This window comes from Cibotium barometz, chromosome 22 (genome assembly GCF_041138505.1).
Source record: "Cibotium barometz isolate CiBa-2024 chromosome 22, ASM4113850v1, whole genome shotgun sequence".
NCBI classification, from domain to species: domain Eukaryota; kingdom Viridiplantae; phylum Streptophyta; class Polypodiopsida; order Cyatheales; family Cibotiaceae; genus Cibotium; species Cibotium barometz.
Window position 1 is genome coordinate 10,748,349 of NC_141067.1, and position 72,089 is coordinate 10,820,437.

Below are 72,089 nucleotides of genomic sequence, written 5' to 3' on the forward strand. Positions count from 1 at the left end.
AATATGGAATAAGTAATGTAGATTGAGGAGGGATAATGTGGCAAAATGAAAGTTAAAATAGAAATTGTATTGTAAACTGTTTGTAAATGCTGTTTGTAAATGCTGTCTGTAAATGATTGTTTTATGTCAAGAATGCTGGGGGGAGCATTTTGACCGTCTTGTGATTAAGGTCGTGATGAGAAAGTTGCAACTGCTGACGGGGAGTCAATGAAGGACGTCTCGCGTAGCAAGGTCGGCCGAGGTCTTGACCAGCCTCGGTGCGATTAAAATGGTGAGCTTCCGGTACGGTGGATGAGGGGCCAAGGAAGCGGCCTATGCGTGAAGCGCTAGGTTACCTGCGAAGGATCCTAGAGGGTGCTGACCATACGGTGCTCGGGCTCTGGGTTGCCTAGGATACCCACGCGTGCGTCGAGGAAGATATTGGAACAGAGTTGGAGTTGTTTTCTGAAATCGAGCATGGATCTGGTTGATTGACCTTGCTGGTCTTCAATGGATGAGTCCATGGCTCCTTATATGGATCTGTTGGTTGATCTTGCTGATCTTCAACGAGAGTCCATCTTGTTAAGTGATTATATTGCCAAGTATTATGGGCTAGGAACTATCGAAACGGCTCCTGAGCGTTCTAGTTGCCAATGATGCCATAGATACTCTGATGAAGAAATGATGGGAAATTAAGAATCAATTGGATAAATTGGAAGATGGTGATCAATGATACTATGGTTTTATTAAAGGATTGTTTTAAACTGGTTGAATCTGGTTGAAAAAGGGCAATTTCATATTGGGTGTGTGAGTGGTGTGACTAGTTTTATTTTGCATGAACATCCGGCTAGGGGGCCTTGGAACTCTTTTCCTTGGTACCCGGGACAAAACCTAACCAAATTTTTAATTGGATCCCATCACTACAGTGGTTGGGCGGTTGGCTAACCCATGGGATCGGATGGGGTTAGGCTGGACTGATGGATCCGTAAATCGAGACTCAAACTTTTGTTTTTACGATAGAAAAAAAAAAAAACAAATCCCGGACAGTAACTGTTCTATGGATAGGAATCAACGGCTGTGCCTCTTGAATGGGGAAAAAAGCGTTGATCCCAATGATCCAAGTGCAAGTTTCTTCCTTGAACTGACTAAGTATCTTATAGATGTAATTGGATCATCTCGATCAGAAATGATCTTGACTACGTTAGAGTAAAAAGTTATCCTGGTGGAATCGCCCGTGCTTCCGGTTAAGAAAGTTTTTTCGGGTTCGGTTTTGGAACAACCGACGGATTAGTCTCTTATCCGGATATCCGTGGGCGAGGCCCCGAGTGTGGGACCCCTGTCCCGCGCGAGAAGCGCTACTTCCGCTGCCAGTAACCGAATCCGTTGCTCGGTGGGAACAGGGATCTTACAGTTGGTATCAGAGCATTTGGTTAATAAAGATCAACTGAGAAGACAAATATGTCAAAAATTTATCAAGAAGCACAAAAAGGTTATAATTGTGTGATATAACTCATACAATTTGATATTCAAACTGAAATTCATAATTTGGTAATTGGTTCTTCAGATGGAAGTACCGCAATTATATAGAAACCCCGACTTGCTTGAGGCCTAGACATGATAGTATTTACCTTATAATTCCAAGGGCCGTGACTACCCGTATATACCGAGAGTATACTGCAGCTCTTTACTGACAGTATATACGAGTAAATCTAAGACTTGAAATTATAAGCGTTAATGCTATCCAGATGATGATTTTGCATGTGATTGATATGATTTTTAATTCTGTTTGAGAATGGATGAATTGATTTGGATTCTGATTGAAAATGCTGATTGAAAATGCTGATTGAAAAATGTTGATTTTTAAAAAATTAGTTGAAATATAATGAAACCACAATGAGGGGGAATGGGACGAATCCCTGTAATGATATTCATAACTAGAATGATGATAATGAATTCAGCAAATCACTATGAGGTTAATGGGTGTGCTGTTAGATTGCTACTGTTAATATTTGACCGGTAGATCAAGTTAAGGGATGTCAAATTGAGAACTTGCTTGACTGAAATTTCCGTGGAGGAATGTTTCGAAGGAAACTTTTCGGTCTAATGGACCATTATCATGTTAAAGATATGAATGATATGATCTGAATGAATTGTTATTTAATAATGAGTTCTATATAAGGGATATTTATCCCAGTGTTCTGTTGGGTTGACCAGAATATAAGGAACCCCAGAATAAATTGGATCTTAAGAAAAAGAGTTGTCCTCTACTTGGCGAGATGAGGACATCTCGCATTTTTTTAAGTGGGGTAGAATGTAAGATTCCTCCCCAGCCTTCGAGGTATACTGGAGTAAGAATCTTCCTTTCTGATCTTATAATTATTCCCTCTCTAAAATAAAAGAAAATTTCTGTTTAAAAAAGGAAGACCCTTTTCCTAGAATACTTCTCAGGAGTCACGCCTGTTTTAAGGATTTAGAACAATGAGTTTAGAAGTGAGAATCGGTGTTTTGGATACCAAGGTTTTGGTTTTCATTCGAGTACGGCCCAAAAGAAGTTCTTTATCTCTTGGGGAGTATAAGAAGTTATCCCCCAGATATTGTGATCCTTATATCTGAATTCAATGAAAGTAGGTGACTTAGCCTACAAGTTTCTTTTATCTCCTCATCTCAAAATTCTTAATGCTTTCTATAGAAAAATGTGTCAAACCCCAAATCATGGAAAGACGGTAAAACTTCAGTGGCAAGTTACCGTTGGCTTCTAAGTTACGCTAGCTCCTTCCTTTATATAAGTCGTAACTTTTACTTGTCGCTCACAGTAATCTTACTCCCATCAATCTCCTTTATTTCTTAATCTCCTTCATGGCTTGGCAACAGGAATTAGTTTTATCCCTGATGATTTCCCACCTTCAAGACGCAAGAGAGTCTGTGAAGAAAGACTTTATAGAACAGTATGAGCGCTCACTTTTTCCTCACCTAGGAACTTCTGTAGCGCAGACCAAATGGCGGACCTATCAAAACATAACTAGGGTAACACCCTGGGGACAGCAGCACTTTCGTAACAATGTCCGCTTGGCCATGGTTATCGAAGCCTTGGGTTTGGGTCCCCGATACTACTGCGTCATGAGATCAAGGCATCTTGGGTTTTCTGAGCGGGTCTTCTTACTGGCGTGTTTTCTTCCTCATGAGAAGATATGCCTTTACCCCGTTTTTGGCTTGCCTCTCAGAGGTCCTTTTGTTAGATCACCTCATACCACTGAGATAGGTGCGGCAATAACCAGCAGAATCATTCCCATAGATGAGTTACCCTATACTTGTGCAGCTTGTGAGGACTTCTTTTGTGACCATATGATGGACGGGCTTATGGAAGTGTAAAGAGTTCTTCTATCTTCACTATATAAGTCCCGTGAATGAATAAAGTTTAAATCTTGTTCTTATTTTGAATCTTGCTCTCTTTAAGACTTTTCTTGGTGGTTAATCATGATTAAAATTTTTCTCTAAGTCTCATATTCGTGCATCTTGCGAAATTATTCCAAGTTGCGAGATGAGGACATCTCGCGTTTTTTAAGTGGGGTAGAATGTAAGATTCCTCCCCCAACCCCTTTTTGATGTCTAGTATATTCCCCTGTAATCAATTCCTTTTCTGAAATATAAGAGATCTTGTTTGTGACTGTTTTAACCTAGAGAGAGAAAATATTCTAGAGAGAGAATATTCAGATTCTGAATAATTCTGGATAGAAAAATATCTCTTATAATTCAGATGAGCTCCCCTGAAACAGAAATTTAAAAAGAATTTTCCAATGTGCAATTGGAATTAATTGGAAATAGGTATAAAGAACCTTAGCCTAAGAGTCTAGATTTTCATAAATCTTTAGACTATGGTCCAATTAAGGTTCCTATGGGCCAATAGCATCAATCCATGTGTAGGGAGGAGATAAATCCAATTTGTAAAAGAAGATACCCAAAAATTGAGTAAATGCTCACATAAGATGAAGAGTTGAAAATGTACAAGGTTTATTAGTAAATAAACACATATGTAAGGAAGGGGAGTTCTTTAAAGGAGGTGCATATTTCACATAAGATGAAGAGTTGAAAATGTACAAGGTTTATTAGTAAATAAACACATATGTAAGGAAGGGGAGTTCTTTAAAGGAGGTGCATATTTCACATAAGATGAAGAGTTGAAAATGTACAAGGTTTATTAGTAAAAAAACTATGACACATATGTAAGGAAGAGGAGTTCTTTAAAGGAGGTGCACATTTCACATAAGATGAAGAGTTGAAAATGTACAAGGTTTATTAGTAAAAAACTATGAGCAATAAAATTTTGACACATATGTAAGGAAGGGGAATTCTTTAAAGGAGGTGCATATTTCACATGCTTGAATGAGTTTTAAACTCAAAAATAGTGTGATATTTTTATCTCTCATCTCTCTTGAACCAAACCAAATCAAAATGGAACCAAACCGAATCAAAAAGTAACCAAACTAGGTCCAAATCTAGTCCAAATTCAACCAAACTGACTTGGAAAATTCTAGAATCAGTTTGTTTGGTTAGGAGCTCAAATTTTCCTATAAATAGAAGCCTCCCCTTGTTGAAAAAAATATAATGTCTTATGCATTGTTACTCTACTCCACCTAAGCCAAAATATAGTCTCTTATGCTTTGTTACTCTACTCCACCTAAGCCAAAATATAATGTCTTATGCATTGTTACTCTACTCCACCTAAGCCAAAATATAGTCTCTTATGCTTTGTTACTCTACTCCACCTAAGCCAAAATATAGTCTCTTATGCTTTGTTACTCTACTCCACCTAAGCCAAAATATATAGTGTCTTATGCTTTGTTACTCTACTCCACCTAAGCCAAATTAGATAGAGTCTTATGCTTGTTACTCTACTCCACCTAAGCCAAAATAAAGAGTGTCTATGCATTGTTACTCTACTCTACCTAAGCCAAGAGTTGTGAATTCTTTAATAATTCACTAGTTTTTGATACTTCTCTCTTTCTTCAATCCCCATTGGTGGCTCCATCAACATACTAAACCAATTGATTGGTTGGGGGCCTCTACCGTGACTAAAGAATCAAGCAAATTATAAGGTAAGTATATTGAATTTTGATCTTTCTATAATTTCTCAATGATTCTCTCTTCTCAACCCCTCTCAAGCTTGAGAAGTTTAATTGGTATGGTTTTTTTTTTAATGCTATTGAAGTTAATTGGTGAATAGTAGTGAAGAGTTACATAATTTAATAAATGCTATAGAAGTTAATTTCCACTTATATTTAAATTCTAATGGTTTTTATAATTTCTCTCTCTCACTCAAGAAATGGTCATACTCACGACCCATTCTCAATCCAAATGAAGCTTTTCATAAAGCTTTTCCTTAATCCAAGATTAAGCTATGCTTGAGGCCAAATTAATGGCTTTTTGCTATGGTTTTAGTTTATGCACATTGATGATTCAATCCATTATGGATTGATGACCCAATTAAAGACCATTCTAATTGTTTTCTTAATGATCCAATTAGAGACCATTATGGATTGATGATCCAATTAGAGACCATTCTAATTGTTTTCTTAATGATCCAATTAGAGACCATTATGGATTGATGATCCAATTAGAGACCATTCTAATTGTTTTCTTAATGATCCAATTAGAGACCATTGTGGATTGATGATCCAATTAGAGACCATTCTAATTGTTTTCTTAATGATCCAATTAGAGACCATTATGGATTGATGATCCAATTAGGGACCATTCTAATTATTTCTTTAATAATGAGCTTTATCCCTTAGAAAAAAATTGAGATTTATCAGTCATAGTAGCGGAGCTATGGCAAAATTTTTATAGAAATTACGCATAAAATAAATTCATTCAAAGTATAAAAAGAGGAATTCCTACCATATTCTAGGAACTATCATCCTAGATTAATTAAAAGAATTTTATTATGCATGGAGATGTGGATGGATGCATGTAGATGTAGATGTATAGATGTAGATGGGAATGGAGATATGGATGTATGCATGTAGATGTAGTTGTTAATGGAGATGTATATGTATACATGTAGATGTAGATGTATAGATGTAGAGGTGGATGTGGATGTGGATGTATGCATGTAGATGTAGGCGTATAGACGTAGATGTGGATGTAGAGGTGGATGTATGCATGTAGATGTAGGTGTATAGACGTAGATGTGGATGTAGAGGTGGATGTATGCATGTAGATGTAGATGTATAGATGTGGATGTGAATGTGGAGTGGATGTATGCATGTAGATGTAGGTGTATGGAGGTGAATGTGAATGTGGATGTGAATGTATGCATAGGGATGTAGATGTATGCATGTAGATGTGAATGTACGCATATAGTTGTGGATGTATGGATGTGAATATACGATTGTGATGTGAGGGAATCTGAAGTGATGAGATGGAAATGATGTGATGGGATGAGTATACATATAAATGGAATATGGAATAAGTAATGTAGATTGAGGAGGGATAATGTGGCAAAATGAAAGTTAAAATAGAAATTGTATTGTAAACTGTTTGTAAATGCTGTTTGTAAATGCTGTCTGTAAATGATTGTTTTATGTCAAGAATGCTGGGGGGAGCATTTTGACCGTCTTGTGATTAAGGTCGTGATGAGAAAGTTGCAACTGCTGACGGGGAGTCAATGAAGGACGTCTCGCGTAGCAAGGTCGGCCGAGGTCTTGACCAGCCTCGGTGCGATTAAAATGGTGAGCTTCCGGTACGGTGGATGAGGGGCCAAGGAAGCGGCCTATGCGTGAAGCGCTAGGTTACCTGCGAAGGATCCTAGAGGGTGCTGACCATACGGTGCTCGGGCTCTGGGTTGCCTAGGATACCCACGCGTGCGTCGAGGAAGATATTGGAACAGAGTTGGAGTTGTTTTCTGAAATCGAGCATGGATCTGGTTGATTGACCTTGCTGGTCTTCAATGGATGAGTCCATGGCTCCTTATATGGATCTGTTGGTTGATCTTGCTGATCTTCAACGAGAGTCCATCTTGTTAAGTGATTATATTGCCAAGTATTATGGGCTAGGAACTATCGAAACGGCTCCTGAGCGTTCTAGTTGCCAATGATGCCATAGATACTCTGATGAAGAAATGATGGGAAATTAAGAATCAATTGGATAAATTGGAAGATGGTGATCAATGATACTATGGTTTTATTAAAGGATTGTTTTAAACTGGTTGAATCTGGTTGAAAAAGGGCAATTTCATATTGGGTGTGTGAGTGGTGTGACTAGTTTTATTTTGCATGAACATCCGGCTAGGGGGCCTTGGAACTCTTTTCCTTGGTACCCGGGACAAAACCTAACCAAATTTTTAATTGGATCCCATCACTACAGTGGTTGGGCGGTTGGCTAACCCATGGGATCGGATGGGGTTAGGCTGGACTGATGGATCCGTAAATCGAGACTCAAACTTTTGTTTTTACGATAGAAAAAAAAAAAAACAAATCCCGGACAGTAACTGTTCTATGGATAGGAATCAACGGCTGTGCCTCTTGAATGGGGAAAAAAGCGTTGATCCCAATGATCCAAGTGCAAGTTTCTTCCTTGAACTGACTAAGTATCTTATAGATGTAATTGGATCATCTCGATCAGAAATGATCTTGACTACGTTAGAGTAAAAAGTTATCCTGGTGGAATCGCCCGTGCTTCCGGTTAAGAAAGTTTTTTCGGGTTCGGTTTTGGAACAACCGACGGATTAGTCTCTTATCCGGATATCCGTGGGCGAGGCCCCGAGTGTGGGACCCCTGTCCCGCGCGAGAAGCGCTACTTCCGCTGCCAGTAACCGAATCCGTTGCTCGGTGGGAACAGGGATCTTACATACCCACACGTGCATCGTGGAAGATATTGGAACAAGGAGTAAGAGTTGTTTTGTGAAACCGGGCATGGATCTGGTTGATTGACCTTGCTGGTCTTCAATGGATGAGTCCATGGCTCTTTATATGGATCTGTTGGTTGATCTTGCTGATCTTCAACGAGAGTCCATCTTGATTTTTATAAGTGATTATATTGCCAAGTATTATGGGCTAGGAACTATTGAAAAGGCCCCCTGTGTGGACAGGTGGTGAGCGTTCTAGTTGCCAATGATGCCATAGATACTCTGATGAAGGAATGATGGGAAATTATGAATCAACCGGATAAATCGGAAGATTATGATCAGTGGTACTATGGTTTCATTAAAGGATTGTTTTAAAGTTAGTTGATGCTAAGAAAAAGGGAATTTCATATTGGGTGTGTAAGTGGTGTGGCTAGTTCTATGTTTGCATGAACTTCCGGCTAGGGGGCCTTGGAACTCTTTTCCTTGGTACCCGGGACAAAACCTAACCAAATTCCAAAATTGGATCCCATCACTACAGAGGTTGGGCGGTTGGCTAACCCATGGGATCGGATGGGGTTAGGCTGGACTGATGGATCCGTAAATCGAGATTTAATTTCTATTATTACGATAGATGAAGTAAATCCCAGATAGAAATTGTTCTATGGATAGGAATCAACGGCTGTGCCTCTTGATGGGGAAAAAAGCATTGATCCCAATGATCCAAGTGCAAGTTCTTCCTTGATTTGACCAAGTACCGTTAAAGGTGCAGTCAGATCAGTTTGATCAGTAATGATCTTGACTACGTTAGAGTAAAGAGTTATCCTGGTGGAATCGCCCGTGCTTTCTGGGTAAAGGAAGTTTTTCCGGTTTCGGTTTTGGACAAACCGACGGATTAGTCTCTTGTCCGGATATCCGTGGGCGAGGCCCCGAGTGTTGGACCCCTGTCCCGCGCGAGAAGTGCTACTTCCGCTGCTAGTACCCCGAATCCGTTGCTCGGTGGGAATAGGGATCTTACAGTTGGTATCAGAGCGAAATTGAAAGCTAATAAAGATAATTAAATTCTTATCTGAAATTGGTAAAAAGAATTCAGAAATAGCATTTTCATAATGTATTTTCATTCCGTAAGCTTCTTTAATGAAGAAATTTTAATCAAAAAAAAATTTATTTTTATAGATGGAAGTTCTCCATTTATCTGGTATTCCCGACCTCACCCAGTCTCAAGATATGATTGCGTTTGCCTTCGAGCATCTCATCTCTTCCGCTTCAACTCGAATAAGCCGAAGAAGACTTGCACGCCATTTCGAGGATTTATATTTTCCTAACCCAGCGGAGAGAATTCAGCATAAGTGGTTTGCAGGGCAATATGTCCACGCCTCTTGCGACCGCCGTGCAATGCTGTGGGAGAACCTCTCATTGGCTATGATTTTGTTAAAGCTGAAAATCGTACGTGGCGTCATTTTATATCATTCAACGCCTCGAAATTTCAGGCTTGCATGCCAAGTCTACAGACTTCTTAGTTGTTTTATTCCTAAATGGAATATAATAGCTCCCTTGTCAGTAAGTAGACGTTTGTATCAGGGCATGGCTATGGCCCAATACCGTCGTCATATGCGTTTCCCAAGGAGATTTTGAATTCTGGAGCCGAGCTGCTCTATGTACATAATGCAACTTTTATATAAATAAAAAAATGTTTTTCGGAGAAAAAAAAAAATTCTTGTTGTATAAATGATTGTTTACGGCGGACGATCTGTGGATAAAGAAAAATCTATTTATCAGACTTAAGTCATAGATCTCCAATAAGATTAACTGAGGAGCAAATTATGTCAAAAGTTTATCAAGACGCACAAAAAGGTTGTAATTGTTGATATAATTCATACAAATTGTTAATTCAAATTGAAATTCGTAAATTAGTAATTGGGTCTTCAATTGAAGTACCGCAATTGTATGGAACCCTGACTTGCTTGAGACCTAGACATGATGGTATTTACCTTATAGTTTCGAGTATCGTGACTATCCGTATATACCGAGGGTATAACTGCAGCTCTTTACCGACAGTATATACGAGTAAATCTAAGACTTGAAATTATAAGCGTTAATGCTATCCAGATGATGATTTCGAATGTGGTTGATATGATTTTTAATTCTGTTTGAGAATTGATGAATTGAATTGGATTCTGATTGAAAAATGACGATTTCCAAAATTTAGTTGAAATGTAATAAGCTGAGCGAAACCACAATGAGGATGAATGGGACGAGTCCCAGTGATGATATTCATAACTGGAATGATGATAATGATTTCAGCAAATCACTATGAGATTAGTGGATTGTGCTGTCAGATTGCTACTGTTAACACTTGAGACGGTAGATTAAGTTAAGGGATGACAAATTGAGAACTTGCTTAACTAAAATTCCTGTGGAGGAATGTTCAGAAGAAAAATTTTCAGACTAATGGACCATTATCGTGTTAAAGATATGAATGATATGATCTGAATGAATTGTTATTTAATGATGAGTTCTATATAAGGGATAATTATCCCCGTATTCTGTTGGGTTGACCAGAATATAAGGAATCCCAGAATAAATTGGATCTTAAGAAAAAGAGTTGTCCTCTACCTTGCGAGATGAGGACATCTCGCACTTTTCAAGTGGGGTAGAATGTAAGATTCTCCCCCAGCCTTCGAGGTATACAGGAGTAAGAATCTCCTTTTCTGATCTTATAATTATTCTCTCTCTAAAATAAAAGAAAGATTCTGTTTAAAAAAGGAAGAACCTTTTCCCTGAATACTTCTCAAGAGTCCCACCTGTTTTAAGATTCAGAACAATGAGTTCAGAAGTGAGAATCGATGTTTTGGATATCAAGGTTTTGGTCTTCATTCGAGTACGGCCCAAAAGAATTTCTTTATCTCTTGGAAAGTATAAGAAGTTATCTCCCAGATATTGTGGACCAAAGAAAGTAGGTGATTTAGCTTACGAACTTCTTTTATCTCCTCATCTCAAAGTTCTAAATGCCTTCTATAGAAAAATATGCCAAACCCAAATCATGGAAAGACGGTAAAACTTCAGTGGCAAGTTACCGTTGGCTTCTAAGCTACGCTAGCTCCTTCCTTTATATAAGTCGTAACTTTTACTTGTCGTTCACAGTAATCTTACTCCCATCGATCTCCTTTCTTTCTTAATCTCCTTCATGGCTTGGCAACAAGAATTAGTTTTATCCATAATGATTCCTCACCTTTAAGACGCAAGTGAGTCTGTGAAGAAGGATTTTATAGAACAGTATGAGCGCTCACTTTTTCCTCACCTAGGAACTTCTGTAGCGCAGACCAAATGGCGGACCTATCAAGACATAACTAGGGTAACACCCTGGGGTCAGCAGCACTTTCGTAACAATGTCCGCTTGGCCATGGTTATCGAAGCTTTGGGTTTGGGTCCCCGATACTACTGCGTCATGAGATCAAGGCATCCTGGGTTTTCTGAGCGGGTCTTCTTACTGGCGTGTTTTCTTCCTCATGAGAAGATATGCCTTTACCCCGTTTTTGGCTTGCCTCTCAGAGGTCCTTTTATTAGAACACCTCATACCACTGAGATAGGCGCAGCAATAACCCACAGAATCATTCCCATAGATGAGTTACCTTATACTTGTGCAGCTTGTGAGGACTGCTTTTGTGATCATATGATGGACGGACTTATGGAAGTGTAAAGAGTTCTTCTATCTTTACTGTATAAGTTTCGAGAATGAATAAAGTTTAAATCTTGTTCTTATCTTGAATCTTGCTCTCTTGAGACTTTTTTTTTAATTGGTGGTTAATCTTAATTTTAAAAAAAATTTCTCTCAGTCTCATACTTGTGCATCTTGCGAAATTATCCCCAGTTTGCGAGATGAGGGCATCTCGCGTTTTTTTAAGTGGGGTAGAATGTAAGATTCCTCTCCCAACCCCTTTTTGATGTCTAGTATCTTCCCCTGTAATCAACCCCTCTTCAGAAATATAAAGACCTTGTTTCTAACTATTTTAGCCTAGAGAGAGAAAATATTCTAGAGAGAGAATATTTAAATTTTTAATATTTTTGGATAGAAAATTATCTCATCTTATTAAAATAAGTTCCCCTGAAACAGAAATTCAAAAAGAACTTTCCAATGTGCAATTGGAATTAATTGGAAGTGGGTATAAAGGACCTTAGCCTAAGGGTCTAGATTTTCAGAAATTTTTGGATTATGGTCCAATTAAGGTTCCTATGGGCCAATAGCATCAATCCATGTGTAGGGAGGAGATAAATCCAATTTGTAAAAGAAGATACCCAAAAATGAGTAAATGCTCACATAAGATGAAGAGTTGAAAATGTACAAGGTTTATTAGTAAAAAACTATGAGCAATATTAAAAATATGAGATATTTTGGGTATCCAAAAATGAGTAAATGCTCACATAAGATGAAGAGTTGAAAATGTACAAGGTTTATTAGTAAAAAACTATGAGCAATATTAAAATGATTCCATTATGACACATATGTAAGGAAGGGGAGTTCTTTAAAGGAGGTGCATATTTCACATAAGATGAAGAGTTGAAAATGTACAAGGTTTATTAGTAAAAAAACTATGAGCAATATTAAAATGATTCCATTATGACACATATGTAAGGAAGGGGAGTTCTTTAAAGGAGGTGCATATTTCACATAAGATGAAGAGTTAAAAATGTACAAGGTTTATTAGTAAAAAACTATGAGCAATATTAAAATGATTCCATTATGACACATATGTAAGGAAGGGGAGTTCTTTAAAGGAGGTGCATATTTCACATAAGATGAAGAGTTGAAAATGTACAAGGTTTATTAGTAAAAAACTATGAGCAATATTAAAATGATTCCATTATGACACATATGTAAGGAAGGGGAGTTCTTTAAAGGAGGTGCATATTTCACATAAGATGAAGAGTTGAAAATGTACAAGGTTTATTAGTAAAAAAACTATGAGCAATATTAAAATGATTCCATTATGACACATATGTAAGAAAAGGGAGTTCTTTAAAGGAGGTGCATATTTCACATGCTTGAATGAGTTTTAAACTCATAAAAATTGAGATATTTCATCTCTCCTCTCTCCTCATTTAAGTCTAGTTCCAAAAAGTTAGCTTAACTGACCTAAAAATGGTCAAATATTGACCAAATTGATTTAGAAAATTCTAGAATCAGTTTGTTTGGTTAGGAGCTCAAATTTTCCTATAAATAGAAGCCTCCCCCTTGTTGAAAAATATATAGTGTTTATGCATCGTTACTCTACTCCACCTAAGCCAAGAACTGTGAATTCATTTAATAATTCACTAGTTTTTGGAGCTTCCCTCTTTCTTCAATCCCCATTAGTGGCTCCATCAACATACTTAACCAATTGATTGGTTGGGGGCCTCTACCGTGAACAAAGAATCAAGCAAGTTGTAAGGTAATTAGTGAATATTGATCTTTCTATAATTTCTCAATGTTTCTCTCTTCTCAACCCCTCTCAAGCTTGAGAAGTTCAATTGGTATGGTTTTTTTAAATGCTATTGAAGTTTGAATAGTAGTGAAGAGTTACATAATTTAATAAATGCTATTAAAGTTAATTTTTATTTATGTTTAAATTCTAATGATTTTTATGTAAATTCTCTCTCTCACTCAAGAAATGGTCATACTCATGACCCGTTCTCAATCTAAATCAAACTTTTCATAAAGCTTTTCCTTAACCCAAGATTAAGCTATGCTTGAGGCCAAATTAATGGCTTTTTTCTATGCTTTTAGTTTATGTATATTGATGATTCAATCCATTATGGATTAATAATCCAATTAGAGATCATTTTAATTATTTTCTTAATGATAAGCATTATCCCTTAGAAAAATTGAGATTTATCAGTCATAGCAGCGGAGCTATGGCAAAATTTTTATAAAAATTATGCATAAAATAATCTCATTCAAAGCATAAAAAGAGGACTTCCTACCATATTCTAGGAATTATCATCCTAGATTAATTGAAAGAATTTCATTACAATCATGGAGAAATTGAATTTTAATATCATGCATAAAGGATAAGTTTTTATATCAAAAGTGTTATTTTTACCATTTTTATTTCATGCATAGAAGTATGCATAATGGATAAATTTTTATATCAAAAGTGTTATTTTTACCATTTTTATTTCATGCATAGAAGTATGCATAATGGATAAATTTTTATATCAAAAGTGTTATTTTTATCATTTTTAATTTTCATGCATAGAAGTATGCATAAAGAAAAATTTTTATATCAAAAGTGTTACTTTTATCATTTTTAATTTTCATGCATAGAAGTATGCATAAAGGAAAAAATTTTATATCAAAAGTGTTACTTTTATCATTTTTAATTTTCATGCATAGAAGTATGCATAAAAGAAAATTTTTTATATCAAAAGTGTTACTTTTATCATTTTTAATTTTCATGCATAGAAGTATGCATAAAAGAAAATTTTTTATATCAAAAGTGTTACTTTTATCATTTTTAATTTTCATGCATAGAAGTATGCATAAAAGAAAATTTTTTATATCAAAAGTGTTACTTTTATCATTTTTAATTTTCATGCATAGAAGTATGCATAAAGGAAAAATTTTATATCAAAAGTGTTACTTTTATCATTTTTAATTTTCATGCATAGAAGTATGCATAAAAGAAATTTTTTTATATCAAAAGTGTTACTTTTATCATTTTTAATTTTCATGCATAGAAGTATGCATAAAAGAAAAAATTTTATATCAAAAGTGTTACTTTTATCATTTTTAATTTTCATGCATAGAAGTATGCATAAAGAAAAATTTTTTATATCAAAAGTGTTACTTTTATCATTTTTAATTTTCATGCATAGAAGTATGCATAAAAGAAAATTTTTTACATCAAAAGTGTTACTTTTATCATTTTTAATTTTCATGCATAGAAGTATGCATAAAGAAAAATTTTTTATATCAAAAGTGTTACTTTTATCATTTTTAATTTTCATGCATAGAAGTATGCATAAAGGAAAATTTTTTATATCAAAAGTGTTACTTTTATCATATTGGATTTCATGCATAGAGGTATGCATAAAAGTTGATTATTTTATTATAAAAGTGTGACTTTTATCATAATTGAATTTCATGCATAGAGGTATGCATAAAAGTTGATTATTTTATTGTAAGAGTGTTACTTTTATCATATTGGATTTCATGCATATAGGTATGCATAAAAGATATTCTTTTTATACTAAAAGTGTGATTTTCCTCATAAATGGATTTTATGCTTAACTTAGATGCATAAGAGAAATTCTTTTATTCTAAAAGTGTAATTTCCTACCAAATTGAATTTATGCATAAGAAGATGCATAAAAGATTGATTTTAATTTTTTCGAAAGTGTTAGTCTCCTTAAATGGAATTTATGTATAAATAAATGTGTAGAGAAATTTTATAACAAATATAAGAATTCTCTTTTTTTTTTTTTAAAGATATGAAATGTGATAGGATGTGATAAGAGGTGTATGAGATGTGATAAGAATTGATAAGATGCGTATGGAAAGTGATAGGATGTGATAAGAGGTGTATGAGATGTGATAAGAATTGATAAGATGCGTATGGAAAGTGATAGGATGTGATAAGAGGTGTATGAGATGTAAAAAGATGTGATAAGATGTGTATGAGATGTGATAAGATTTGATAAGATGCGTATGGAAAGTGATAGGATGTGATAAGAGGTGTATGAAATGTAAAAAGATGTGATAAGATGTGTATGAGATGTGATAGAATGTGTTAAGATGAGTTAGGATGTGTTAAGATATATATGGGATGTGTTAGGACGAGAATGAATGTAATATAGTTGTATGAATGTGATGTGGATGTATACATGTAGATATATATGTATGAATGTGAATGTTGATGTGGATGTGGATGTATGGATGTAGATACGGATGTGTATGTATGTATGTGGATGTGTATGTATGAATGAGGATGTGAAAATGGACGTATGTATGTTGATGTGGATGTATGGATGTATGTATGTAGATGTGGATGTATGTATGTAGATGTGGATGTATGGATGTGATTGTGAATGAAGAGGTGGATGTGAATGTATGGATGTAGATACGGATGTGGATGTATGTATGTGAATGTGGATGTATGAATGAGGATGTGAAAATGGATGTATGCATGTGAATGTGGATGTATGAATATGATTGTGGATGTGTGGATGTGGAAATGGAGGTATGGATGTATGAATGTAGATGTGGATGTATGCATGTAGATGCGTATGTATGAATGTGAAATTGGATGTATGATGTGGACGTACGAACATGGATATGTATGTAGAATAATGAATATGAAGATGTATGTGAGATAATGTAGTCTATATGAGTGAATGGATGAGAACGAGTACACACTGAATGGAATGTGGAATAAGTAATGTGGTCCGAGAGTGGATAATATGGAAAGACAAGAGTTCGTTATAGAAACTGTATTTGTGACTGTTTGTAAATGACTGTTTTATGTCAAGAATGCTGGAGAAGCATTTTGACCGTCTTGGATTAAGGTCATGAAGACCTAACTGTTAAAGTTGCAACTGCTGACGGAGAGTCAATGGAGGACGTCTCGCGTAGCAAGGTCGACCGAGGTCTTGACCAGCCTCGGTTCGATTTAAATGGTGAGCTTCCGGTGTACGGTGGATGAGGGACCAAGGAAGCGGCCTATGAGTGAAGCGCTAGGTCACCTGCGAAGAATCCTAGAGGGTGCTGACCATACGGTGCTCGGGCTCTGGGTCGCCGAAGATACCCACACGTGCGTCGTGGAAGATATTGGAACAAGGAGTAAGAGTTGTTTTGTGAAACCGGGCATGGATCTGGTTGATTGACCTTGCTGGTCTTCAATGGATGAGTCCATGGCTCTTTATATGGATCTGTTGGTTGATCTTGCTGATCTTCAACGAGAGTCCATCTTGATTTTTATAAGTGATTATATTGCCAAGTATTATGGGCTAGGAACTATTGAAAAGGCCCCCTGTGTGGACAGGTGGTGAGCGTTCTAGTTGCCAATGATGCCATAGATACTCTGATGAAGGAATGATGGGAAATTATGAATCAACCGGATAAATCGGAAGATTATGATCAGTGGTACTATGGTTTCATTAAAGGATTGTTTTAAAGTTAGTTGATGCTAAGAAAAAGGGAATTTCATATTGGGTGTGTAAGTGGTGTGGCTAGTTCTATGTTTGCATGAACTTCCGGCTAGGGGGCCTTGGAACTCTTTTCCTTGGTACCCGGGACAAAACCTAACCAAATTCCAAAATTGGATCCCATCACTACAGAGGTTGGGCGGTTGGCTAACCCATGGGATCGGATGGGGTTAGGCTGGACTGATGGATTCGTAAATCGAGATTTAATTTCTATTATTACGATAGATGAAGTAAATCCCGGATAGAAATTGTTCTATGGATAGGAATCAACGGCTGTGCCTCTTGATGGGAAAAAAAGCGTTGATCCCAATGATCCAAGTGCAAGTTCTTCCTTGATTTGACCAAGTACCGTTAAAGGTGCAGTCAGATCAGTTTGATCAGTAATGATCTTGACTACGTTAGAGTAAAGAGTTATCCTGGTGGAATCGCCCGTGCTTTCTGGGTAAAGGAAGTTTTTCCGGTTTCGGTTTTGGACAAACCGACGGATTAGTCTCTTGTCCGGATATCCGTGGGCGAGGCCCCGAGTGTTGGACCCCTGTCCCGCGCGAGAAGTGCTACTTCCGCTGCTAGTACCCCGAATCCGTTGCTCGGTGGGAATAGGGATCTTACAGTCTAATATAAGAAAAAGCGTGTATAGCCGCGTGTATCAATGCGTCTGTGAAAAGAACGCGGCTACACACCCGTGTATACGCGCGTCTGAGTGGTACTATACACGCGGTTTTACACGCATGTCTCTGGCCGTGATGATACACGCGCTGATACACGGGCCCGCTACTTTTTTTCACAAGTCATTTTTAGCGGCTAAGAGCGCGGGTATGAGCCCGATCCCTTGTAGTGACAATGCAATTTGTGCCTTGAGTAAAAACATCATTACTCTCACAAAAACCCTAGGCAACTACCCGGGCTTCTAACATATGGCTCATCTTTTTCATAATAGCATTGAGTCGATTAATAGATATCTTAAGACTCAATACCTCCAAGCCTAAAGAACGTACTTGGTCTTTTAGAGAATCCACTTGTTCTTTACATTACCCATAATCCATGACATTGTTGATTGAAATAGGTATGTCCAATAATTATCTCAAATACATTAGAAGATCAAATACAATAGATGATCTCCATATAGTAATTATATATATAGGCTTGAATGAGAATATTGATTCTTGTGCATTGTTATACATTTTTTTAGTGTGGCTGTCCTTATGTTTCTTCAGTAAGGTATTCCAAGTACTAATTTTTGTTCATAGATTGGGCCAAACCCAAGGAATGAAATAAAGAATTGAAAAAAAAAGAGATTAAGGAACATGATCAGCACTTGGATGCCACATGGTCATACCACACCAGTAAAGTGCAAGATCATAGTCTAGACATCAAGCATATTTCATCATCAGCCGCCCTACATATCAAAACTCACTAGCATTTTCAATGAAGGGGAATGGATTAATTGACAGTGTAGATTAAGATGGGTATGCAATGACATGGATGAATAGACATTGTTGGTTGAAATAGGTATGCCCAAAAATTCTATCTAAGCCCAAGCAAGATAGAGTGTTGAGGATTAGAGACCTTGATAATTGGAGACTCTCTCTTTTTTAATAACTCGTAATCTATTACAAAGAAGAAAATTGCCAAGGCCAAACACTTCTTTTATAGTATACACTAATCTATTGAAGATTATGATCCTTTTAGTTAACCATTTATCTTCCTCTTTGAAAACTTCCAACCACCTATGCCTCTCTGAAGAAAAGTCCTTGCCTTGTTTATAATAGAAAGATAAGACTTATTCTTGCAAACATCTTTAAGAAAGGTTTATCCAATAATTATCTCTATATTGCCCAAGTACCCTTATTTGTTTATGGATGTATATACACTAACAAGCTCTTAAAAGCCAAAAAAAAAGGGGGGGGGGAGGGGAATCCTAAGAGAGCCTATAATAGACTTGTTAATTACTAAAGATAGTGCTTTAAATTTCTGTTCCATCAAGGAACTATTTCCTATTCGAAAGTTAAGGAACATGATCAAAATGAGAAAGGAAAAGCCAATCTCCATAATCACTAGCATAGATTCTATCCAATGAAGAGAAGGCATGAATTGGCACATTGCCGATTAAAATAGGTATATGTAAAAGGTACACAAGACTTTGTGTAAGTTGTCTTTGTTTTCACAAGACTTTGTGTAAGTTGTCTTTGATTTTCTAGATAACGTTCCATCATAGTAGGCCAGACTTTGTGTGACACACAAATGAGAATTTGTGTGACTTCTTACGTCCATGAGCTTGACTTTGAGGGTGGATCGTTTTCTATAAAGACGAGCTTTCCCAGAGAACCCCAGAAGAGTGAGCAATGGCCGGCGCTGTTGTTGATTGTAGTGAGGAAGAAGCATGGCTGGCTGCCCGATGCATGAGCCGCCTTGTGTGCGTGCCCTTGGCTTTGGGCACAGTCATGGACCTCCAGGTGCTGGACATTCTAGCCAAGGCCAGCGCAGACATGTCCGCCGACGAAATAGTGCAGGAGATGGTGCAGGCCAAGGGGCTGCTGGTGCCCAACCCCAACGCCGCCCACTCTCTTGATCGTCTGCTGCGCGTTCTTGCATGCCACTCCATTCTCACGTCCTCGGCCTGCGCACGGACGGTCGCACCGTCCGAGCCACGCGTGGACACAACTATAAAATACGGCCTCACGCCCATGTGCACCTACCTGCTGACGGATGGCGGAGGCCAGCAGGCCGCCGCCGGCCTCTCTCTCGCCCATTATTTCCACTTGCAGCGAGGGAAGAGTTTCATGGACTGCTGGCCACACCTGGCGGACGCCATCTTGACGGGATCCATACCCTTCGCCAGCGCACATGCCGGCTGCAACCAGTTCGAGAACGCCCGCACGGACAGCGCCTCCAACAGGGACTTCAACCTGGCTATGTCGAGCCACAGCCGGCTCTTCATGGGCCCCTTGCTGGAAGCCTACACCGGCTTCGGTGGTGTGAAGACTGTGGTGGACGTGGGCGGGGGGCTGGGCTCCTGCATCGCCATGATCGTGGACAAGCATCCTCACATACACGGCGTTAATTTCGACTTGCCTCACGTAGTGCGAGCAGCCCCAGCACACCCAGGTGCACAGCTCCTACGTTTGCACAGTTCCTGCATTGCGTTAAGCCGCTCACAATACCTCCATTGCATCATTGCTAACTGATGTGTATATTGCACGCAGGAGTGGAGCACGTTGGAGGAGACATGTTCCAGAGCTTGCCATCCGGCGACGCCCTTTTCATGAAGGTAATCATATTATAGCCAAGCTTAAACCTTTGATATTATCCCAATCTTATGATCAACATTGCATTCTGTGCGCTTGCATGTGGCAGAACATCTTGCATAATTGGGACGACGCGCAGTGCCGCAAGATCCTTGGGAACTGCTGCAGCGCTCTTCCGACGGAGGGGAAGCTGATCGTGGCGGAGATTCTCTACCCGTCGCCAACCTCGCCCGTTGGCAGCGGCTGGTCCGACCGGCTGGCTTACCTTTCGGACCTGTGCATGCTCACCTGCATGCCCAGCGGCAAGGAGAGAACCATCGCCGAGTACGAAAGCCTAGCTCTCGCTACTGGCTTCTCTCGCATTGAAATTGCCTGCTGCGTAAGAGGCTTGCACATTCTAGAGCTCTACAAATAATGAGCAATAAACTCATCACGAGAAATCGATAACTAACTGAGCATAGATAATGCTATCCGGCCGATCCCCAAATGTATTTAATAACATATACTGTTCCATGTAAATACACAACATATAACATAGAACTTCTTTATGCAATTTGAAGTAACTCACTCACCTAAGCCTGAGCAGACCTCAATGCCAATGGGTCAACAAATCACAAGGGCTACAAAGGTTTTCTATCAATAGTGGAAAAAAGTACAAATATTACTATCAATGGTGGAAAAAAGTAAAAATATTACTGTTTCAAGATCCTTCGAGAGTTATCGTTTTTTTCCCACCCGTATAAGGTGCATTTCCCTGCCCTTAGGTCCTCTTTTCCACCCGTAGAGGCGAGGAGCACCTATTGGGGGCTTGAACCCAGGACCTCCCGATCCGAAGACACAAACACTTCACCACTTCAACTACCACATCATTGGCTGTTATTGTTTCTTCTCATAGACCGTAGGTGTACTTTTTAGCACAATGTACTTAATCATACCAATATTCAAAATACGATGAGTGGATATTTTTTAAGATTATTATTCTTGTTTTAATGTCATCTCCATGTCATGACAAAAAAGAATCACAATTAGTGGAAGCCATGAATGTAAATTTAATCTAATAGTAAAAAATAGAGTGTTTCAAAAATTAGATTGGTGTAGAGAAAAATTACACTTCCAAGTGCTTCTTGGTCCGTACATGATGACATCTAGTGTGCGAATGCTCATTTGTTTTCTCACCAAAAATTTTAAAAATTTAGGAATAAGCCCTTTCCTTTTAATATTTGGTCAACGATTTGAAAGTAATGACTTTAAAATATTAGTTTTGAGTTTGCCTTAAACAACTCAATGGGTAAAGTATTCTCTAAAGGCTCACTTTGAAGGCCCACCACCATTCAACATTTAGGCAACTCACATTGTGCCACCACTTAAGCATCTTGTGATTTGTAGCATGAGTATTGAGGCAACCATTGTGTAGGGTTCCTCTTCATAATGATGAGCGTGGAAGCATTCATGTCCACTGTTAAGTACAACTAGTAAGACTTGCATGGGATTTGTATCCATTACTAAGGAGAATTGGGCTCGAGCCAATGAGTGTGTGGCATCGTGCAGTGTGGGTTTGTCACCAAGGAGGGGAGGTCTTGAGTTCAAATCTTCATAGGATGCCCTCCATGATGACATCGAGACCTCTTATGAGCATAATTGTATCACATTCGAGTGGGACACTAAGTCGTCTTCGGTAGGGCACTCAAGTTTCTACTACAAAAGGATCTACAAAAGGACCCTATCCAAAGGAATGTGCAAGCTACTCTCAAAGCTCAAGAGTGGGACACTAAGTCGTCTTCGGTAGGGCACTCAAGTTTCTACTACAAAAGGATCTACAAAAGGACTCTATCCAAAGGAATGTGCAAGCTACTCTCAAAGCTCAAGAGTCTCGAAAGGGACACAAGATTAGCACAAAAGGGTTTTACTTTTCAAGACTATGATGGCAAAAAGGATGCACATGTCATACTCACATGGTTGAGCCAGCTTGATAATTACTTTTCTAGAGAGTTTTTTTCAGAGAAGGATAAGGTTAAATGTGCTACTAGTCATTTGATAGGCAATGCAGCTCTTTGGTGGAATGTTATTAGATAGGGCAAACTCAAACCAAAGTCATGGAAAGAAATTCCAAAAGCTAATCAAGAAGGATTTCTTACCTCCGTCATATAAGAGAAAAGCCAAACAACAATGGGATATTTTTAGACAGCTTTGAAAAGGAGAACATATCTGCATATGTTGATACATTTTGGCAAACTTTATTGCAACTTAAAGCTATAGAGAAAGTGCGTGAAAAAAGAAAAGGAGGAAGTTCATAGCACGTCTGAAGCTAGTTATTAGAGCAGAAGTGAACATGTTTCATCCTCATTCTCTTAGCAATGCCATCGCTCTAGCAACAAATTGCGAAAAGAAAAATGGGTTTCCGAGAAACACCGCAATGATCGATTCTCATATTCCTTAGTCTTCTCAATCTACACATTTTGAGAAGTTTTAGCACAAAGATAAAGCAGAGAAGCACAATGGTCCACAAGTAAATGGAAAGAAAACTGAAGCTACAAAAAAGACCAACAATGGAGATTGAAAGCCTCATGGGATTACGTGCTATAGGTGTGACAAAGAAGGGCATTATGCATATGAGTGTCCAAAGAAGACAAATAATCGAGCCACGACCGCAAATGGTTGAAGACAAAGACAAAGGTGACCAACCCAAACAAGAGGGTACTCCCAATCATGATTTCTACCACTAGATAGGTAAGCCTAAAACTCATACTTATGCATTGTTCAATTTAAAAAAAACTATAGTTAAATTCAAATATATTAGTCAAAATACTTCAATGATTGATATGTACTTTCTACATGCGGAAGAAAATACATATTAGATCATTCACTATCAGGACTTGAGTGAGCTAACAATGATGCACATAAGTTTTTCGATTCATCACACTAAAGAATGTATTAACTTATTGTTATTTCACATTCAACCTTTAAACTTTAACACCTCATTTAAAACACTTTCTTCAAATTATTCTCTTTTCTATTTTCAAATAAGGTTAACCAAGTGTCTTTGAAAGATACTTGTGTTAGTGTCTTTGAAAGATACTTGTGTTAGTGTCTTTGAAAGATACTTGTGTTAGTGTCTATGAGAGATACTTGTATCGGTGTCTGTGAGAGATACTTGTATTGGTGTCTATGAAAGATACTCATGTTAATGTCTGTGAAAGATACTCGTATTGGTGTATGTGAAGGATACTCTTTTGATGTCCGTGAGACGGATAATCTAAGTGATACTTATCTATGACGGATAACTTATCACAATCTAGTGTTGAGAGGGATTCTATCTGTGTGATGGATATTATATTCTGACTCTCTTCACTCAAGCAAGAGGGATGTTACAATAATAAATTTATTATTGGGTGACCTAATAAGTGAAAAGAATATTTTGGGTGATCCAAGTGTGATCCAAGTGTGATTAAAGAATTATTTGGTTGTGAGTGAATCCAACCAACTATGACATATATGACGCTTGTAAGAAATGTGTGAGTTTGATTGACTGAATCCATTCAACTCTTTTGAATTAGTTTTTGATGAGGGTGACCCTAGTTGGTTGTGAGTGAATCCAAATAGCTGTGAGATGTGTGGTATGCTCTGTGAATATGTGTGACACGTATGAAAACAATGTGGGTGAATCCAATGTAGGAGTTTGATTGTGAGTGAATTCGATCAACTCTAAGACACGTTTGATGGATGCAAAGATTATGGAAAATCGATTGTGAGTGAATCCAATCAACTTTAAGACACGTGTGATGTATGTGAGGACATTGGGAGTGAATCCAATGTGGGAACGATTAATGTGTTTGATCACTCGTGTGTGCTTATTTCTCTATAAATTAGCTCTTGGTGAATTATACACCGTCCATTATAGATTGCTTCCTCCCTCAATGGTTTAGCAATTTGAAAGCTAAGCAGGATTGGCTATCAATTTTGAAACCCATCCATAGAGATGGATTAGGAAGAGGATTAGTGAAGAGGAAGGTGGTTTTATGGTTTTGGAAAACCCACTAATGGTTTTCCACCTAGTTTTACCCTTTGGGCAATAGATTGATGGAGATTGATTACCCAATGGTTAAAAACAAGCTTTATTTCATCCATACATAAACAAAAATCCCTAAACGTATTCTTCTTTAATTTAAATTCAAGAAAATTACCAAAACCACCTTTGTTTTTGTCTCTTTTACCTCTTTTGACCGCCTTCAAGAAAATTAAATTACACCAGAGCTCTGATACCACTGTCACGGGACCCTTTAATCTTCTTGAAGAGAATAATCAAAAACTCATAAATTATATCAAATATTAAAACAACTACTTGAATTAAATTAAAAATTAAAGCATATAACAAAACATAAGGGAAGAGAAAGAAAAACATCACCATCAACACATGGCTGGGTGCAATCTTCCCCCCCCCTTGAGCGTGGCCTTCCCCCACACGAGTATTTTTATTATTAGCTTTCCATAAAAAATAAGCCATATTTTCCAAAAATATACAAAGTGTGCTTTTAGAGAGCACGACACTCTTTCACAACAAAAATAGAGTGTCTTAAAAATTGGGGCTAGGGTAAAGCCTTTAGGCTTTAATAAGTTCAACATTATAAATGTATTTTTTTCAATGTATCAAAAATGGAAAAATCAACTACTAAGGTTACAAGCTACGCTTGTAAAAATAAATATGATGCGCATAAGAAACATTCTCCTCGGCATTATTTATCAATCCTCATAATCTTCTTCACCTGAAAATATAAACCTAATTAATAATTAAATTAATCCCATAAATATTAAACAGGCACAAACCATAACCAACTCATGACTACTAGGCATAAGTACTCCAGGAATCACCCTACCAATACAAACCTAACTGAAATAATCATAGACGGCCCCAAGCATACGTCATATACCGCACGTATTAATATTTATAGTGGTGTCACCCACGATATTAACCTAGCCGGCATGACACAAGAGTAACCTAGGCGTCCCCAAATTACTCAAGAGGAAGAAATAATATTCTTAAAGAGGAAAAAATAATATTCTTAAAGAGTAACCTAGGCGTCCCCAAATTACTCAAGAGGAAAAAATAATATTACGTACACTCTATGTTAATGACTTCTGTGAAAATCATTTGATGGTTTCATGGCTAGGGCATACGCTTGATAATGGTATTTGAATCATCTACATGTGACCCTGCTCCAAATAGACCCAGCTCAATAACAATGTAATTCTTAGAGAAGTTTTTAATAAATACGTGAGTATAACATATACAAACCATTTCCTACATAAATAAGTGAGCATACCATATACAATCCATCTCTTACAAAGATAAAGGGTAATAACATATACAATCACAGAAATAGATAGATAGTGAGAGAGAGAGAGAGAGAAGCAGAGAGAGGAAATAGAAGTTGAGACATAATAAAAAAGTGTGAGAGAACAAAATAAAAGAGAGAAGTATTGAATTTGAGAAAATGGAAAATTCATACATATAGCCAAAAGGGAGAGCAAATTCTGAAAGTTACACACTACAAGACAATGCTGCCATACACGCGTTTCATACACGCGATAAATTACGAACGCGTGTATGGTCGCACTTGTATTTGAATAGAATCGGGCGCATGTATTTTAGCATTTAAGTTCGCGTGTATATTTTCATTTATCAACGCGTGTATAAACGCGTTTATATACACGCAGTAATACACGCATCTATACACGATAATATTCACGGGGTAATACTCGCTATTATACACGGATAAATACACGCTGCTATACACGGATTAATACACGCATGGCAGAGAAAAACTGAAGAAAAACTCAATTCCTTTACAAAATTAAAAACTATTTTCCTTAAACCATCTCATAGTACATTACAGTATACATCATTACACAATCCCACTACATGCATTTACAACAATGAAATATATTCAAAAATAAATCATGCATATGAGATGATAGAAATGTCATCAATTTAGAACATACAGTGACGGATTAGTTAGGGTTCGATCTCATCTTCAATAAGATCCATCCTTGCCAAACGATCAACATCAATATCCATTTGATCAATTGGTAAGGCTACGATTAAATTTATTCCACTATCGATATTCTGTACTCCATTGATAATGGTATCGATGTCCTGATCATCCTCATCAACATCACCATCATCCTCAATGGTAGGGTCATTCTCATGATCATGAGAAATGGCATGCTCATCCTCATTATCATGATCATCTCTTATTTCTTGATCATCGATCACAACATCTTCAATGGCATGTTCAACTCTTCATATCTGTTTTGTACCTTGCTTCACCACAAGTGGGACAATGTAGAGCCTCCTTATGCGTCCCACGAAAGAGAATGCAATCATTGACGCATGCATGTATTTTATCATAATCCAGTCCTCCAAGAGATGTCACATAGCGCCTCGCTATGTCTCTTGAGGTGGGTAGTCTATTTTCCTTTGGAAGCATGTTTGATAATAGCCTGCATCCAATATCATCAATTATAATTAGTCTTAAATCCTAAACCTTAAACCACTAATTCAAATTTGTAAGTTAGAATGCTTACTTCAACAATGCGTCAAGACTTGCATTGCTCCATCCATAAACTGTTTGTATATTAAGTAGTTCAAGTGAAGCACGTAAAACTGAGAATGTGCACCCTTCAAACACCGGTGTCGATGAAGCCTTATAAAGATGCTCTTGTTCCATATCATCGTCGTCCATACCTTTGGGATCATCCTTAAAAAGATTCCGCACCATATCATCAAGCACCTCCTCTTCCACAACTTCGTGGGGTGCAGGGCTATTGTCGTCCCTTTCCCACTCATCTCTGACAATAGATCCCGAAGCTCCAGCATCATCTCGTCGACGCTTTACGTACTCTCGTCGCGCGTAGGGTACCATGTTAGGGTGTGGTACTGCATCCTGCTTCAATTTATCAAATTATGTGTTACAACTCTATTAATTTAATTTGGATACCATGAGTCATTTGAATACCATCAATTTACATCTACTCACCTCTAAACCTGTTTGATTCCATTCTCCATACATGGAGATGTGATTCAAGGTAATTCGACGTGCTCGTACAATGCATCCTTGACATCGATTACACATACATTTGATCCGTTGTCCCAACCACACATCGCGTTTACGATGACGCATTCTCTCATCTTTCCCAGAACTGCTTGAAGAGGTTGATGACATCCTGTGTACAAATCAGAAAACACAAAATCATTATATGTTTTTAATGAAAGCACAAAAATCGCGTGTATTAACGCGGCTATTTCCTAAAAATTGCGTGTATTAACGCGGCTACTTCCTAAAAATCGCGTGTATTCACGCGGCTAATTTCTGCAAAACGCGTGTATAAACGCAGCTAAAATAACATACACGCGAAAATACACTCATTTATATACGCGAATATAAACGCGGTGGTATGTTTAAACTAAAAATAGCCCGCCTTCCCCAAATATAGATTTTGAACTAAGAAATCGACTATACATGCGTTTTCGCCTGTTTTCGCCTCTTCCAACAGCAAGGAGGGAGCAGAGAAAGGAGCACACACACGGGAGAAGGAGGGAGCAGAGAAGACTCACTTTTTCAGAGGTGAGTCACTTTGTCCTGTGCCTTGTCTCTTTTGTCAGATTTGTTTACTTTGCTCTTTGCTCTTTGGGTTTGTCCTTTTGCACACGATTGGGTTACTGCATCCTGACAGGGGCGACAATGGCTGGTCCTTTTATAAGGACATTCTGTCTTTGTCGGGGGGTCGGTCTTTTCGAGAAAATTTTTCCGCAGGTCGCGTGTACGAACGCGTGTAGAAGCGCGTGTAACCTGTCTGCAGAGTATGTTCACGCGGATATACACGCGTTTCTGGACGGGTGTATACACGCGTTTTCTGATGGGTGTATACACAAGTTTTTGCAGACAGAAAACTGCGGCGTTTCAGATTTCATGATTTGCAGGCAACTGACTTGAATGATGATATTTGTGTGAGTCAAGAGACAGCCCATGATGTACATGAAGATGTTTGTTGCAGGTTCTTTATGGATATTCCAGGTTCTTTATCCGATCCATTTGCGTACAGCAATTGGCTGATGGAGATGCTGAATCACTTTGGGCGCCATCCTGGTCCGGTTGAGCTTACAGAGTATATGTATGCCCATCCCCCTCCTTCCCTGCCTGGTGTCTATACCCCTACCGCGAGTATCCAGGGCACTCTAGTGCCGTCTATTCCTCCGAGTCCGACGAGACGGCATGCAGCTTCTCCTCTTCCACGTCCACCGAGGAGACATACCTCGTCCCAGACACACTCACGTACACCCTCACAGCCACCATCACGTGCTCCCTCAGAGCCACCGTCACGTCAGGGCTCACAGCCACCGTCACGTAGACAATCCCCCAGTCGTGACTCCACCCGCAGCAGTAGGAAGAGTGGGAGTGGAGGATGCGGCGGGTGCTTTGGTGGGGGAGGTGGGGGAGGTGGGGGAGGTAGTACGGCACACGGTGAGAGAGGAGATAGAGAGAGAAGAGTTAGAGGAGACAGTTCGGAAGAGGAGGAGATGAGAGAGATAGAGAGAGTAGTCTGCTATGATGTGACGGATAGGGGCGGGATAGTGATGGATGCGAGGGGGAGGGAGGTAATGGAGTACATGCGTGGGGTAGTATCAAACTCATTTAGAAATTGTTTTATTAAATTTAAAGATCAAAATAGCCGATTAGTTGGGGAGGTGATAGAGGCTGTACATAGTCGGTACCCCAATCCCCCACATGCTACATTCTCGGATGTATGGGGAAGGACGCGAATAAGGGAGATCTTAAGTAATAAAAGATCTCACCTTAAAAAACTCGCATACGATGACCGGCTAAATGTAGCTGCGGGTGGCTATCTTGCCGAGAAACCTGCCACTGCGCACAAACGCGAGTGGAAGGAGGCAAAGAAACGAGCAGAGGGTGGCGTGAAGAGCAGGCAGCATGTGGAGGCACGACGGATCCAGATGGAGACCATTGGATCTTCGCATTTCGGATCTGGCGGCGTCGAGTCATGGGAGGCAGACAGGGATTTCATTAACGTCTTCACAATTTCGTGATCACGTTAACAAAACCTATTGTTAACATATTAAAACTTGTGATCACATTGTATATTCACATGACCTGAGAAATGACCTGCCGGAACCCACTATTCCAGTAACACCTCCGGGCTTTTATCATTCCCGGCGAGCCCGCCGGGATACATAGTTTTCCCGGCGGGCCCGCCGGGAAAGACAGAAGCCCGGCGGGCCCGTCGGGAAAAACAAAAAACACCGGCGGGGTATTATTCTGTATATAAACACTGCCCGACACCCATCGTACAACTTTTGGGAAGATAGTCCTTGTTTTGGGGGCGTGATATCTCTCCTCAAAGTACTTGTAGAGCTCTCGAGTTGCTAGAAGTGTCCTCTTGGGAAGAACGTTCTTATTTTAGGGACTGTCGTCTTTCCTTGTAGGCACTCCTAAGGCTATTGGGCCACTCGTCCTTAGTTCTTTGAACTGGGGGCAGGGTGTGGTTCGTAGCTAATACTTGCGGAGATTTAGGGACAAATTTGGAGTCATTCAGCTTTGCATTTGAGCCACGTACGTAATCTACCTCATTCTGCTTTATGAATGGTTTGATGGAGCCAAGAGTCCTGCTTAGGGGCTTGTATTGGTTCTTGATACTTGATATAGTTTAGAGTAGACAAGGGTCTATTGTCCTATACTAGAGTATTGGGCAAGCATAGATCTTTGATTTTTTTTGTGAATGTTAGAGAAGGTCTATTGTCCTATACTAGAGTATTGGGCAAGCATAGATCTTTGATTGTGTAAAGTATCCTTAATTGGGTACAAAAGGCATCCTTCATTGGGGGTGCAATGTGCATGATAGTTTCGAAGTAGTTTTGTAGTAAGACCTTGCAAGATAGTTTGAAATAGTTTTGTGTTATGTGATGATCTTTTGTATTTATCAAGATAGTTTCGAAGTACTTTGTCTGCAGATGTATGTTTTGTTATACGTGAGTGATTTGTTGTTTTTTCATTTGTGTATTCATTGTTATATGCTTGGTTGAATAGGTTATTTGTTGAGATGGAGGAAAATGTTGGATCCAGTGATACCTCCAATAGAGTCCAAATTTCAAATAGCAGGAAAAAAAAGGCACCTGGGATAGAGTGGCAATATGCAATTAACGTTGGTGATCGATTCATAGATTGGGAGTGTAAGCTATGCCATGCAGTAAAATCAGGTGGGGCGCCTCGACTAAGAGAACACTTTTTAGGCGGACCGAAGAAAAAGTCATGTACCCACCCCTCTACACCTATAGTGGCCAAACGCATAAGAGAAGAAATTCAAAAGAAAGATTCAAGAAAACATGACACTCCTACCATTAATGTATCAAGGCAGCAAGAACACTGTTGTTCTAATCATCAAACTCCCGCTACATCGCCTACTTGTACCCCGAACGGCAATATGCAGCCAGAAAGTAATCTACCCAGTGCATCTTCTTGCAAGCAAAACTTTGACGTAGGAAATATACCCATGCGTCAAACTTCATTGCAAGAAAGCCTACGTCAAGGTCGACTCGATGATGCACAACTCGTCCTTGCTGAAGCGATTTACTTTTCTGGGAGTGCTATGATGATGGTGGACAGTGAGCATTGGAAGAGAGCATGGAAGAAAATTGGTGAGTTTGGACCAGGGTTTTCACCGCCTACGTACCATGCTATGCGAAATGATCTATTAGAGAAATGTTATGCGCAGGTAAAAGAACGTGTACAAAGAATAATTCTTAGCAATATAGAGCTTTCTGGATGTAGTATAGTAAGTGATGGATGGTCTAATGTGCAAAGAAAACCATTAATTAATGTAATGGTTATTTCACCTAGAGGTGAGACTTTCATCCGTGCCGTGGATTCAGCTGGTTCAATCAAAACTGGGGCTTACATTGCTCAAGTCATTAGCTCTGTGATCGAGGAAGTGGGTGCCAAAAATGTAGTCCAAGTCATCATGGACAATGCAAAAAATTGTAAAAATGCATCCAGAATCCTACAGCGACAATATCCACATATTTTTCCGGTAGGCTGTAATACTCATAGTTTGAATCTTGTATTAAAAGATTGGTATAAATCTGATGATACCAAATGGTTTGCCTCAATCGTCGACACTGCTCGCCAGCTTGTGAAATTCATGCTCAAGAGACAGAGAGTTTTGGATATGTTTCGACCTCGCATGTCAGTTATGTTAAAGCTTCCAGCGGAGACTAGGTTTTGCACTCACTTTTACACTTTTGAGTCTCTTCTTAGAAATAAAGATGCAGTTTGTGAAACATTTACATGCATGGCATTTCATGACTGGGAGAACACTCAACTTGAAAAAGTGAAAGAGAAAATCAAAGTCTTGAAGGGAGCGCTTACGAGAAGAAGTTGGTGGAACAGTGTGATGGATGCATACCATGTAATGATGCCTGTTATGTATGCTGTACAAAGCCTTGATCAAAGAGCGCCTAATCTCGGAAAAGCATGGATGCAATGGTGGACTGTCCAGCGGAGTTTGGAGTGTCCTGAGAAATTAGAGCATTCAGTGGTGGAAAAGCAATGGCGTGTACCATTCTCCAGTAGACAAAGAAAAGTTCTGTTGAAGTACTTTCATGCTAGATGGATTGGAGCGCATTCACCACTGCACAGTGCTGCTTACATGTTAGATCCTGAATATTGGAATATGGATTTGATGTCCAACGTTGAGGTGGTGCAAGATTTTTATAAAGTGGTAAACACTTTCTATAATAATGATGATGATCGTGCACAGTGCATAAAGGAGATGACCTCATTTCGGTTGAAAGAGGGTTTATTTTCCAACTCCCTTGTTCAACAAATGGCTAAAGAGCAACCTTCATGGAAGTGGTGGATGATGAATGGTGGTGAGCATTATGCTTTATTGCGCAACCTTGCGATGAAGGTTCTAAGTCAGTGCTCTTCAAACTCAGGCTCAGAAAGAAACTGGAGCATGTATAAATATATTCATAGTACTATTCGCAATCGACTTCTTGCAGATCGAGCAGATAAACTTGTTTACATGTACTGCAATGAAAAGATCTTGCGAGACATCGAAAGCGAAGAGTATGAAGAAGATATGCCCAGATTGATGTACAACTGTGAAGATGTAGTAGACGAGAACTTTGATGTTGGACGTACGTTGGCGTTAATTTCGACTTGCCTCACGTAGTGCGAGCAGCCCCAGCACACCCAGGTGCACAGCTCCTGCGTTTGCACAGTTCCTGCATTGCGTTAAGCCGCTCACAATACCTCCATTGCATCATTGCTAACTGATGTGTATATTGCACGCAGGAGTGGAGCACGTTGGAGGAGACATGTTCCAGAGCTTGCCATCCGGCGACGCCCTTTTCATGAAGGTAATCATATTATAGCCAAGCTTAAACCTTTGATATTATCCCAATCTTATGATCAACATTGCATTCTGTGCGCTTGCATGTGGCAGAACATCTTGCATAATTGGGACGACGCGCAGTGCCGCAAGATCCTTGGGAACTGCTGCAGCGCTCTTCCGGCGGAGGGGAAGCTGATCGTGGCGGAGATTCTCTACCCGTCGCCAACCTCGCCCGTTGGCAGCGGCTGGTCCGACCGGCTGGCTTACCTTTCGGACCTGTGCATGCTCACCTGCATGCCCAGCGGCAAGGAGAGAACCATCGCCGAGTACGAAAGCCTAGCTCTCGCTACTGGCTTCTCTCGCATTGAAATTGCCTGCTGCGTAAGAGGCTTGCACATTCTAGAGCTCTACAAATAATGAGCAATAAACTCATCACGAGAAATCGATAACTAACTGAGCATAGATAATGCTATCCGGCCGATCCCCAAATGTATTTAATAACATATACTGTTCCATGTAAATACACAACATATAACATAGGACTTCTTTATGCAATTTGAAGTAACTCACTCACCTAAGCCTGAGCAGACCTCAATGCCAATGGGTCAACAAATCACAAGGGCTACAAAGGTTTTCTATCAATAGTGGAAAAAAGTACAAATATTACTATCAATGGTGGAAAAAAGTAAAAATATTACTGTTTCAAGATCCTTCGAGAGTTATCGTTTTTTTCCCACCCGTATAAGGTGCATTTCCCTGCCCTTAGGTCCTCTTTTCCACCCGTAGAGGCGAGGAGCACCTATTGGGGGCTTGAACCCAGGACCTCCCGATCCGAAGACACAAACACTTCACCACTTCAACTACCACATCATTGGCTGTTATTGTTTCTTCTCATAGACCGTAGGTGTACTTTTTAGCACAATGTACTTAATCATACCAATATTCAAAATACGATGAGTGGATATTTTTTAAGATTATTATTCTTGTTTTAATGTCATCTCCATGTCATGACAAAAAAGAATCACAATTAGTGGAAGCCATGAATGTAAATTTAATCTAATAGTAAAAAATAGAGTGTTTCAAAAATTAGATTGGTGTAGAGAAAAATTACACTTCCAAGTGCTTCTTGGTCCGTACATGATGACATCTAGTGTGCGAATGCTCATTTGTTTTCTCACCAAAAATTTTAAAAATTTAGGAATAAGCCCTTTCCTTTTAATATTTGGTCAACGATTTGAAAGTAATGACTTTAAAATATTAGTTTTGAGTTTGCCTTAAACAACTCAATGGGTAAAGTATTCTCTAAAGGCTCACTTTGAAGGCCCACCACCATTCAACATTTAGGCAACTCACATTGTGCCACCACTTAAGCATCTTGTGATTTGTAGCATGAGTATTGAGGCAACCATTGTGTAGGGTTCCTCTTCATAATGATGAGCGTGGAAGCATTCATGTCCACTGTTAAGTACAGCTAGTAAGACTTGCATGGGATTTGTATCCATTACTAAGGAGAATTGGGCTCGAGCCAATGAGTGTGTGGCATCGTGCAGTGTGGGTTTGCCACCAAGGAGGGGAGGTCTTGAGTTCAAATCTTCATAGGATGCCCTCCATGATGACATTGAGACCTCTTATGAGCATAATTGTATCACATTCGAGTGGGACACTAAGTCGTCTTCGGTAGGGCACTCAAGTTTCTACAAAAGGATCTACAAAAGGACCCTATCCAAAGGAATGTGCAAGCTACTCTCAAAGCTCAAGAGTGGGACACTAAGTCGTCTTCGGTAGGGCACTCAAGTTTCTACTACAAAAGGATCTACAAAAGGACTCTATCCAAAGGAATGTGCAAGCTACTCTCAAAGCTCAAGAGTCTCGAAAGGGACACAAGATTAGCACAAAAGGGTTTTACTTTTCAAGACTATGATGGCAAAAAGGATGCACATGTCATACTCACATGGTTGAGCCAGCTTGATAATTACTTTTCTAGAGAGTTTTTTTCAGAGAAGGATAAGGTTAAATGTGCTACTAGTCATTTGATAGGCAATGCAGCTCTTTGGTGGAATGTTATTAGATAGGGCAAACTCAAACCAAAGTCATGGAAAGAAATTCCAAAAGCTAATCAAGAAGGATTTCTTACCTCCGTCATATAAGAGAAAAGCCAAACAACAATGGGATATTTTTAGACAGCTTTGAAAAGGAGAACATATCTGCATATGTTGATACATTTTGGCAAACTTTATTGCAACTTAAAGCTATAGAGAAAGTGCGTGAAAAAAGAAAAGGAGGAAGTTCATAGCAGGTCTGAAGCTAGTTATTAGAGCAGAAGTGAACATGTTTCATCCTCATTCTCTTAGCAATGCCATCGCTCTAGCAACAAATTGCGAAAAGAAAAATGGGTTTCCGAGAAACACCGCAATGATCGATTCTCATATTCCTTAGTCTTCTCAATCTACACATTTTGAGAAGTTTTAGCACAAAGATAAAGCAGAGAAGCACAATGGTCCACAAGTAAATGGAAAGAAAACTGAAGCTACAAAAAAGACCAACAATGGAGATTGAAAGCCTCATGGGATTACGTGCTATAGGTGTGACAAAGAAGGGCATTATGCATATGAGTGTCCAAAGAAGACAAATAATCGAGCCACGACCGCAAATGGTTGAAGACAAAGACAAAGGTGACCAACCCAAACAAGAGGGTACTCCCAATCATGATTTCTACCACTAGATAGGTAAGCCTAAAACTCATACTTATGCATTGTTCAATTTAAAAAAAACTATAGTTAAATTCAAATATATTAGTCAAAATACTTCAATGATTGATATGTACTTTCTACATGCGGAAGAAAATACATATTAGATCATTCACTATCAGGACTTGAGTGAGCTAACAATGATGCACATAAGTTTTTCGATTCATCACACTAAAGAATGTATGAACTTATTGTTATTTCACATTCAACCTTTAAACTTTAACACCTCATTTAAAACACTTTCTTCAAATTATTCTCTTTTCTATTTTCAAATAAGGTTAACCAAGTGTCTTTGAAAGATACTTGTGTTAGTGTCTTTGAAAGATACTTGTGTTAGTGTCTATGAGAGATACTTGTATCGGTGTCTGTGAGAGATACTTGTATTGGTGTCTATGAAAGATACTCATGTTAATGCCTTGAAAGATACTCGTATTGGTGTATGTGAAGGATACTCTTTTGATGTCCGTGAGACGGATAATCTAAGTGATACTTATCTATGACGGATAACTTATCACAATCTAGTGTTGAGAGGGATTCTATCTGTGTGATGGATATTATATTCTGACTCTCTTCACTCAAGCAAGAGGGATGTTACAATAATAAATTTATTATTGGGTGACCTAATAAGTGAAAAGAATATTTTGGGTGATCCAAGTGTGATCCAAGTGTGATTAAAGAATTATTTGGTTGTGAGTGAATCCAACCAACTATGACATATATGACGCTTGTAAGAAATGTGTGAGTTTGATTGACTGAATCCATTCAACTCTTTTGAATTAGTTTTTGATGAGGGTGACCCTAGTTGGTTGTGAGTGAATCCAAATAGCTGTGAGATGTGTGGTATGCTCTGTGAATATGTGTGACACGTATGAAAACAATGTGGGTGAATCCAATGTAGGAGTTTGATTGTGAGTGAATTCGATCAACTCTAAGACACGTTTGATGGATGCAAAGATTATGGGAAATCGATTGTGAGTGAATCCAATCAACTTTAAGACACGTGTGATGTATGTGAGGACATTGGGAGTGAATCCAATGTGGGAACGATTAATGTGTTTGATCACTCGTGTGTGCTTATTTCTCTATAAATTAGCTCTTGGTGAATTATACACCGTCCATTATAGATTGCTTCCTCCCTCAATGGTTTAGCAATTTGAAAGCTAAGCAGGATTGGCTATCAATTTTGAAACCCATCCATACAGATGGATTAGGAAGAGGATTAGTGAAGAGGAAGGTGGTTTTATGGTTTTGGAAAACCCACTAATGGTTTTCCACCTAGTTTTACCCTTTGGGCAATAGATTGATGGAGATTGATTACCCAATGGTTAAAAACAAGCTTTATTTCATCCATACATAAACAAAAATCCCTAAACGTATTCTTCTTTAATTTAAATTCAAGAAAATTACCAAAACCACCTTTGTTTTTGTCTCTTTCACCTCTTTTGACCGCCTTCAAGAAAATTAAATTACACCAGAGCTCTGATACCACTGTCACGGGACCCTTTAATCTTCTTGAAGAGAATAATCAAAAACTCATAAATTATATCAAATATTAAAACAACTACTTGAATTAAATTAAAAATTAAAGCATATAACAAAACATAAGGGAAGAGAAAGAAAAACATCACCATCAACACATGGCTGGGTGCAATCTTCCCCCCCCCCTTGAGCGTGGCCTTCCCCCACACGAGTATTTTTATTATTAGCTTTCCATAAAAAATAAGCCATAGTTTCCAAAAATATACAAAGTGTGCTTTTAGAGAGCACGACACTCTTTCACAACAAAAATAGAGTGTCTTAAAAATTGGGGCTAGGGTAAAGCCTTTAGGCTTTAATAAGTTCAACATTATAAATGTATTTTTTTCAATGTATCAAAAATGAAAAAATCAACTACTAAGGTTACAAGCTACGCTTGTAAAAATAAATATGATGCGCATAAGAAACATTCTCCTCGGCATTATTTATCAATCCTCATAATCTTCTTCACCTGAAAATATAAACCCAATTAATAATTAAATTAATCCCATAAATATTAAACAGGCACAAACCATAACCAACTCATGACTACTAGGCGTAAGTACTCCAGGAATCACCCTGCCAATACAAACCTAACTGAAATAATCATAGACGGCCCCAAGCATACATCATATACCGCACGTATTAATATTTATAGTGGTGTCACCCACGATATTAACCTAGCCGGCATGACACAAGAGTAACCTAGGCGTCCCCAAATTACTCAAGAGGAAAAAATAATATTCTTAAAGAGGACTTAAAATATATTCTCATAACAAGTTCATTAACCTCATCAACCTCTAGATTTCATGCTGCAAGTATAGCACGGTCTTTAAAAGAAGAATTATATTCTTCCACCCTTTGAAGATCTTTGTATACCCATTCTACTAAACTCAAAATGGAGTTCCCCCATGGATCAACATTCGTGGAGGTATTACCACTCTGCCTTCATTTTTTGGATGGCCTATAGAGCCGTCTCCAATTTGTAATGTCCATTTGACAAATTCATGTTCTGTACAATCATAAGCACTCTGTCTAACCCGTATATTTTGGGTGAGGTTTAGAACATTCACATATCTCCAAATATGTGACCGGCATAACGTTGCATCAATAATGTCCTCATGCGATCCCTTTGGCATAATTGGTAAGATTTTCTTGAAGTCACCAAAGAGAATAACTTTCCCACCAAACATTGTATCACTCTACATAATGTCTTTCAATTTCATGTCCAGTGCTTCATATGCATACCGATGCATCATTGGAGCCTCATCCCAAATAATTGACCTTGTAAGCTTCAACACCTTTGCTAATGGGCTGTTAGATTTGATTCCACAAGTTCTAGAAGCATTGAGCACCAATGGAATTTTAAAACGTGAGTGCATTGTACGACCATTTGAAAGTAACAATGCAACTATTCTAGACAATGCACATGCCAATGCAACTCGATTCTCTCCACGTAATCATGATAGCAAGGCATTATAAAGATAGGTTTTTTCTAATCCACCTGATCCACTAAGGGAAAAAATACACACCCTGGTTCAAAGAAAGGGTCTCAAGGATGTGTCAAATGCTCTTGATTGACAACTATTTAGACCCCTTTCCATGGAAATGAACAAATCAGCCTACTGAACAGAATCAAACATCATCTCTTCCATCAGCAAAAACCATTATTGACACTGGTAACACTTGATCTATTAGGAATAGGCAACCCTTCAAAATCATGCAACTGCTTTCCATACTGTTGTAAGAGGTCTTGCATTTGTAACAGAGCTTGATTCTTTGCTATAGAATGAAAAAAACCAACATCTTCACACTCTCTCTGCTGTAAGGAGGAATGGAAACAATAATCTAAAAGCTTAGTGGAGAATTTATTCCAAAGGTGTCCAGGGGATATAGGCTCACAAAAAACCATTATAATGACAAACAATTGACGCAGCTGGAATCTTGTTTTCTGAAATGCAGCTTCTTGGAGACACATATACCACTCCTCATCGGCGATCGCTCTCTAGCATTCCTCTGGCTTCACATGTAGCCTTAAAACAGGGATACAAATGTCCTTTCACCGTTCATAAATCCTCAAAATATTTACAACCTTTGCACATAGTAAGTAACATGCATAGGTAATATTGCTCACCTGCACTACTCAGACTAACATTATACATATGTCCAATCACATTTTCCCTTTTCCTTTTAGTCCATGAGTGCAAAGCTGAATTCCACACCTACTTACAAGGGAAATCAACATATAGCAGGCTACTTGCATCTGTATGCAGCTTTGAACCATTCAATCAAAGATGCTCTTTGGTTTTTGTCACAACTAATCACATCATGCAAATCATCCTGATCATTGAATATGACATTGTTGTGCATTGGGGAGATGGACATGAAACCTTTGTATATCAGGCTTTTCATCATGCAAATCATATTGGTATATGCACCAAACACAAACACATACCGTGCATCCAAATATTGACTAACCTCATCAATAACCCCGTGTGAATCTTGCAACTCTATAGTAGCTCTATCATGTCCTTTGTATACATACTTATACAAATACTTTACGACTGTAATGGTAGAGCATACTTCGATGTTAATATGGGATTTGTACCTAATAGACAGAAAAGGGTTATATGGAACAACCCATCGACTATCCACTCTATGATACTTTACGAGAATGAAACTACCATCGTCTCTCTGCATGAAAGCTGGATATCCATTTTCATCAATGTTAGAAGTCTCAAAAAAATTTCAAGGGTACCGATGTTTGCACCTCCCGTTAACCATGCAAGGAGAGCGCATATTTCCCCACATGGTCCATGGATATTACAATGACTAATTATGGTGTGCAACTTAGGAAACATCACCTTATCAGGAAGTTTAGCACATACCAACATATCATAGTGTGCAATCTCAACCGGTTTACTTCCACTCTCTAATATTAATAATATATGTACATGTGGTAAGCCTCTTTTTTCAAATTCAATAACATAAAAAAATCCCAACAACTTTCTAAATATTTTCTTTTTTAACAATAAGTGCATCATGTCATCCTTATGTTTCTCGTAAAAGACCCGAGCTGTCAACCATCCTCTCCTCGAGGAAATAGAAGAACATATAGTAGAGGCATATACGAACAATGCAAGTTAGATATTTTTTTAATAGTATCTATGTACAACACTATTTGAATATCTCTATGCCCCACATGTAAATCATTCCCTTGGGTGACCCGGCATGATAGGTGCTACCTCGCTTCTTGTAGGAACCAAGTATTGCCTTGAAGTTGATCGCGCTTCAGTGAGATGACCATTCTCAAATCTACATGTGGACTTGACTGCAACATTTCTCTTTTTATACGAAGTGCACAGGCATATGGACTATATCCATACATCATTGTTTGCAACCTTTTAAGTACATTATGATTTAAAGAAGGCATTGCATGAATTCTATTATCTAATTCATGCTCTGTATCATACACATATAGTTGGGCAAGTCAAGGAGCCGCATCTCATGTTCCATGAGGTATTACAGAACCAACATAATGATAGGTAGTACCATGGATTCGAAAATTAAATACTCCTCCCCCCTAGTGAACTGATTATCCAAGTGAGCACCTAGTGAAACAAATTCCAAGGCATTATTGTAAGAGCAGATATTCTTTATATATTCCTTACTTGCATTATCATTACCAAGCAGCAACTCAGCCAATGTAGGAGGTGGATTTTCCAAAGGTAGCAAAAAGAGACATTTCCATTTCCACAGTAGTGTACGCCTACATATTGTCTTAGATTTCTTGATGTCTCACATTTCCAAATTAGTGCATTCCAAAAATGGCACTTATAAGTAAGGGATCCTAATGAGTGAAAAGTGCAATCTCTAGAATACACCACCATATTTGCTGGGTGCTTAACATTCCAAGGAAATGAAAATGCACACCTTATAGAGTGACATTTGGATTTAATATCTTTCACATCACCAACGACACAACAAATAGAATGGAAATTATCATTTATAGGCGGCTCATTTAAATCAAAATGAAAAGGAGCCTCGTTCAATATCTCTCTGTGGTTGTGCATTTCGATGTTCATTTGATAGGTTCTTGAAGTACCATAGAATTGGTAATTGCTCTATTTCTTGTGAGAGTAAGTGGATTCCACTCTGGATTCCTCTATGTTCCTCTTCATTTTCAACCCTTCCAAATGTTCCAACTTAATTTTCATTAACTTAATCCATTAAATTAGTAACATTTTATTTTCGAATGCAAGCCCTTTCCTTGACGGTTACGATGAGACACACGTGTTGCATCCAAAACTCGAAGTCGACGAACTTGGTTCAAAGTCAAGTACATACAGATCCTAACCATCTTCAAATCTCCTTCAAAGCATAAAATAGCGAAAACTAACTTCCTTTTTTAACATTCTTAACTTCAAACACCAACATAATATTGTACTTCAACAACCATTAAATCACACATGTGACCCTGCTCCAAATAGACCCAGCTCAATAACAATGTAATTCTTAGAGAAGTTTTTGATAGATACGTTAGTATAGCATATACAAACCATTTTCTACATAAATAAGTGAGCATACCATATACAATCCATCTCTTACAAAGATAAAGGGTAATAACATATACAATCACAAAAATAGATAGATAGTGAGAGAGAGAGAGAGAGAGAAGCAGAGAGAGGAAATAGAAGTTGAGACATAATAAAAAAGTGCGAGAGAACAAAATAAAAGAGAGAAGTATTGAATTTGAGAAAATGGAAAATTCATACATATAGCCAAAAGGGAGAGCAAATTCTGAAAGCTACAATACAATTTGTGCCTTGAGTAAAAACATCATTACTCTCACAAAAACCCTAGGCAACTACCCGGGCTTCTGACATATGGCTCATCTTTTTCATAATAGCATTGAGTCGATTAATAGATATCTTAAGACTCAATACCTCCAAGCCTAAAGAACGTACTTGGTCTTTTAGAGAATCCACTTGTTTTTTACATTACCCATTATCCATGACATTGTTGATTGAAATAGGTATGTCCAAAAATTCTATCTAAGGCCAAGAAAGATACAATGTTGAGGATTAGAGACCTTGATAATTGGATACCTCTCTTTTTTAATAACTCATAATCTATGACAAAGAAGAAAGTTGCTGAGGCCAACAACTTCTTTTATACTCTAAGTTGATCATCTTGAAGATCATGCTTCTTTTAGCTTTCTTCCTCTTTGAAAACTTCCAACCACCTATGCCTCTCTTAAGAAAAGTCCTTGCCTTGTTTATAATAGAAAGGTAAGACTTATTTTGCAAACATCTTTAAGAAAGGTTTATCCAATAATTATCTCTATATTGCCCAAGCACCCTTACTTGTTTATGGAAGTATATATATGTATGTATGTATGTACATACAAACATACATAAATACATACACATATATATGTATGTGTGTATGTATGTACATACATACATATACATATGTACATGCATGTATGTATATACAAACATATATACCTTCTAGGTATATATGTATATATATATATATACATATATATACCTTCTAGGTATATATATATATACCTTCTAGGTATATATATATAAATACATACATACATATATATACCTTCTAGGTCATACATACCTTTCAAGGCCATCTATCTCATCCCTCTTTTTCTAGAAAAAAGAAGGTCTTAAGGTTGGAAATTGAAGTATGCATGGTGTTGACATTCAGGGGGGAGGCTATATTGTATATACATATATACCTTCTAGGTTATACCTACCTTTCAAGGCCATCTATCTCATACCTCTTTTTCTAGGAAAAAGAAGGTGTCAAGTTTGGAAATCGTCGTAGTATGCATGGTGTTGACATTTAGGGGGGAGGCTATGGATCCCTTGTCAGTCACTCGGTGACATACACATGTATGTATGTATGTATGCATGCATGCATGCATGCATACATACATACATACATATGTATGTATGCATGCATGCATGCATGCATGCATACATACATACATACATATGTATGTATGCATGTAGGTATGTATGTATGTATGTATGTACGTACGTACTTTACGTACACACACACACACACACACACGTGCGCATGCACACACACACACACACATGTATGCTAACAAGAAGTAAGCTCATTTCTTATGTGTTATGTAATGAAAATTTTATAATTTGAATTAAAATAGTATTTACTGTAAAATTCAAAACAAGGAGATATTTGGACTCACAAAATATCATTACATAAATATGCAAAGGCGTGGTAAGTTTTAAATTAGTACATATGGTTTTGATTACATTTATTGATTCCTTTAGAGCTTCAAATATTAAAACACAATATTGGTAGAAGTTTAATGTTGATTTTATCAGTTCTACATCAAGCTATTGCATTTTAGGTTTTAATAGCAATTTCAAATGGTTTTAATAGCTATTGCATTTTAGGTTTTAATAGCAATTCCATTTGGTTTTAAAATAAATTTCGTATGGTTTTGAATACATTTATTGATTCCATATGGTTTTAAAGGAAATTCCATATGGTTTTGAATACATTTATGACTCCTTTTAGAGCTCCATGTATTAAAACACAATAATGGTAGAGGTTTAATGTTTATTTGATCAGTTCAATTTCATCTACTCTTTTTTAGTATCACATATCATATATCCTTTAAAATGTTATATATCATCTATTCTTTTTAGGTCAATAACTAGCATACTTGCTACAGACAATGTTGTTTGTATTTGGGTAGAAAGCACTTAAAATATTTGACTACATGCCATTTAGGATGTTCTTTTTTCTATTTTTTTATCATTTGAACTTCTACTTTAATGGAAACATAACCTTTAAGATATGGTACATTCTTGAAATTTGAATGTGAGTATTGTTCTCTGAAATGTTTTCTTATATATTTTACCATTTTTCCTTAAAATACTTTCAACGTTTGGACCCTATATCTTATTTCTTGAACTCTATCACAAAATATACTATGGTAAGATCATGAGATACTTAATTCACATTAGAGTTCAAACTTTCTATTCACATTGGAGTGAAAAACTATGATCATGACATACTCCATTCACATTGTTGACTTTAGGAACCTATTTCTTATGTCTTGAACTCAATCACAAAAGTATACTATGTTAAGATTTGTTCTATAGTGAGAGAATTATGCAAAACTCTACAAAGTAATAAAAACAAGGCTTGAAAGAGGGTTAGAGAAAATAGAGGTACATATGTCATAATTTTTCTAGATCACTTCAATCAAAATAAAATATTGATTACCCTAAAATGTGGATGATTTGGTGTTGTGATGAGTTTAAAACTTTCTCTTGTGCGCTTGATGTTGATGACATAAAAATGACCTCCATTCCAAAGATTTTTGCTTTCTAACAACACCCTCGATATAAGTTCTATTTGCATTAAAGGATTCATATCTTCATGCTAAACAGAATAGTAGTTTTTTTACATCCTTAACAGAGTAAAATATGGAGTTTCTAGTAGAAATTTCAAGATATACCTAGATGGAATAAGCACATGGAATCTCATGGGATGTACCTACGTGGAATATTTTGTGAACATCCTTAACATAGTAAAATATGGAGTTTCTAGTTGCAATTTTAGGATATATCTAGGTGGAATAGGCACATGGAATCTCATGGCAAGTAGTATGCTGTAAAGATACAATACGAGACTGATATATTTACACCTAGTATAGTTCTTGGTTCAATTTTAGGGTGATGAAAAGTTGTGCCAGCATTATTGGATAAACTTCTAGTATCTTTGGCTTACTACATATGGTGACATAGATGCATTGATTAATTTCCGATAAGACTTAAATGATTTTTAGTACCTTTAGGTCCACTAAAAATTGTGTTTACTATGATAGTGCTGACTTGAAAATTTTTATTAGTGTAGCACATAGATTTTATATGGGCACTAGATGTTAGGTTTTTTTAAAGAAAATACATGTGGGAAAGGTGGTATAGTAACATTTCATATGTTTGTGTGTGTGTGTCTGTGTTGTAACTAACACACACACACACACACACTATAAATGCACAAATTAATATCATAAATTTTATTTAGACCTTATTTTAAATAACCCTAGCAGATTGGATATCAATGTTTTGGGCCTTGAAACCATGTAGGCCTAGCATGATTACTATTTTTTCTAATTTTGGCATAAATAGTATTGCTCGACACACGACCAAGAGTTATTGCATGGCATGCTTGGGCTTGTGTATACATATACTTAATTCTCTTGCATGGCTGGCATTTTGAGGGCATTATCGCCTAATTTGGTGGTATATGAGTATGGGGAAATTGGCTGTTTGGCAAAATGTGGTATGGTGCTCTGCAGATTATAATTTGACAGATTTGCATTGACACCCCAAGGTGGTGTTAGCTCGTTGCTTCGGCACTTGACAAATATAAAACAACTTGGATACCTATGAGTTAGTTCACTTAGGTTGTGTATGCTCTACATGGTTCGTCTGCCATGTCACTTCTTTTGGATTCGATGGGAAGTGCACCTTCTTCTCAGGTATTTATAGCAAGAGTTTGTGGATACTTCCCCTAATGTCATGGATTTATTACGTACACTCTATGTTAATGACTTCTGTGAAAATCATTTGATGGTTTCATGGCTAGGGCATACGCTTGATAATGGTATTTGAATCATCTACATGTGACCCTGCTCCAAATAGACCCAGCTCAATAACAATGTAATTCTTAGAGAAGTTTTTAATAAATACGTGAGTATAACATATACAAACCATTTCCTACATAAATAAGTGAGCATACCACATACAATCCATCTCTTACAAAGATAAAGGGTAATAACATATACAATCACAGAAATAGATAGATAGTGAGAGAGAGAGAGAGAGAAGCAGAGAGAGGAAATAGAAGTTGAGACATAATAAAAAAGTGCGAGAGAACAAAATAAAAGAGAGAAGTATTGAATTTGAGAAAATGGAAAATTCATACATATAGCCAAAAGGGAGAGCAAATTCTGAAAGTTACAATACAATTTGTGCCTTGAGTAAAAACATCATTACTCTCACAAAAACCCTAGGCAACTACCCGGGCTTCTAACATATGGCTCATCTTTTTCATAATAGCATTGAGTCGATTAATAGATATCTTAAGACTCAATACCTCCAAGCCTAAAGAACGTACTTGGTCTTTTAGAGAATCCACTTGTTCTTTACATTACCCATAATCCATGACATTGTTGATTGAAATAGGTATGTCCAATAATTATCTCAAATACATTAGAAGATCAAATACAATAGATGATCTCCATATAGTAATTATATATATAGGCTTGAATGAGAATATTGATTCTTGTGCATTGTTATACATTTTTTTAGCGTGGCTGTCCTTATGTTTCTTAAGTAAGGTATTCCAAGTACTAATTTTTGTTCATAGATTGGCCAAACCCAAGGAATGAAATAAAGAATTGAAAAAAAAAGGAGATTAAGGAACATGATCAGCACTTGGATGCCACATGGTCATACCACACCAGTAAAGTGCAAGATCATAGTCTAGACATCAAGCATATTTCATCGTCAGCCGCCCTACATATCAAAACTCACTAGCATTTTCAATGAAGGGGAATGGATTAATTGACAGTGTAGATTAAGATGGGTATGCAATGACATGGATGAATAGACATTGTTGGTTGAAATAGGTATGCCCAAAAATTCTATCTAAGCCCAAGCAAGATAGAGTGTTGAGGATCAGAGACCTTGATAATTGGAGACTCTCTCTTTTTTAATAACTCGTAATCTATTACAAAGAAGAAAATTGCCAAGGCCAAACACTTCTTTTATAGTATACACTAATCTATTGAAGATTATGATCCTTTTAGTTAACCATTTATCTTCCTCTTTGAAAACTTCCAACCACCTATGCCTCTCTGAAGAAAAGTCCTTGCCTTGTTTATAATAGAAAGATAAGACTTATTCTTGCAAACATCTTTAAGAAAGGTTTATCCAATAATTATCTCTATATTGCCCAAGTACCCTTATTTGTTTATGGATGTATATACACTAACAAGCTCTTAAAAGCAAAAAAAAAAGGGGGGGGGGAGGGGAATCCTAAGAGAGCCTATAATAGACTTGTTAATTACTAAAGATAGTGCTTTAAAATTCTGTTCCATCAAGGAACTATTTCCTATTCGAAAATTAAGGAACATGATCAAAATGAGAAAGGAAAAGCCAATCTCCATAATCACTAGCATAGATTCTATCCAATGAAGAGAAGGCATGAATTGGCACATTGCCGATTAAAATAGGTATATGTAAAAGGTACACAAGACTTTGTGTAAGTTGTCTTTGTTTTCACAAGACTTTGTGTAAGTTGTCTTTGATTTTCTAGATAACGTTCCATCATAGTAGGCCAGACTTTGTGTGACACACAAATGAGAATTTGTGTGACTTCTTACGTCCATGAGCTTGACTTTGAGGGTGGATCGTTTTCTATAAAGACGAGCTTTCCCAGAGAACCCCAGAAGAGTGAGCAATGGCCGGCGCTATTGTTGATTGTAGTGAGGAAGAAGCGTGGCTGGCTGCCCGATGCATGAGCCGCCTTGTGTGCGTGCCCTTGGCTTTGGGCACAGTCATGGACCTCCAGGTGCTGGACATTCTAGCCAAGGCCAGCGCAGACATGTCCGCCGACGAAATAGTGCAGGAGATGGTGCAGGCCAAGGGGCTGCTGGTGCCCAACCCCAACGCCGCCCACTCTCTTGATCGTCTGCTGCGCGTTCTTGCATGCCACTCCATTCTCACGTCCTCGGCCTGCGCACGGACGGTCGCACCGTCCGAGCCACGCGTGGACACAACTATAAAATACGGCCTCACGCCCATGTGCACCTACCTGCTGACGGATGGCGGAGGCCAGCAGGCCGCCGCCGGCCTCTCTCTCGCCCATTATTTCCACTTGCAGCGAGGGAAGAGTTTCATGGACTGCTGGCCACACCTGGCGGACGCCATCTTGACGGGATCCATACCCTTCGCCAGCGCACATGCCGGCTGCAACCAGTTCAAGAACGCCCGCACGGACAGCGCCTCCAACAGGGACTTCAACCTGGCTATGTCGAGCCACAGCCGGCTCTTCATGGGCCCCTTGCTGGAAGCCTACACCGGCTTCGGTGGTTTGAAGACTGTGGTGGACGTGGGCGGGGGGCTGGGCTCCTGCATCGCCATGATCGTGGACAAGCATCCTCACATACACGGCGTTAATTTCGACTTGCCTCACGTAGTGCGAGCAGCCCCAGCACACCCAGGTGCACAGCTCCTGCGTTTGCACAGTTCCTGCATTGCGTTAAGCCGCTCACAATACCTCCATTGCATCATTGCTAACTGATGTGTATATTGCACGCAGGAGTGGAGCACGTTGGAGGAGACATGTTCCAGAGCTTGCCATCCGGCGACGCCCTTTTCATGAAGGTAATCATATTATAGCCAAGCTTAAACCTTTGATATTATCCCAATCTTATGATCAACATTGCATTCTGTGCGCTTGCATGTGGCAGAACATCTTGCATAATTGGGACGACGCGCAGTGCCGCAAGATCCTTGGGAACTGCTGCAGCGCTCTTCCGGCGGAGGGGAAGCTGATCGTGGCGGAGATTCTCTACCCGTCGCCAACCTCGCCCGTTGGCAGCGGCTGGTCCGACCGGCTGGCTTACCTTTCGGACCTGTGCATGCTCACCTGCATGCCCAGCGGCAAGGAGAGAACCATCGCCGAGTACGAAAGCCTAGCTCTCGCTACTGGCTTCTCTCGCATTGAAATTGCCTGCTGCGTAAGAGGCTTGCACATTCTAGAGCTCTACAAATAATGAGGAATAAACTCATCACGAGAAATCGATAACTAACTGAGCATAGATAATGCTATCCGGCCGATCCCCAAATGTATTTAATAACATATACTGTTCCATGTAAATACACAACATATAACATAGAACTTCTTTATGCAATTTGAAGTAACTCACACACCTAAGCCTGAGCAGACCTCAATGCCAATGGGTCAACAAATCACAAGGGCTACAAAGGTTTTCTATCAATAGTGGAAAAAAGTACAAATATTACTATCAATGGTGGAAAAAAGTAAAAATATTACTGTTTCAAGATCCTTCCAGAGTTATCGTTTTTTTCCCACCCGTATAAGGTGCATTTCCCTGCCCTTAGGTGCTCTTTTCCACCCGTAGAGGTGAGGAGCACCTATTGGGGGCTTGATCCCAGGACCTCCCGATCCAAAGACACAAACACCTCACCACTTCAACTACCACATCATTGGCTGTTATTGTTTCTTCTCATAGACCGTAGGTGTACTTTTTAGCACAATGTACTTAATCATACCAATATTCAAAATACGACGAGTGGATATTTTTTAGGATTATTATTCTTGTTTTAATGTCATCTCCATGTCATGACAAAAAAGAATCACAATTAGTGGAAGCCATGAATGTAAATTGAATCTAATAGTAAAAAATAGAGTGTTTCAAAAATTAGATTGGTGTAGAGAAAAATTACACTTCCAAGTGCTTCTTGGTCCGTACATGATGACATCTAGTGTGCGAATGCTCGTTTGTTTTCTCACCAAAAATTTTAAAAATTTAGGAATAAGCCCTTTCCTTTTAATATTTGGTCAACGATTTGAAAGTAATGACTTTAAAATATTAGTTTTGAGTGTGCCTTAAACAACTAAATGGGTAAAGTATTCTCTAAAGGCTCACTTTGAAGGCCCACCACCATTCAACATTTAGGCAACTCACATTGTGCCACCACTTAAGCATCTTGTGATTTGTAGCATGAGTATTGAGGCAACCATTGTGTAGGGTTCTTGTAGGGTTCCTCTTCATAATGATGAGCGTGGAAGCATTCATGCCCACTGTTAAGTACAACTAGTAAGACTTGCATGGGATTTGTATCCATTACTAAAAGGAGAATTGGGCTCTAGCCAATGAGTGTGTGGCATCGTGCAGTGTGGGTTTGTCACCAAGGAGGGGAGGTCTTGAGTTCAAATCTTCATAGGATGCCCTCCATGATGACATCGAGACCTCTTATGAGCATAATTGTATCACATTCGAGTGGGACACTAAGTCGTCTTCGGTAGGGCACTCAAGTTTCTACTACAAAAGGATCTACAAAAGGACCCTATCCAAAGGAATGTGCAAGCTACTCTCAAAGCTCAAGAGTGGGACACTAAGTCGTCTTCGATAGGGCACTCAAGTTTCTACTACAAAAGGATCTACAAAAGGACCCTATCCAAAGGAATGTGCAAGCTACTCTCAAAGCTCAAGAGTCTCGAAAGGGACACAAGATTAGCACAAAAGGGTTTTACTTTTCAAGACTATGATGGCAAAAAGGATGCACATGTCATACTCACATGGTTGAGCCAGCTTGATAATTACTTTTCTAGAGAGTTTTTTTCAGAGAAGGATAAGGTTAAATGTGCTACTAATCATTTGATAGGCAATGCAGCTCTTTGGTGGAATGTTATTAGATAGGGCAAACTCAAACCAAAGTCATGGAAAGAAATTCCAAAAGCTAATCAAGAAGGATTTCTTGCCTCCGTCATATAAGAGAAAAGCCAGACAACACTGGGATATTTTTAGACAGCTTTGAAAAGGAGAACATATCTGCGTATGTTGATACATTTTGGCAAACTTTATTGCAACTTAAAGCTATAGAGAAAGTGCGTGAAAAAAGAAAAGGAGGAAGTTCATAGCAAGTCTGAAGCTAGTTATTAGAGCAGAAGTGAACATGTTTCATCCTCAGTCTCTTAGCAATGCCATCTCTCTAGCAACAAATTGCGAAAAGAAAAATGGGTTTCCGAGAAACACCGCAATGATAGATTCTCATATTCCTTAGTCTTCTCAATCTACACATTTTGAGAAGTTTTAGCACAAAGATAAAGCAGAGAAGCACAATGGTCCACAAGTAAATGGAAAGAAAACTGAAGCTACGAAAAAGACCAACAATGGAGATCGAAAGCCTCATGTGATTACATGCTATAGGTGTGACAAAGAAGGGCATTATGTATATGAGTGTCCAAAGAACACAAATAATCGAGCCACGATCGCGAATATGGTTGAAGACAAAGACAAAGGTGACCAACCCAAACAAGAGGGTACTCCCAATCATGATTTCTACCACTAGATAGGTAAGCCTAAAACTCATATTTATGCATTGTTCAATTTAAAAAAAAACTATAGTTAAGTTCAAATATGTTAGTCAAAATACTTCAATGATTGATATGTACTTTCTACATGCGGAATAAAATATATATTAGACCATTCACTATCACGACTTGAGTGAGCTAACAATGATGCACATAAGTTTTTTGATTCATCACACTAAAGAATGTATGAACTTATTGTTATTTCACATTGAACCTTTAAACTTTAACACCTCATTTAAAACACTTTCTTCAAATTATTCTCTTTTCTATTTTCAAATAAGGTTAACCAAGTGTCTTTGAAAGATACTTGTGTTAGTGTCTATGAGAGATACTTGTATCGGTGTCTGTGAGAGATACTTGTATTGGTGTCTATGAAAGATACTCATGTTAATGTCTGTGAAAGATACTCGTATTGGTGTATGTGAAGGATACTCTTTTGATGTCCGTGAGACGGATAATCTAAGTGATACTTATCTATGACGGATAACTTATCACAATCTAGTGTTGAGAGGGATTCTATCTGTGTGATGGATATTATATTCTGACTCTCTTCACTCAAGCAAGAGGGATGTTACAATAATAAATTTATTATTTGGTGACCTAATAAGTGAAAAGAATATTTTGGGTGATCCAAGTGTGATCCAAGTGTGATCCAAGTGTGATTAAAGAATTATTTGGTTGTGAGTGAATCCAACCAACTATGACATATATGACGCTTGTAAGAAATGTGTGAGTTTGATTGACTGAATCCATTCAACTCTTTTGAATTAGTTTTTGATGAGGGTGACCCTAGTTGGTTGTGAGTGAATCCAACCAACTGTGAGACGTGTGGTATGCTCTGTGAATACGTGTGACACGTATGAAAACAATGTAGGTGAATCCAATGTAGGAGTTTGATTGTGAGTGAATTCGATCAACTCTAAGACACGTTTGATGGATGCAAAGATTATGGGAAATTGATTGTAAGTGAATCCAATCAACTTTAAGACACGTGTGATGTGTGTGAGGACATTGGGAGTGAATCCAATGTGGGAATAATTAATGTGTTTGATCACTCGTGTGTGCTCATAGTTACAACCGAGAACAGTTGTCTTCTTAAACGGGAGGACTATCATGGGAGTGAGATTTTTCAGAATATTTTATCATGGGAGTGAATTCAATTAATTATGTGTGATGCATGGTATTAAATGTTTTCCATTTGTTAGAATTATTTTTGTGAGTAATTTCAGAGTAATTGTGATTTAACATTGTGGACTATGTTGAGTATAGATCATGAGTTTGGAATAACCAAGGTGGACATTGGATGAGATCAACTAGCTGAGCACAGGTGTGGTAAATATTTGATTTTGTATGGTTTGGCCCATTGTACATACTAGTGGCTTTGCCCGTCCCTGACAGGCAAGAGTATTCTTGCATTCATATTTGTCGATCACAAATCAGTGCAATAGAGAGAGGTGTTGCTCTAGAGTCCCAAGGTCATGGGTTTGAACCCTCATTGTGAAAGCCATGGCTTGCACGGATGTGTGTGTTTTTTGACTCTCTAATTCTTGCCAATTGCAAAAAAAAAAAGAAATGCTCATCCTCGAAGGGTAAGTAGGGATAAGCCTTATGAAGCCCATGATGGATCCCATGGTCCCTAACTTGCCAACCTATGTATAAACACACCATGCTTTCCATATATCTCCATATAAAAGCTCCTAAATCACTTAAGTTCATTGAATAAAGCACCAAACTTGACGTAAATAAATAGCTAGCATTTCAACCCAATATAATGTTGACAATCTCAACACACCCGAACAAAGATTTAAAACAATATTTGGACAACTGGATTATCTCTCCTTGGAAACCTATACTCCTGGCCTCAATCTAGTAAAAAATATTTAAGAAAAACACATTAGTTAATGCAAGATCAACTTTTCGTGGAAAAAAAGAAGGAAAATAGCAAAACCTTACAGAAGTTATTTGTTGGCTCAATATTTGAGGCAAATGGGGTTTGAACATGCTTGTAGACAATAAACTAAAAATTGTGTATTGTCCAGTGCCTATGACTCGAAAATCTAACCTATCAGGCTTTTCATAGTCCACAAACATTACATACACATGAAGTTGATCCGTGATCTTTTGTAATCTCATATTGTAAATTCCAAGGAGCCCAAAGCTCTAATTCTAAGGGTCTTGACCATACAAACCCAGTAATAATCTGGGTTCCTAAAAATAAAGATATTCCCCGTTGTTGCAAAAAGAATGTATAAAAAAACGCAAAAGCTACATAAAAACAGGTTTCTATATATACCGTAAAACATCAATGCTCTCTAACAGTTCAATAATTAGCCAATGTAGGAGGTGGATTTTCCAAAGGTAGCAAAAAGAGACATTCCCACTTCCACAGCAGTGTATGCCTACATATTGTCTTAGATTTCTTGATGTCTCACATTTCCAAATTAGTGCATTACAAAAATGGCACTTATAAGTAAGGGATCCTAATGAGTGAAAAGTGCAGTCTCTGGAATACACCACCATATTTGCTGGGTGCTTAACATTCCAAGGAAATGAAAATACATGCCTTATAGAGTGACATTTGGATTTAATATCTTTCACATCACCAACGACACAACAAATAGAATGGAAATTATCATTTATAGGCGGCTGATTTAAATCAAAATGAGAAAGAGCCTCGTTCAATATCTCTCCGTGGTTGTGCATTTCGATGTTCATTGATAGGTTCTTGAAGTACCATAGAATTGGTAATTGCTCTATTTCTTGTGAGTAAGTGGATTCCACCATGGATTCCTCTATGTTCCTCTTCATTTTCAACCCTTCCAAATGTTCCAACTTCATTTTCATTAACTTAATCCATTAAATTAGCAACATTTTATTTTCGAATGCAAGCCCTTGCCCTTGAACAGTTACGACGAGACACACGTGTTGCATCCAAAACTCGAAGCCGACGAACTTGGTTCAAACTCAAGTATATACAGATCCTAACCATCTTCAAATCTCCTTCAAAACATAAAATAGCGAAAACTAACTTCCTTTTTTAACATTCTTAACTTCAAACACCAACATAATATTGTACTTCAACAGCCATTATCACACATGTGACCCTGCTCCAAATAGACCCAGCTCAAAAACAATGTAATTCTTAGAGAAGTTTTTAATAAATACGTGAGTATAACATATACAAACCATTTCCTACATAAATAAGTGAGCATACCATATACAATCCATCTCTTACAAAGATAAAGGGTAATAACATATACAATCATAGAAATAGATAGATAGTGAGAGAGAGAAAGAAAAGCAGAGAGAGGAAATAGAAGTTGAGACATAATAAGGGAGAGCCAATTCTGAAAGTTACAATACAATTTGTGCCTTGAGTAAAAACATCATTACTCTCACAAAAACCCTAGGCAACTACCCGGGCTTCTGACATATGGCTCATCTTTTTCATAATAGCATTGAGTCGATTAATAGATATCTTAAGACTCAATACCTCCAAGCCTAAAGAACGTACTTGGTCTTTTAGAGAATCCACTTGTTCTTTACATTACCCATTATCCATGACATTGTTGATTGAAATAGGTATGTCCAAAAATTATATCTAAGGCCAAGAAAGATACAATGTTGAGGATTAGAGACCTTGATAATTGGATACCTCTCTTTTTTAATAACTCATAATCTATCACAAAGAAGAAAGTTGCTAAGGCCAACAACTTCTTAAATACTCTAAGTTGATCATCTTGAAGATTATGCTTCTTTTAGCTTTCTTCCTCTTTGAAAACTTCCAACCACCTATGCCTCTCTTAAGAAAAGTCCTTGCCTTGTTTATAATAGAAAGGTAAGACTTATTTTGCAAACATCTTTAAGAAAGGCTTATCCAATAATTATCTCTATATTGCCCAAGCACCCTTATTTGTTTATGGAAGTATATATATGTATGTATGTATGTACATACAAACATACATAAATACATACACATATATATGTATGTGTGTATGTATGTACATACATACATACATACACACATACATATACATACATACATATATATACATACATGCATGTATGTATATACATACATATATACCTTCTAGGTATATGTTATATATTTCAAACACACACACACACAAAAACACTGTGTGTGTGTGTGCGTGTGTGTGCGTGTGTGCATATATGTATATATACATACATATGTATATTTATCCCATATATATCTATATATACATGTACATATCTATACATATATATATATAGAGAGAGAGATACATATGTATATATATATAAACATATTTATAGATATGTATATATAGATATGTATATGTATATGTATGTATGTATGTATATATACATATGTGTGTGTGTGTGTGTGTGTATATATATATATAAATATATGTATGTATGTATGTATGTATATATATGTATATGTATATGTACATGTATGTATGTATGTATGTATATGTATATATATGTATGTATGTATATGTATATGTATATGTATATGTACATATACATATACATATACATATACATATACATACATACATACATATATATATATATATCATACATACATACATACATACATACACATGTACGTATGTATGTATGTATGTACGTACTTTACGTACTCACACACACACACACACGTGCGCACACACACACACACACATGTGCGCATGCATGGATGCGCGCACACACACACACACACATGCATACATACATATATAATGATTCAAATTTGGAAGGTGAATTTCACATAACTCTTATTTTAGATATACATGCGCGCACACACACACATGCATACGTAGATATATAACGGTCCAAATTCGGAAGGTGAATTTCATATAACTCACTTTTATCGCAAATACATTAGAAGATCAAACACAATAGATGATCTCCATATAGAAATTATATATAGGCTTGAATGAGAATATTGATTCTTGTGCATTGTTATATGTTTTTTTAGTGCCTCCCACATGTTTCTTAAATAAGGTCTTCCAAGTGCTAATTTTCATGCATAGATTGGGCTAAATCCAAGGAATGAAATAAAGAATTTAAAAAAGAGAGATTAAGGAACATGATCAACACTTGGATGCCACATGGTCATACTACACTAGTAAAGTGCGAGGTCATAGTCTCTACATCAAGAATATTTATAAGCCCTTATGTCATACTTCATTAGTATAGATTCTTTTCAATGAAGGAAAATGGATTAATTGATAGTGTAGATTAAGATAGGTATGTAATGACATGGATAAATTGACATTATTGATTGAAATAAGTGTGTCCAAAAATTCTATCTAAGGCCAGGCAAGATATAATGTTGAGGATTAGAGACCTTGATAATTGGATACCTCTCTTTTTTAATAACTCGTAATCTATCACAAAGAAGAAAGTTGCTAAGGCCAACAACTTCTTTTAAACTATAAGTTAATCATCTTGAAGATTATGATTCTTTTAGCTTTCTTCCTCTTTGAAAACTTCCAATCCCCTATGCCTCTCTTAAGAAAAGTCCTTGCCTTGTTTATAATAGAAAGGTAAGACTTATTTTTGCAAACATTTTTAAGAAAGGTTTATCCAATAATTATCTCTATATTGTCCAAGCACCCTTATTTGTTTATGGAAGTATATATATGTATGTATGTACATACATACATATATACATACCTTCTAGGTATGTATGTATGTATATACATACATATATGTTGAAATACACAAGTGAATAGGGTGTGTGCGGGAACAAGCCCTTGGTTAGAGGTTGTAAAAGAGAATGTGTAAATGTGAAAGAACCTATGAAAAGATGAGAAGAATCTACTGGGAGAGAATAACGGGTAGCATGAGAAGATTTAGGAAGTGTGGAGATGTTCTGGGAAAAGTGAAGAGGTGGAGAGAATCAACCAAAAGAGAGGTGGAGTGAATCAAGGAGAAATTAGTGGGATTTGATGCTTGGTTGGATGTAAACTCTATAAATTGAGGCATTGGCCTAATGAGAATTTGCTGGTTTTTTATTATCCATGCTTACATTAAGCTATTTGCTAATTACTCACACTAATTATATCTTAATTATTTGCTAATTACTCACACTAATTACGTCTTAATTATTTGCTAATCACTTTGTTAATGATGTTGATTCTAGTATTTGATCCACCATAGCTCATCACATTGCTCTAATTTCAACATGGTATCAGAGCCATGCCTAGAATCCATCATTTTGTGAGCCCATTATCTTGCTAATCATTTTGCTAATTAGGATTAGTAGCTAATTATAATTTTTCCTCTTTTTTCAACTCACCTCTGTATCCCCAGCAGCTGGTGGAGGAGTTCTAGCTCTTTGCACACTCAACCATTGCCCAAATCCTTCTAGCCCAAGATAGCCAACCCATAGGAGCTCCAGCCAAGCCAATCACAAGCGCAAACCGCCAGCGCATGAGGAAGAAATCGTGATTTTCTGCAACGCAGGTTTTTATGATGAATTTGCAGATCTTGTCCACTTCAAATCAAATTGAATAAAAATTTCTCTTAACCCCAGGGGTTTTCAAGCATGCTCTACAAGCTGGTGAAGACAGAATTCAATTTCATCAAGTCTACAGTGAGATCCAAGCTCTTCATCAAATCTGTAGGGGACTTTGGTAAAACAGAGATTAAGCTTTCAATATTTGGTCAAATCTTATGTTTCTTGCCTTAATCCTCTAGCACACTCATTGCTATTGATGGCTTTGAAAAAATCTGAGCTCATTTGAAGTCTAAGGCACCAGATCTGGACTCCTCGCATACTCTAATTTCTTGTCAGGACTATGGTCCTACGGAAGTCGAGCCCTAGCGTAAGTTAATAGCTTTCGGAGTCTCGAGAGTATTATTAATGCTAGCGGGGTTCAGGGGTTAATGGGCGTTAGGGTTTGGCCGATGTGTGTACACATCGAAGTTAGCACGGCTCTTACGTAAGATGGGCGGCCAGGCTAGGAGGTGTGGACACAGGCCAGGGTTTTGGTATAAAACCCAACGAGAAACCCTAACTCGTCATTATATGGGTGGAAGTCATTACTTAAGAGTCGTGCTAACTTCGATGTGTACACACATCGACCAAACCCTAACGCCCATTAACCCCTGAATCCCGCTAGCATTAATAATACTCTCGAGACTCCGAAAGCTATTAACTTATGCTAGGGCTCGACTTACGTAGGACCATAGTCCTGACATTACTCCCCCTTCGAAAAGAGTTTTCGTCCTTGAAAACAAAAGTGGGAAAATGTTTCCCCATCACACTAATGTTTTCCCAAGTGGAGCCTTCCTCTGGACGCGGTCCTTCCACTTGATAAGAGCTTGTTTCCGAACTTGGTGGTGGTGTACGTAACATGTGGTAATCCAATACTCTTTCTGGTTCATGAGGCAGTATTGGGGGTTCCACATATTCTACCAAGAAAGAATCATCCACCGGCCTTTCATGACCCATAAGGCGTTTCCTTAAACGGCTTACGTGAAAGATGGGATGAACCTTGGAATGTGCTGGTAACTCAAGTTTATAGGCTACTGGGCCCACCTTCTTGAGTATCTTAAACGGTCCACAAAATCAGGGTGACAATTTTGGTACAGGACCCGTTTTTAAACTGGTGGAGTTTTCTGGTACCTTCAGAAACACCCAATCACCTTCTTGAAAGTGAAGTGGCCTATGTTTTTGGTCCACCAATAGAAATGCTTTCTTACAAGAGCATACGTTTTGCGAATGCCCGCATGACCTGCACTTGGACTATCATGACACTCAAAAAGAATTTGGCGCGCCGTGTCTTAGTCCAAAGGAACACAAACTCTCCCCTTATGGAGTAAGTATCCATCATCGATGGAAAAGTTTTTCCATCGTTGTAGTTCATCTTGTGATAAAGAAGAACCATGTGTGGAAGAACTGGGAACTACCGTTTGAGTGAGAGGGACCCCTCATTTGAACATGATTCCACACCTTTGAGTATGTTGAATCCTGCTTGCATTTGCCTCGTAAAGATTCTAACAATTCGCTTTTCAACTCTGTGAATAACAGCGAATTAATCTCTGGCATACGACTCAAAGCATCAGCTACAATATTGTAAGGTCCTTTGCGATAGCGTAGCTTACAATCATACTCCTGAAGGATCTCAGTCCATCTGGCCTTTCGACCCTGCAAATCTGTTTGGTTCATAAACCACTTTATGCTTTCGTGATCAAAAACAATCTCGAATTGTGCACCATATAAGTAATGTCGCCATTTTCGTAAGGCATATATGATGGCAAAGAGCTCACGCTCATAAGCTGAGTAGTTTTGTTGAGCACGATTGAGCTTCTTGCTCTCATAGTCCACCCTCTCTTCTTCTCCACACCCAGGCTATGGCGGCTTGAGGAAGACGCAGTCGTATAGCGGAGGCATTACACTGGTATCAGAGCCAGTGAGCGTGACCTGCATGGGAAACAGCTCGATGCTGCAGGAAAAGAAGCGAGGGCAGCCGCCTACCCGCACGACCGCCTGTATGAACAGCCCATAGCGAGCGCCGCCGCCTACTCGCCGCCGCGCACACGACCGCCTCCGTGAACAATCCATAGCCGCCTACCCGCACGACCACCACAGCGGACGCCTAAAGCGGCGACCAAGGCAATCCGGCAGTCCTAGAAGGCGATCGGTGAGCGATCGTTGGTGCGCCGTTGGCGAGCGTGCGAGAATTCTCCCTTACTTGAGTGGCACAAGGGGGAGGCTTCACCGTCCAAGGAGTGAAGGGTTTTGAACCCACCACCTCAAGCTCCAAGGCAAGTGTGCTAGCCACTTCACCTTTTCACTTGTGTTGTTCTTCTCTTCAAAAGAACTCTACTTATTCTTTCAAGGGAGGACACAAACTACAAGGAAAGTGACCTTTTCACCTTCAACTTTCCTTCTTTCAATTTGTGAGAGGAGTTTTCTATGCTCCAAGTTTGGAAGTTTTTGGTGGATGGATCTTCAATGACATGCTACATGCAACACACTTTTTTGCATGCATGTGTTGATTGACGACTCGAGTGGTGATTTCTTCTCGATTTCTGTGCATACAAGAGGAATCTTCTACGATGCTTCAATTGGCGTTCGCTTTTTAAGGTAATCCGTTCTCTGTTTGTAAGTACGTGCATACCATGGCCTCAGCGGAACCATCTCATGTTCACTTCGATTTTGAGAATGATATGCCTGATGTTAGTGAGGCACACCCTTTGGGTGGTGGTGTGGGTGATTCGCGAGACAGGCCGTTGTTAAAAATATGGCAAACACCTTCACTAAAATGATGTGTAGGGCACATACCTTGTAACTAGCACTATGCACTAAAGTCATAGATTATGGGCAAATGGATACAAAGGTTATTATGCAACCTTACCATGATGTAAAAGAGTCATTTAGGAGCTCAACATCAGCCAAAGGGGTCGTGATCTCTTGATTAGGTAGCATTGGTGTGATTAGCAAGATTCTAGGGTTGGTGGTCACTTTTAGGTGCTTGAATCTAGGAGGGAAGGTGGAGATGATTTAGATGATGATTAACACCTAATCTTGAGCTTAATCCTCATGTACTTCAGCCTATATAAAGAGGCTCTCATCTATTGAAATCAACACATATTTTCCCCTCACTTATGTTGTCATTATGCTCATCATTATGCTAATTACTTCTTGATTAGTAGCTTAACTTCATCTTCTTCATTTCTATTCAACTATGCAATGGAGCTAGTGTTTGATCCTCCTTAGGATGGTTTTTTAACATGCTATCAGAGCTAGTACTAGCCCATTCATCTAGAATCAAGCCCCATCTTATTTGCTTAGCAAGAGATTAGTGAGAATTAGGGTTTCATTAGCTTTTATGGGTTTCCTAGAAAATAGGATCTAGAATAGCAGCTGAGTGGAGGCCTTGGTGCTCACAAACCACGTAACCATTGCCAAAATCCTTCTGTGGGCACTTTACCAGCAATATTGCTAAGGGGCATGGCACCTCAATTGCACCATTCATAGCTCCACGTCGCCGGCAACTTTGTTTTCCCCAAAACAGGCACGTTTTTGATAGGCGACCACCAAAAGTATTGCTGCAGCTCACACACATCAAATTGGTCTAATTCCTCTGAGGTGTGGCTTCATTGGAACCTAAAATTACTCCTCCTAAGAGGGTTTTGCAAATGATTGAGTGTGCTTCACACACCAAGCAAAAAACCAGGGTGCTGTCCAGAACTGCCATAGCCAGAAAAGGTACTTTGGTAAATTTGAGATTACTCATTGATTAAGTTGCTTAAGCAAGTGTTTGTGGGCTCTAAAATCATCTAGACATACTGCTATTCAATGCCCTTGAAGATTTTTAGCTCATTCTTTGTGCAACTCCTTCAAATATTGACTCCAAGTGAGCTCATTTCTCTGCATAGTGAGCAGAATATTCAACTCCACTAATCAATGATTAATCTATCCTAATCCTTATCATTTGGTGCAATAAGTGGTTCATACATGTCATTAGGGACTTGCTACATCCCCTTATTACTTCACACTTAATTTGCCCCTTGATTAGGTGTCTCCCTTGCTTCCCACAAATCAATATATTTTTTGGTTTTATCTTTTGGAAAGCATATGCTAAATAACTTGATTTAGCACTATTCCTTGGTCTTAATCTCTCTTGTAAAAGGGTAGACACTGCCTCAATCATCAGAGGTAAGACCCCCTTCATTCCATATCATAATGGCTACCAAGGATTCTCCATCAATGCGCTTTAAAGGTCATGGTTTTCATACATGGCAAACCCGCATCAAGTTAATGCTCATGAAGAAGGGGCTCTTCAACATAGTAAATGGGAATGAGAAGAAGCCAAGGACTCTTGCTGATGTTCCTTGTTGGGAAGTAAGAGATGACAAAGCTCGTGCCATCATCACATTGGAGCTTGGTGACACTTACATTCATCATGTGGATGGATGCAAAACTTCCAAGGAAGTTTGGGACCAACTCACAACTCTATTTGGGGCTCGATCTAAAAGTTCAAAGTTTGGTTTGCTCATTGAATTTTTTAAGCTAGAAATGAAGTCTGGCACATCCCTAGCCTCACATTTGAACTACATGAAAGGCCTATTAACACAACTTGCAGGAATAGGTCTTAAGATGGATGAAGATGTCTCCATTGGTGTATTACTTAAATCTTTACCTGAAGAATATGACCATGTGGTCACAACCTTGACCAATATGCCAATATCAAAGCTTGTGGACATTGAAGCATCTCTTCTTGAGGAGGAGAGAAAACTAAAGACCAAGCAAATGGAGTCTCCATCGTCATCAACCTTGTCTACTGAAAATGCTTATTATGCAGGATCTAGTAGGTATGGCAAGAACAAAGGCAACTACAACAAGGGCTACAACAAAGGCAACTACAACAAGGGCTACAACAACAACAATCTCATTTGTGACTTTTGTCACAAACCTGGTCATGTAGAGAAGAATTGTTTTGCCAAGAAGAAGATGCAACGAGTCTACATCATGGAAGAAGTGCAGCAGGAAGAAGACCAAGAAGAAGAAAAACATGAAGACAAGGGCCACCATCATGAGGCCCTATCTATGATTAGATCAAATCATTTATTCTAAAGTGCTAAAAGCAAGGGCATGCCCTATACACATGGGTGTCCTCTTCACTCATACATGTAGCCACGTCTTGTCACACTCTTCTAAAGTCGTCCCATACCTCTTTTGTACGCATGACTAAAGCCTCTGAGTTCACATTGGCATAACCTATGTATGGCATTGCTAGTCAGACCACGCTCATGCATGCTATCACTGAGCATTGGGTGGTTAATTAGACTCATGAGAGTCAGCATGACCAACTGCATCATTGAGTGGATTCAGTGTTTGAGGAGGGGTGTTAAAAATATGGCAAACACCTTCACTAAAATGATGTGTAGGGCACATACCTTGTAACTAGCACTATGCACTAAAGTCATAGATTATGGGCAAATGGATACAAAGGTTATTATGCAACCTTACCATGATGTAAAAGAGTCATTTAGGAGCTCAACATCAGCCAAAGGGGTCGTGATCTCTTGATTAGGTAGCATTGGTGTGATTAGCAAGATTCTAGGGTTGGTGGTCACTTTTAGGTGCTTGAATCTAGGAGGGAAGGTGGAGATGATTTAGATGATGATTAACACCTAATCTTGAGCTTAATCCTCATGTACTTCAGCCTATATAAAGAGGCTCTCATCTATTGAAATCAACACATATTTTCCCCTCACTTATGTTGTCATTATGCTCATCATTATGCTAATTACTTCTTGATTAGTAGCTTAACTTCATCTTCTTCATTTCTATTCAACTATGCAATGGAGCTAGTGTTTGATCCTCCTTAGGATGGTTTTTTAACAGCCGTTGCGCCTGATCGGGGTGCCAACATGATCGATGCCGAAGGGGGTGCGAGTCCACTAGATGATTATGGTTTGGTAGACACGTTAGAGTTTGGGCGTCTCACTTCAAGGGTAGTTGCACTTGAGCGCACTATAACAAATGTCAATACCAATCTCACAAACATGAGTACGCTTTTTACTGAATTTATGGCACGTTTTGCAAGTGGATCAGCGGCAAGTGGAGGGCCTATTCCGATAGTTATGCCTCCTCTTGTTCCAAATCCTACAGTAGAATCTATTGCACCCTCTGCAACGCAGGAAGGGGCTATGTTGAAAAACGTGAAGCCGCCTGTGTTTAAGGGAGAGGAGCGCGATCGTAACAAGGATGCAGTCCATACATTTTTACACAAGTGGATGGACTTGCATCACTTACGCTGCACTCCCGCTGCTAGAGACGAGTCTCACACTTGAAGGTAAAGCCTACAAGTGGTTGATGAGTCTACCTATTGAAACTCGCCCTAAGACTTGGGAGGAGTTTGAGGCAGCTTTTAAAAAGGAGTTCTTATCGCAAAACGAGAAAGATCGGTGTTGGACAGCCTGGGACAAGTGCAAGATGGAAGGTCTTACACTTAATCAGTATGTCCAAATACCGTGAAGTCATTCTCAAGCTAGACGGTTTGGATGACTTTCAAAAGGTTCGTGGGTTTGTTAGAGGCCTTGATAAAGAATATCAAGCAAAGGTTAAAACCCAGTATCCTAAAACTTTGGAAGCAGCTATCCAAAGTTCCCTTATCTTTGATGACACCATGGATAAGAAGGGCATGGATAGACCGGCCAAATTCAATGGCTCACAATTTAATGCTAATAAGCGTAAACTTGCCAGCAATTCTACCAAAAACACAAAGAAGTCTAAAGGGTCAAGTGGTTCGTTGTCTCCACAAGACTATGAACGGGCCAAGAAGGAGAAACTATGATATCATTGCTTAGGTAGTGATCATGAGAAGAAAAATTGTCCACAGTTGCCTCGCAAGAATAAGGATAAGGTCAAGGAGAAGGCTGTACACATGGTGCAAACGCTTCCCTTGGGATGCTGATCCTAAGTATTCTGCGGTAGAGGTTTCGCACACTGCCGAGATGCATGAGTGTAATCTCACTGCATCTATGTGGCAAGAGACAGTTGGACCACATGATTTGGTCCGTATGCATGGCTCCATTTATGGTCATCGAGTACGTATTCTTATTGACGATGGTGCCACGCACAATTTCTTGAACTATGCATTAGTTAAGAAATTAAAGTTGCCGGAGACAAAGAGTTCTCATCGGTATGTGGTGTCCACCATTCAGGGGGATGATCACGATGTGTGGGATACTCTAGTACGGCAAGTGCCTGTGTTTGTGCAAGAACACACTATGGTTCTTGACTTCCAAGTGATGAATATGTCTCGTGCGGATGTCATCTTAGGACGGGAGTGGTTGTATGGGTTAGGGTCATCACTCAAAAGGAGTTATGAACATAATACGTTTACGTTTGAGGCCAATGGTAAGCATGTTTTACTTATTGGGGAACGTGATGTACCCCCAACACCACTCATATATGTAATGCCGAACTCTCTTTTTTGGAGCATAGTAATCAAATAGAAGAAGTCTATTTTTGTTATTGTGTGTCACAAACTAGTGGGTTTGATGTGCATGATGTTTCTTCTTCAAATGAATCTTCCTCAGCGATGCCTTCTTTCTCTTTAACTTCTTCTAAAATCTCTTTAAATAATCTTAAGCAACCAGTTAATGCTTTGTCTTTGCAACAACTGTTACAAGAATTTAAAGATATTTTTCTTAATGATTTACCAGAGGGTTTGCCACCCGAACGAGCTTTGCCTCATCGCATTGATCATGTCATTCTGGGCACTAAACCAATTAGTAAGCCGTCGTACAAGCTTAGTGCGACTGAAGCAGCTGAGGTGGAACGTCAGCTTGCTGACTACCTTAGTAAGGGCTTCATTCGCCATAGTGCTTCACCATGGGCATCGCCCATTCTTTTGGTGAAGAAAAAGGATGGATCCATGCGCATGTGTGTGGATTATCGCTCCTTGAATGCGGTAACCATTAAGAACAAATACCCGCTACCTAAGATAGATGAGTTGTTTGATCAACTCAAAGGTGCGAAGTATTTTTCTAAAATTGATTTACGTTTAGGATATCATCAAGTGCGTATTAACGTTGATGATATAACCAAGACTGCGTTCGAGTTTTTGGTTATGCCGTTTGGGCTTACTAATGCCCCGGCAACGTTTATGACACTTATGGATAGCATACTAAGGCCGTACTTAGGCAAATTTGTCATTGTCTTTCTTGATGACATTTTGGTCTATAGTTCGACTTTAGAAGAGCATTTGGAACACTTACGAAAAGTTTTTTAGTTAATATGCGAGAATGCACTTTACGCGAAAGAAAGTAAGTGCGAATTTCTCAAGGATAACATACAATACCTAGGTCATGTAATTTCTGTAGACGGAATTGCTATGGATGCTAGTAAGGTTGATGCTATTATGCAATGGCCAACACCTCGAAGTATGGAAGAACTTCAAATCTTCTTGGGAATGGCACGATTTTATCGCAAATATGTGAACGGTTATGCAAAGATTGCCACTCCCATGACTGATCAATTGAAAGGTGCGGCAATTACCTTTCAATGGCGTGAGGAGCAACAACGTAGCTTTGATAAGCTTAAAGTTGCTTTGGCTATGGCTTCCATCTTGGCAATCGTGGATCCTCAAAAACCATTTGTGATTGAAACGGATGCCAGTGCTAAGGCAGTGGGTGCGGTTCTCATTCAAGATGGTCATCTTGTTGCCTATGAGAGCAAGAAGCTCAATCATGCTCAACAAAACTACTCAGCTTACGAGTGTGAGCTCTTTGCCATCATATATGCCTTACGAGAATGGCGACATTACTTATATGGTGCGCAATTCGAGATTGTTTTTGATCACAAAAGCATAAAGTGGTTTATGAACCAAACAGATTTGCAGGGTCGAAAGGCCAGATGGGCTGAGATCCTTCAGGAGTATGATTGCAAGCTACGCTATCGCAAAGGACGTTACAATATTGTAGCTGATGCTTTGAGTCGTATGCCAGAGATTAATTCGTTGTTATTCACAGAGTTGAAAAGCGAATTGTTAGAATCTTTACGAGGCAAATGCAAGCAGGATTCAACATACTCAAAGGTGTGGAATCATGTTCAAATGAGGGGTCCCTCTCACTCAAACGGTAGTGTTCCCAGTTCTTCCACACATGGTTCTTCTTCATCACAAGATGAACTACAGCGATGGAAAAACTTTTCCATCGATGATGGATACTTACTCCACAAGGGGAGAGTTTGTGTTCCTTTGGACTTAGACACTAGGCGCCAAATTCTTTTTGAGTGTCATGATAGTCTAAGTGCAGGTCATGCGGGCATTCGCAAAACGTATGCTCTCGTAAGAAAGCATTTCTATTGGCCTGGACTTCACAAGGATGTTACTGACTATGTTCTGCAATGTCAAAAGTGTCAAGTGAACAAAGCAGAACGCCATAAAGCTGGCGGGTTACTGCATCTATTAGAGATTCCCGACGGAAAGTGGGAAAGTATCTCTATGGATTTTATAACGGGCTTGCCCACAACGAATCGTGGACATGATGCCATTTGGGTAATCGTGGATCGATTAACCAAGCTTTGTAGGTTTGTGCCTACTAAGAAAACAGTTACAACTCCAGAATTGGGACGCATTTTCGTGGAGAATGTTTATTGACTTTATGGCTTACCGTCCAATATTGTCAGTGATCGCGATGGCAAGTTTAACAGCCATTTTTGGCGAGCAGTATTCAGTAAGCTGGATACTATGTTGAACCTTAGTACAGCTGATCATTCGCAGATAGATGGTCAGACTGAACGGGTTAATCAAGTGCTGGAAGATATGCTTAGGGCATATGTCAGCAAAAAATAATCTAATTGGGAGTCTTATTTGCCTATTCTTGAGTTTGCTTACAATAGTGCAAAGCATGTCTCGACAGGGCTTTAGCCCTTTCATGTTGATGTATGGATTTCAGCCACGTTCACCACTGTCAGTGGGACTGGCGAATGAGAAAATCAGTCAGGTTAAGGATTTTATCCAAGACCATATGGATATGTTGCGCCTTGCACGATTAAATGTTTGTCAAGCGTAAGATCGTTACAAGAAGTTTGCGGACCAGAAACGTAGGCCACTTCACTTTCAAGAAGGTGATTGGGTATTTCTGAAGGTACCAAAAAACTCCAGCAGTTTAAAAATGGGTCATGTACCAAAATTGTCGCCCCGATTTTGTGGACCGTTTAAGATACTCAAGAAGGTGGGCCCAGTAGCCTATAAACTTGAGTTACCAACACATTCCAAGGTTCATCCCATCTTTCACGTAAGCCGTTTGAGGAAACGCCTTATGGGTCATGAAAGGCCTGTGGATGATTCTTTCTTGGTAGAATATGTGGAACCCCCAATATTGCCTCATGAACCAGAAAGAGTATTGGATTACCACATGTTACGTACTCGCCCCAAGTTTGGAAACAAGCTCTTATCAACAAGTGGAAGGACAGAGGAAGGCTCCACTTGGGAAAACATTAGTGTGATGAGGAAACGTTTCCCTACTTTTGTTTTCGAGGATGAAAACTCTTTTCAAAGGGGGAGTAATGTCAAGACTATGGTCCTACGGAAGTCGAGCCCTAGCATAAGTTAATAGCTTTCGGAGTCTCGAGAGTATTATTAATGCTAGTGGGGTTCAAGGGTTAATGGGCGTTAGGGTTTGGTCGATGTGTGTACACATCGAAATTAGCATAGCTCTTAAGTAAGATGGGCAGCCGGGCTAAGAGGTGTGGACACAGGCCAGGGTTTTGGTATAAAACCCAACGAGAAACCCTAGCTCGTCATCATTATATTTTTGCACACAAAAGAGTGGATTAATTTGCTAATCAATGATTAATCAATACTAATCACTATATTTTGGTACAATTAAAGGTTCAAATTAACCCTTAGGTATCTAATACAGATCCCTATAACTTCAGATTGCAATTCGGAGTTGGTTTGATACTCCAACCATTCCATACAAATTGATTACCCTTGATTTAATGTAATTTCTGGTGATTTTATGCTGATAAATTTTTTGTAATCATCTCTTAAACACCAGATTGAGTTGTAAAAGGGTGGACACTGCCTTTGAATCCTTAAATCAGATCAAGAGGTAAGACCCCCTTCACATCATGAGTACAGAGCACAGGAAATAGCCAAATTTAATGGGGAGCGATTTTACACATCGCAAACTAAAACCATGTATTTGCTCATGAGGAAAAATCTGTGGGGGCTAGTTGAGGGAAGAGATGAATGTCCAGAGAGAGGTGAAAATGAGTAGAAGAGTAGGAATGAAAAAGCATTGGGACTTATTGCACTCAGTTTAAATGATGAAATCATTCATCACATCACAGGGATACAATGGGCAAAAGATGCATGGGATGAACTCAATAAATTATTTGGCACACAAGCAAAAAATTCAAAGATAAATTTGTTAATGTAATTCTACAAATTGGACATGAAGGAAAGTGAACCTTTAATCACACACTTGAACAGATATAAAAGCATTAAGCAACAACTGGCAGCTATTAGCAAAAAGGTAGAAGATGATGAGGCACTAGCAGTGCTTCTGAAGAGTGTGGACAAAGGTGAATATGAAAATATTGTAGTAACATTAAAGAATGTACCTGAATTGAAGCTACACGAGATAGAAGCAGCTCTACTAGAGCAAGAGAGCAGAGGCAAAGAGAAGAAATGGCTCGACTCAATAGCAGAAGAAGAAGAAGCATTCTTCACCCAAGGAGGATTCTCTCGAGGGACGAGGACGAGGAAGAGGCAGAGTAGGAGGAAGGACCTTCACTTGCCACAACTTTGGAAAGCCAGGACACATGGAAATAGACTGCTACAGCAAACCCAGTGGTGGAGAAGGAACGACATCAGCAAACTTCATGGAGGCTCCAAAGGAAGTGGAGTCAGATAGATGTATGTGTGAGCACTTTAGTCAAGGTCGCGGGCACTTGTAGTAGCCTTGAACACATAGAGAGAGAGAGTGTCGAGGACTATGAGTTTAGGGACTTGAGGCACTGGTCGCAGGCTATCAAGTAAGAGATAAACTTGGTATAGGGTCCAGGTGTGCTAGAGAGTATTCACTTGAGGGGAGGTGTTGAAATATACAAGTGAATAGGGTGTGTGCGGGAACAAGCCCTTGGCTAGAGGCTGTAAAAGAGAATGTGTAAAGGTGAAAGAACCTATGAAAAGGTGAGAAGAATCTACTGGGAGAGAATAAAGGGTAGCATGAGAAGCTTAGGAAGTGTGGAGATATTCTGGGAGATATTCTGGGAAAAGTGAAGAGGTGGAGAGAATCAAGCAAAAGAGACGTGGAGTGAATCAAGGAGAAATCAGTGGGATTTGATGCTTGGATGTAAACTCTATAAATTGAGGCATTGGCCTAATGAGAATTTGTTGGTTTTTGATTATCCATGTCTACATTAAGCTATTTGCTAATTACGTCTTAATTATTTGCTGATCACTTTGTTAATGATGTTGATTCTAGTATTTGATCCACCATAGCTCATCACATTGCTCTAATTTCAATAATATATACCTTCTAGGTATATATGTATATACTCTCTAGGTATACATATATATATATATATATGTGTATATATATATATATGTATGTATATGTATATATATATATATATGTATATATATATGTGTATATATATGTATATGTATATATATATGTATATATATATACCTTCTAGGTATATATATGTATATATGTATATACATATATACCTTCTAGGTCATACATACCTTTCAAGGCCATCTATCTCATACCTCTTTTTCTAAAAAAAGAAGGTCTCAAGCTTGGAAATTGCAGTATGCATGGTGTTAACATTCAGGGGGAGGCTATGGATCCCTTGTCATGACATACACATGTGTGCGAGTGTGCGCGTGTACGCACACTCACACACACATGCATACGTACATATATAATGATTCAAATTTGGAAGGTGAATTTCACATAACTCTTATTTTAGATACGTACGCGTGCACGTGCATGTGTGTGCACGCACACATACACACACACACACACACACATGCATCTGTACATATATGGTGATTCAAATTTGGAAGGTAAATTTTCCATAACTCACTTTTATTTCAAATTTGGAAGGTGAATTCCACATAACTCACTTTTATCTCAAATACATTAGAAGATCAAATACAATAGATGATCTCCATATAGAAATTATATATATATATGCTTGAATGAGTATATTGATTCTTGTGCATTGTTATACATTTTTTTAGCGTGGCCGTCCTTATGTTTCTTAAGTAAGGTATTCCAAGTGCTAATTTTTGTTCATAGATTGGGCCAAACCCAAGGAATGAAATAAAGAATTGAAAAAAAAAAGAGATTAAGGAATATGATCAGCACTTGGATGCCACATGGTCACACCACACCAGTAAAGTGCAAGATCATAGTCTAGACATCAAGCATATTTCATCGTCAGCCCCCCTATATGTCAAAACTCACTAGCATTTTCAATGAAGGGGAATGGATTAATTGACAGTGTAGATTAAGATAGGTATGCAATGACATGGATGAATAGACATTGTTGGTTGAAATAGTCTAGACATCATAGTCTAGACATCAAGCATATTTCATCGTCAGCCCCCCTATATGTCAAAACTCACTAGCATTTTCAATGAAGGGGAATGGATTAATTGACAGTGTAGATTAAGATAGGTATGCAATGACATGGATGAATAGACATTGTTGGTTGAAATAGGTATGCCCAAAAATTCTATCTAAGCCCAAGCAAGATAGAGTGTTGAGGATCAGAGATCTTGATAATTGGAGACTCTCTCTTTTTTAATAACTCGTAATCTATTACAAAGAAGAAAATTGCTAAGGCCAACAACTTCTTTTATAGTATACACTAATCTATTGAAGATTATGATCCTTTTAGTTAACCATTTATCTTCCTCTTTGAAAACTTCCAACCACCTATGCCTCTCTTAAGAAAAGTCTTTGCCTTGTTTATAATAGAAAGATAAGACTTATTCTCGCAAACATCTTGAAGAAAGGTTTATCCAATAATTATCTCTATATTGCCCAAGCACCCTTATTTGTTTATGGATGTATATACACTAACAAGCTCTTAAAAGCAAAAAAAAAAGGGGGGGGAGGGGAATCCTAAGAGAGCCTATAATAGGCTTGTTAATTACTAAAGATAGTGCTTTAAATTTCTGTTCCATGAAGGAACTATTTCCTATTCGAAAATTAAGGAACATGATCAAAATGAGAAAGGAAAAGCCAATCTCCATAATCACTAGCATAGATTCTATCCAATGAAGAGAAGAAAAAATTACACTTCCAAGTGCTTCTTGGTCCGTACATGATGACATCTAGTGTGAGAATGCTCCTTTGTTTTCTCACCAAAAAATTTAAAAATTTAGGAATAAGCCCTTTCCTTTTAATATTTGGTCAATGATTTGAAAGCAATGACTGTTAAATATTAGTTTTGAGTGTGCCTTACACAACTCAATGGGTAAAGTA

General features: G+C 38.4%; 2 protein-coding genes and 1 pseudogene across 3 annotated transcripts; all 3 read left to right on the plus strand.

Annotated features, from left to right (window-relative positions):
- The first annotated feature begins 19,344 nt into the window (after window positions 1–19,344).
- Window positions 19,345–20,662, plus strand: LOC147626266 (desmethyl-yatein O-methyltransferase pseudogene; annotated as a pseudogene). The gene is made up of 3 exons (XR_015268556.1): window positions 19,345–20,107; window positions 20,206–20,270; window positions 20,357–20,662. The product of XR_015268556.1 is annotated as a desmethyl-yatein O-methyltransferase pseudogene (transcript).
- An 11,809-nt stretch (window positions 20,663–32,471) lies between these two features.
- Window positions 32,472–33,097, plus strand: LOC147626267 (desmethyl-yatein O-methyltransferase-like). Its single transcript, XM_086816906.1, has 3 exons — window positions 32,472–32,517; window positions 32,616–32,680; window positions 32,767–33,097. Exons 2-3 carry the CDS (start codon window positions 32,639–32,641, stop codon window positions 33,070–33,072), a joined length of 348 nt encoding a protein of 115 aa, XP_086673032.1. The 5' UTR covers window positions 32,472–32,517; window positions 32,616–32,638; the 3' UTR covers window positions 33,073–33,097.
- A 14,398-nt stretch (window positions 33,098–47,495) lies between these two features.
- On the plus strand, window positions 47,496–49,306 carry LOC147626268 (desmethyl-yatein O-methyltransferase-like). The gene is made up of 3 exons (XM_086816907.1): window positions 47,496–48,213; window positions 48,312–48,376; window positions 48,463–49,306. Exons 1-3 carry the CDS (start codon window positions 47,508–47,510, stop codon window positions 48,766–48,768), a joined length of 1,077 nt encoding a protein of 358 aa, XP_086673033.1. The 5' UTR covers window positions 47,496–47,507; the 3' UTR covers window positions 48,769–49,306.
- Window positions 49,307–72,089: the final 22,783 nt, after the last annotated feature.

Bases quoted from the DNA above. Each gene is read 5' to 3' on its own strand.
- LOC147626267 (XM_086816906.1), top strand. From the start codon at position 32,639: ATGTTCCAGAGCTTGCCATCCGGCGACGCCCTTTTCATGAAG. The intron at 32,681-32,766 runs GTAATCATATTA...TGCATGTGGCAG, and splicing joins GCGACGCCCTTTTCATGAAG to AACATCTTGCATAATTGGGA.
- LOC147626268 (XM_086816907.1), top strand. From the start codon at position 47,508: ATGAGCCGCCTTGTGTGCGTGCCCTTGGCTTTGGGCACAGTCATGGAC. The intron at 48,214-48,311 runs GTGCACAGCTCC...TATTGCACGCAG, and splicing joins AGCAGCCCCAGCACACCCAG to GAGTGGAGCACGTTGGAGGA. The intron at 48,377-48,462 runs GTAATCATATTA...TGCATGTGGCAG, and splicing joins GCGACGCCCTTTTCATGAAG to AACATCTTGCATAATTGGGA.